The following is a 72089-nucleotide window of genomic DNA, read 5'->3' on the forward strand; positions in this document are numbered from 1 at the left end:
TAATTTCTTTGGTAAATGATTGTTAATTTTCCTTTTCTTTCTACTTCTTTTGTTTTTGCTTCGTTAAAGGAATTTCATGTTACTGAAGTCCAGAATTGAATTTTTTTTTCTGGTTTTTATTTGGGAATTCATTTGTTTAATTTGAATTTGGGCTTGCTAAATGCAAGAAGCCCAAAGAGCTGCTTGGAGCTCGGTAGGGCAGGGGGGGCCAAAGGCATTTGAGCAGCTCAATTCAGGGTTTTGTTGCTTGAAGTAATTAACAGGGGACTAAAAGGTTTTTGGGGAATTTTGATTGAGAGAATCTTGTAAAAACTGAAAGGGAAACTTCCAGTATAGAGGGGTTTGGGTTAGTTCAGTAATTGGTTTTAAAATTCAGGGTTAAAAGTATAAAAAAAATAAATTGGGGAAGGGTTGATGGATAAAATGGTAAATCATTTCTATTGCCCTAGGATTTGCTATATAAGGTTACTTCTTCTCATTTAGATTTCAGAGGATGACAAGATTAAAAAACTTAGAAAACGGCTGAGTTATCCTTTAGACTCTGAATACTGAAAATTGTTTGAAATATGTTTGGTTTTGTTATTTGAGTTCCCTGATTGTCAGAATTTCTAGAAAAAAAAAGCTCCAAAGAACTAGGTTCATCTGGGTTTAATTTGGCTTGAAAGAAGTTGGTTTTGCTGAGTTGTTGAGTTGATTCTGCTGTTGTTGCTAATTCTTCATTCTCCTTGTTTTTCTCTTGACTTCTAGGTATCTTTTGGACCATGGATAACATATTATATGTAAACATACAAATTGAAATGTGGATATATGATGAACATCAGTGTCTTTGTTGAATTTTACTTCTTTATTCTTCAATCTCATTCGTAGTCTGTAATATTTTAGTTTTGGGGTGCAATTTTGTTAGTTTGCTTCATGTTATGGATGTGGTGTCCTATTGTCAAGCTAAAATTTAAGTTCTCTGGGTCTCTTGTTAGTTGGTAGTTTGGTTTAAACTTGCTATGGGTGGAGAAAATGCTCCAGGTTATTTGCAATAATGGTTAAGCCCTATGTTGAATTACCCTTGGTCTGTGTGTTAAGTATATTTAAAGTTGATTTGATGTTTAGATTCAGGTTTGTCATATGACAATCTCATGGGGTTTTTGTTGCTATTGTGCATGTCAAAAAGGGTTTAATTGAGGTTTAAATTTCATACAATTGTCTATAGGATGGCTTGGAATTGAATTAATTATGGATGTTGTACAGTTTCGTTTCTCATGTCACTAGTGCAATTTGATTCACAATAATGTTGCTTCTAGGCATGTAGTATGGTTTGATAACATTTAAAGTTTGTTTTTCCTCTTATATCAAGGTGTTGTGTATTGTTGAAAGCCATTCAGGCTCATGTTGATATCCTTGAGTTTCAAATGCTGCTTATGTTCTATATGGACTCGATCTCGAGTCCCACATTTCCCAGCCCTTACTTTTCAGGAGATTTGTGTTTTCCTTTAGGCCTAGACCCTGAGGCCGCTTGAAAATGGAAATTACAAGCCTTATCGTGCTTTGGGCCTGCTTTTCTAGCCCAACTTCTTATTTAACTACTGTTGCCAGTTTCGCCTATAGCAGGCGTGACCCAAATGCCTGAAAGCCCAGCGTAATTTGTAGTAGTTGTGTAAATATGGCTTCAAATCTTAGGTTAAAGTAATTCTTATGGTTAATTTGAGGTGTGCCATTTTTACCATATCACCCTTGGCTCTCATATAAATTATTAAGTTAATATTAAATAAGCTAGGATAATCATAGATTGCTTTAAGCGCGTAATGATTAGTTCTAGATCACCTCTAAAAATACCCATCCCTTTTAAAAAAATAATTTGAGGTGTGCCAAATTTAAAACCAATAATATATGGCCCTCACAGATCCAATTCAAGACTTAATTTTCTTAAAATCGGGGTGTGCCATCAATTGAATGTCCATGGCCCTCGCAAACTTTGTTAATAATTTGAACCTTCGTAGTTGCTTTAGGCGCATTCTTTAAATTGATTTTCTTTAAATGACTAATTTCGGGTGCAAATTTCATGTGACCCAATTTCATTTCTTAATAACGTTAAATAGAACATGTCGCGAACCGCTGGTGCATTTCATGTGGCGTGGTTCAAGATATGTTTTAAATAATGTTGAATCTTCCTAAAAGCGTTTAAAATATTTAAAAAGCGGTTAATAAGTTAAAAAGGCACATAGGTTTAAAAGTATTTTAAAATCAGATAAATAGGCTAATAATAATAGTTGAGCGACCGTGCTAGAACCATGGAACCCGGGAATGCCTAACACCTTCTCCCGGGTTAACAGAATTCCTTACACGGATTTCTGTGTTGGCAGACTATAAAACAGAGTCAATCTTTTCTCGACTCGGGATTTAAAACCGGTGACTTGGGACACTATAAATTATCCCAAGTGGCGACTCTGAATCTAATAGAATAATCCCGTTTCGATTGTCACTTAAATTGGAAAAAACTACCTTATACTCCTTTCGGGTGTGAAAAAAGGAGGTATGACACAAAGCTGGTCCTTTCCTTGTGCACCCCTCCAGGCTTGCCCGAAGGTCACCCAACTCCTCTTCCTGTCGGGCGGAGGAAGCCTCTGACTTATTTAGCTTCGAGGTGAGTTTCTCGAGTTCCTTCTCACGACATGAGAGCTCTTCTTGGAGCTTAGAAAAGGTATGATCATACAACTTCTTGACCTACAACAGGGGCAGAAAAGATGAGAAGGCAAGGTAAAAACTTGAAGCACAAATGGTATGTCGAGAATATTACTTGCTGTTTAAGATTCTCAGCCTTCTCAAGAGCAATGGGGGCGTCGAGGTCTGTGTCCATGTCGATGCCGGCGAAGTAGTCCCCAAGCATATCTTCCTCTCCATGAGAGGCCCATACACTGGTGGAACCCATATCCTGGGCATCCCTAATCTCCCCCGGTGAAAACGAAGGGCCCAATTTAAAACCACCCAAGGCATCAATTTCTGTAAGGATATCTTCTCAACCCCGGGAAAATTCGGGTTCAGGCCCTCCGGAATCTCTAGCCAAGGTTTCATCGATACGGACTGTGCCATGTCCGACTTGAAGCTCGGAGACTACGCCCGAACCCTCCTTGAGGGTCTCCTCAGCACGGGTTAGGTCCATATAGACCATCACCGACTCGGCGGCCTTGTGCCTAGCAGCCTACGAAACATCCACACCCCGTCTTGCCCTTTGTGCCAAAGGGCGATCATCATCACCTTCATCTTTAGTATGGGGCCTTGCCACAGCAGCTGAAGTCGAGATCGTGGCGTCGATCTTAATTGAAGACTCGGTCAAAGTTTTCTTCTTCCTCTTCTTACCCTTGCCGGGTTTTGAGGTTCATTCTTCACCAGCAAGAGCCAGCCTCATCGACACACCTTCCCCGAGACCTACACGAGCATAACATATCAAACTCACTATAACAAAGAATACTCATAAGAAATTTGGCAACGATAATAAAAGTGTTTGCCATGGTTTTTAGCCTGCCACCGCGTCTTGGCCAAATCACGCCAAGCATGCCCACTGTAAGGAAAGGCAGAGTCTAGCTATCTGATCCACCCTGAAAGGTTCTAAACCATGGCAGGGTGCCAAATAGTGGTTGCATAATCAAAATAAGATCATTTCAGAAGGGGAAAGAAGGGGCAATAAAACGAACTCGAAGTAGGGACACTTACGCTGCATATTCTATTCCTTCGGGAATGGCATCCTATTAGCCAGGATAATTTCCAATGTACTCAATCTGATAAACCCGCTCATCCACCCTCGGTCCTTGTCCTCTTCGATGCTCGAAAAGAATGTCTTCATAGATCGAGGATGAAGCTTGATCAAACCTCGGTAGAGACGAGGGTTGTATAACCTGACCAAGTGGTCGAGGGTGAAGGTCATTCCCTCGACCTGATTGGAGAAATATCGGAGCATGTAAATGATCCTCCAAAAAGAAGGATAGATTTTACCGAGTGTCACTTAGTACTCATGGAAAAAATTAAGAATCACCGGATCTATTTTCGGGGAAGAAGGATCTACTGGACCTAGAGTGAATGGGTATGTATATACGCTGAGGAAGCCAGCTTTGTAATCTACTATGCTTTCCTCAGGCTTGGGGATCTCTACTTGAACTACTGCCCCTATCGGCAGTCTTTCTTCACTCTCTGCGTATCGGTCGCCACACTGATGTACCGAGATATAGTCTCGCATCGGCCTGGGGTAGAAGGGGGATTTTTGATGGCAAAGTCAGAAACTGTATCGAAGTGGTCGGGGCTACATTGCTCAAAAGTCGGAGGTATTTTTGGTTTGCCCTTGGACGGGCGTGATGAGGAAGCGGCGCCCTCTTTCTGAGGTACCGTTCTAGAGGTTCTAGCCATAATTATAAAAAAGGTTTCTAAGGAAGAGGATAAAGAAGTAAGCACATGAAGAAGATGGATGCAGGAAGTTGTGAGCTTAGCACTAAAAACTTGATGTTGCAAAAGTGTGAATGGCAAAACAAATTGAAGTATTTATAGAAGCCATTGATGTTTGAGGAGCGGAAAGGTCGAACCAATGATGGTTCGTGGGCTTCTCGATAGTCGTATTGATGGCGACCTCTACACATCCTTTGAGTCATGGCATTTAATGCTCTGACAAACTGATGTCATAATAGGAGTGTCGAAGAAGTAAGAATTCAAGGCTGTTTCTTATCATTTTACTCTAAAAACGCTGGGACTATCTGTATACGGCTAAAATCGGAGAGTCCGATTTTGGGGTCATCATGGCATTCCATAGCTAATTGCCAGAAGGCTCGAGGCACAACTAGAGGTTTGATGAATCAGAAGGCTCGAGGCACAGCTCGACCTCGGGACAGTACAAATCGGTGGCTGTAATGAACGAGTGGGAGATTCCCAAGGCGAGTAGTTAGAGCTGACCAAGTCCATAAGAATAGTACAGGCCTATACTGTAGCATTAAATGGTTGTACCAGCCACATATCTTTGTAATAAATACATATGTACTATGTCGGGATTCCCTCTTCTATGTAAAAGGGACCCTTGTTATTTTTTGCATACATGATATTCAATACAAGAATATTCTCTGCTCTCTAACTTAAACATTCTCTGTTGTCTTTCCTTAGATTTGTTACTTACATTTATTGCATTCCATTGATTATTCTTCATTCACTACTCATCATTGATCATAAAGAGCCCTCATTAAACCTCTCTGAACTGTTAGTTCTTCATCAACCAGCTCCAGTCAAGCTCATTAGCTTAATCCTCGACAATGCGGTTTGCATAGCGTTCTATTTTCAAGATCTTATCTTATTTTCTAGTCTCACACTTAGCATCTACTACCTAACAACTAGCGTAAAAACAAATCATGTATTTTTAGAACCGCAAAATCAAATCTAATTGTTATTACCATTTTCAAGGTAAACAAAAGAGAAGGAGGAGAAATAACTAGAGCATGCACAAAAGTACAGTCCAAATCCTAAAGGAACTGGGAGTTCTACTGTAGCGGCAAAACAACTTAACCCTACTCCTAATGTTACAAGGACTAGGGTGGATACACAAAAAGAAAGGACTATGGATTGGGTGCAAAGAAGATTTAGGTGTCCAAAGAGGCAATTAATGTGACAACCAACTACTCATGTCAAGAAACTCCTAAACAAACGATGGGAGGTGATTCAAGTGCAGTTGACACATCTGGAACTACAAATGATGGTAATACATTGTGGAGAGATGAAGTCGAGATAATGGAGGAGAATTTTAGAGATAACCAAGGGGATAATGACAAGAATCAAAGGGAGAATGAGCAGGATAAGCTGGAAGGAACAGTTTGTGTAGATGCTACAGTAAACCCTAGCCTAAAATATAAGGTGTTGACACCCAATTTTTCTCTATATATTTTGAATATGCAAAATACCTTTAAAAATCATATATATGCATATATAAGCATGCCCAAGTGTGACGACCCGGCTAGTCTTCTCATGAGTTGTCGCTCTATTTTCCCCCTTTCTACTTCTTTATGCTTTGTTTATCCGTGTTATGTGGTATCGGGTTGGTCGAATCGAATCTGGAATGATTTTGGTAAGATTTGAGACATTTAGTCTCTTCTAAGGAAGCTTATGTTGGAAAAGTAAACCGGATGTTGACTTATATGTTAGAGGGCTCGGATGTGAGTTCCAATGGTTTGGTAAGCTTCGGGAGGTGATTTGTGACTTAGGAGCGTGATCAGAATGAATTATGGAGGTTCGTAGTTGATTTAGGCTTGAATTGGCAAAGTTGATATTTTGGCGATTTCCGGTTGGTAGGCGAGATTTTGATATAGGGTTCGGAATAGAATTCCAAGAGTTGCAGTAGTTTCGTTGTGTCATTTGGGATGTGTGTGCAAAATTTCAGGTCATTCGGACGTGGTTTGGTTGGGTTTTTGATCAAAAGTGGAATTCGGAAGATTTTAGAAAAAATTGGCTTGAATCCGATGTGTTTTGGTTGATTTGATATTGTTTGAGGTGTTTTGAAGATTGGTACAAATTCGAATAAGGTATTAGGATATGTTTGTGCTTTTGATTGAGGTCCTAGGGGTCTCGGGGTGATTTCAAATGGTTAACTGAGAAGTTTGAACCTTGTTGTAGCTACTGAAGTTGTTGCTTCTGATATTTCCGCACTTGCGGATTGGGGACCGCAGGTGCGGCACCACAGAAGCGGAAAATGGATCGCAGAAGCGGAAATGCCTGGAAAGGCAATGACCGCAGATGCGGTTGATGGACAGCACCTACGGAGGCGCAGGTGCGGAAGATTGATCACAGAAGCGGTTTTGGTCCATTAAGTGATTTCCGCAGAAGCGGAATAAGAACCGCATATGCGGTACCGCAGAAGCGGTTACTGTGACGCAGATGCGAAAATGACTGGGCAGAAAGTATAAATTGTGGCCTTCACGAATTTTGAGTTATTTCACCATTTTTATCTCGGCTTTGGAGCTTTTTGAACGATTTGAAGAGGGATTTCAAGGGAACTTCATTAAGGTAAGGAATTTGGACCTAAAACTCGTTCCTATGCTATTATTTCACGGTTAGAGCTAGAAATTATGGAAATTAAGGGTAAAATTTGGGAAAACTAGGGCTTGGAAACTTAGGCCTTTGATTGAGGATTTTGTGGACCATTTGAGGTCGGATTTCAGAACTTTTGATATGCATGAACTCGTGGGGAGAAAAGGAACTTATTGATGTAAAAATTATTGAATTTCAAGATGCGGGTCCGGGGTCGGGTTTTGGTAATTTCGGGATTTGTGTTGTATTTTGATTATTTTCGCTTAGGCTTCGTTTATAGCATATTTTGACGTCCTTGTTCTGTTTTTGGATATATTCGATGGGAGTGGAGGCCGATTCGAGGGGAAAAGGCATCGCGAGCTAGGAATTTGACCGATTCGAGGAGAGTAATGATTGTAAATGATGTTCTGAGGGTATGAAACCCCGGACTTGCACAACGTTATGCTATATTGAGGTGAGGCATACGTTTGATAACGAGCGTGGGGTTGTGCACTATTGGGGATTGTGACTTAGTCCGTCCCGAATGGCTATTTTACCGTGTATTTGACTGAAATCTATTTGCTATCATCATGATTTGGGTTAAATGCCATATTTGGGCCATGTGCCACTACTTGAACCCTTCGGGGATTTTTACTGGTATTTCCTCACTGTTTTGACTTTATACTTGAACTTAGTCATGTTATATTTCACTGTTTTCGTACTCAGCCATGTTTACTCTGTTTTAACACATACATGATCTTTTAAATGATATTTTGGGCTAAGAAACATGTTTTACTGCTGCCCGAGTGGCTTGTGAGGATTTTTGACCGAGTAAGGCCGAGGGCCTATGATGTGAGGAAATATTTGATACTGATTATGAGGCCAAGGGCCTGAGATATGTACTCCATGAGGTGGCTTGATTGATACGAGGCCGATGGCTTAGTGATGATGCCACGAGGTGGATTGATATTACGCTTGGGCCGTAAGGGTCCCCTCCAGGAGTTTGTACACCCCCATTGAGCGTGGGTACCCATTGGGATGTGAGAATGAGCCCGAGGCCTGGTATTGTTCTATATGATTGCCCGAGGGGTTGATACTGTTCTAAAATGTTGCCCGAGGGGCGGATTTGTTGATACTGTGCCGAGGGGCGAGCCTTTATGTGTTTACTTTTCATAATTGACTGTGAATTACCTGCTTAATTATTGAAAAGGGATTTTCACGAAACTACATTTGAGTTAAAGGGTTTTACCTATCTTTCACTGTTTTACTAATTTTAAATGAGTTTACTGCTTCATTATAGAATGCTTTGTGCCTTACGTGATTTCTTGCTTTTAGTTTTTATTTACATTTGTTACTCACTGAGATTCAGGCGTTGCTGATCCTGCCAGTGCGAGTTGAAAGCTCCTGACGGACATTCGGAGTTCACGAGGTAGCTGCTTGACGTTTGCAGACCCGTGTTTCTCCCTCTTTATCATTTCTATTCTGATCAGACAATTGTAATAGTTTATAGACTTATCGGAATTGTAGTATGATTTATAGATGCTCATGAGTAGTGACTCCCCGGTTTAGGGCTGTGTTAGGTTGTCCTTCTTCATATTTATGATATTATCTGTTACTTAGTATTATTAAAATTATGTTTTAGACTGTTTTCTTGTTGTTTAACTGTTTAACATCAAATTAGGAATAGTTGGATGGCCTTGTCTTCACGAGAGGCGTCATCACTACTTGGTTCGGGTTTAGGGTCGTGACACTAAGGTTTTATTATTTTTTCCATAATTTTAAGGTTTTAAATTGATTTATTTTCTCCCTTTTTATCCATAAAATCCCTAATAATTATTTCCAAAATTATTGTTTTGATAATTCGTCTATTGGATTTCTATATTTATGCCAAAATATGGCTAAGGTAATTTTTATATATTTTTATAATTACATTTAGTATTTTTAAAGCTAAATTGTACATAATTGCAATATTAGTGTTTTAAAGATTTAATTATGTTTTATATGCATAAAATTGGATCCTGTATTTTTAAATTGCTAATTACGTATTATAAATCATTTTAGTACTTTAAATTATTTTTCAAAAATTATCTACTATTTTTTATAAATTAAATAAGAAAAAATTGGCTATTTAAATTATAGCCAAATTAGCTTTCAATTATAGCCAAATCGGACCCCAATTCCCAGTCGAATTTTACAATTAAAAAACCTGACCCACACCCAATTAACCCATACCTAAACCCGGAACCCACCTACCCCATTTAATCTCGATCGTTGATCTCCCAGTTTAACGGTCCACATTAGCCCTTTCCTTTTTTAATCAAACGACCCCCCAAACCCTACCCCTATTCTCTCCTTTGCACTGCCTCAGAATCCCTCCTTTCCCAAATTCTCTCTCAACTCACCCTAACCCTAATCACCATTACCGGCGAGAATCTCCTTCCTATGGTGTTCTCGTGCCTTCTCCGACCACCTATGGTCTCCTATACTCCATGGCTCTTCGACTTCATAAGTCCTTGAGAAGATCTCAAGGAAAGCCAACCTGTTCCGATTTGAAACTCGTTTATTGGCCTGTCTCCGGCCACTTTTGTTTGTAAGAAAGGATTTCCTCTTGTTTTTCGTTTGAATTCATGAGTTTTTAACCGATTTTCTTTGTCTCTACTATTTTTCGAAAACCCTAGATTTGCTACTGTTCGATTCTTCTCAGATCTATATAGATCTAAGGTGGTTCGAGTATTATTAAGCATTTTCCTTTAAAAATCTCTCGTTTTAACTAACTATTTTGATTTTATCGCTCTTTTTTACACTAGGGTTTTCAAAACGCTTTCTGGTTTTAAGTGTTTAGTCCCCTGTGTCTATGTGTTTTGATTGATTTTGTTGAGTTCTTCCTTAACCCTAACTAGCCTATGCTAAAACCCTCAATTTTTGTTACTTTGTTTGGATTCTGCACTTGTCCGTGTTATTTGATACATGCCAATGTTCTAGGCTTTGATTTACATGATTACTTTTTTGTTTAATTAGAATATCTTGTGATTTTACCCTAGTATGCCTCTATTAGGGTTTCATATTCGATTCTTTCCGTTTACACTTGGCTTAGTTGCTTATTCATGGAAAACCTATATAATTTTTCCTAAATTAGTATTATTTTGAATCCTTATTCACTGATTTTCTATGGTAATACCTATATACTAATTTCCAGTTATTTTCCTATTTCTACGACCTTTGATTATTTCTTGCCTTATTTACGATTAACTGTGGTACTTGCTGATTCTTATTGATTGTTCCCTTAATTGAACTTTTGTTCATTTACCTTAATTACCCACCACGGACTTAAGTATTTAATTTTATTTCCTTAATTATATGCCCTGCTCTTTATCGTTAACTATCACCCCTTTACTAGGAGAGAACCTTGCTGATTTTGTGCGTGATTGATTATGTAATTTTCCCTAATTACTGAATAATTGATTCTTTACCTTACTTTACTATGCTCTCAACTACTATATATACTCTCCTCTATTCTCACTTCCAACGACACGGACAATTTAGTTCAAAAAACATACACACACACACACATAAAATTCTTTCTTCTCTCTTTGCTACTTATGCTAACTGCTTGTCTAGCCGGCTGAAAGCCAAGGCTAGACTGTGGAACTCTACTTGCTTTAATTTCTGCATTTTGCTTCCTTAACAGGTATGTTCCTAGTTCAATTCTAAAATTCAACTCTATGTGCTCCATGTGTGTTAATACATGTCTCCTTCTGCACTAATTTAATGGCTTATGTATTTAATTGCTCTTCTTGTTTACTGCTTTATGCAGCATGCTTAAGTTTTGCCCTCTCTTGTTCAAGTGTGTACTCAGCATGCTTGGGTATCACTTGTCTTGTTTGATACTCGGCCAACATGTCTACTTGAGTTCTTGTTTATTTCCATCAACTAGTATGCCATGTTAGTATCATAGACTCCTAATGTACTTGATTAACACTAAGCGACATGACTAATTATGTGTAATAGACCCCTGTCCTCGGCACAACTACTCCCATACCCTGTCCCTATGTCTTATTACTATTCTAATTTCGAGCATGATTCCCTTGTTAACACTTTGAAGTAGTAGTTTTGTGTTCTGGAAGCCAATCCGTTGCTACTTGTTCTTCGTACCTGCTAGTCTATATGCTTCTCTTCTTATCCATGTTTACATGTTTCTGATTTCGGCTCTCTGTATCCCCAACCCCTTACTTCCCTGCTTGTGAATGTTGAAATGATACTATTCTTTGAACTTGTTCTTTGTGTGATGGCTTGTTCTAAGTTGTTGTTGCTCCTATTCCCTTCTCCTTTCAAAACTGTTTTTCCCTAAGCAACCCATCTGTTGTTTTGCAAACTTATTTAAAACATGTTGTTTCAAAACTGTTTTCCAATTCAACCTTTTCAAAACTATGCTAAGCACTCTCACCTTACTCTTAGACCGCTAAGTTTTGCCCCTTTTGTGTGAGCCTTGCCTTAGGACCCTTGAGCTCCATCTGAACTTGGATACACAAAAGCTGTCATTTCCACAATACACTTACTCTATCTTAGCTATGAAATCTGGGTGTGAGCACTGCCCGGGATCCTTTGAGGTCCTTAGGGAACTCTGACACACCCAGATATGAGAAAGGTTATGAAACAATCTTGGCACTTGAGGTGATTTATTACATAACTCAGGGAGGAAGTCCTAATCAGGCTTGCTATAGTGTAACTTCTTATTTTTCATTTTTACTTATGTAATTCATTTCAATGACGGTCTGTAATAATCTGTTGTAAACAAGTATTGGGGCTGGCTAGTGAAAAGGGGAGGGTAGTTATGTATGCTATCAACATCAATGGGTAGAAACCATATCTTAGGTTTACATTTCCTATATGTGCATTATCAATCCATTCAAAGCATGCCATGTATTAGATACCATGTTCTTAGGTTTACTGTTACAACATCTCATTTGGCATCACTTTATCACTTAGAAATCCTGCTTTAGGCTAAAAAACAGCATTAATATGAAACTATTACTCCTGCACTTAGAAACCATGCTCTAGGAATTCTGCATATTCTGCAATCATTCTGCATTTTTCATATGTGCACGTTAGATACCCTGTTTTTAGGATCTCGCTCAATTACACCTAGTTAAACTTATAATGCATAAAAAGATATAAAATATTCTCATGTTTGATTATCTTGTTTGAGTGAAATTGGTCACAATCCCTGTATGTTTTTGCAACATTTAGAATAACATGTTTTAGGTAAAAATAACTTCCAAACTGTTTCAATAATTCTGGTAACTGCTACATATTATTTTACGCCTATGCAAGTCTTAGGTAATAAACTTAAATAAAAACCAGAACTGTCTTTGTTTAACTGTCAGCATGCTAAAATCAGTAGGCAAGCCTGATTCAGACTTCTTTTCTGAGTCATGCAATAAATCTGGTTCTGTTGTTGTCACTTAGATACCATGTTCAGGATCTGAATTTAGACCTAAATTGTGTATGAGTCATGTTGTTTATGTGTACTATGTGTGGAGGTATATCTGAGCCTTTCATTTGTCTTCCATGCTCCCCTTAACTGAAGTCCTACTTGTTTATTATATGTCGCCTTAGTATTTTGCCTTTAAACTTAAGGGTCTGCCTAGAACCCCCTTTCTTACAGGATAGGAGTCCTAAATTCCTCTGGGACTGATAGGAAGGGATGGGTAATAGCATACAATAGGGGTCGAGACCAACCTCGCTTTAATTACCTTCGCGAGGAGGGAAATTGTAGATATGGATATGATGACCGGTGCGTTAATCCACGTGCAGCCCCTCTTTGAGGAGTGTCATACCGGGTATTGTATTGATGTGATCCATGTTATAAACAAATCTAGGACACCCCCCCCCCCTTACATTCACAAATGTGCTTAGATTGTAATTCTTTTAAACTCTTGATTTCCATTAATTGCTTTTCAAACATCTGTGTTCTTAAACTTAAATCCCCAACAATTTGAGCCATACTTGTTTATTTGCTAAGTGTATAAATTCACAAAAACTATTTGGCGGGGAACCACACTAGTGGATCCTGAGGGGTGCCAAACACCTTCCCCTTGGGATAATTTCAAGCCCTTACCCTGTCTTTGGTTACCAAATGTAGTTATAAATGAACCATATAGGTTCCCTAATGTACCTTAAATCGTTAGGTGACGACTCTTCAAAAATGCAAACCCCCTTCCCAAAAGAAAAGAGTTGTCCTAACCAAAATGTCATAAGCCAGATTCCGTGAAGGAAAAAGGGGGCGCGACATACGGTTGGAGGTGATCATGATTCTAATGAACAATTACCAGCTGAAATCGATAAAGGAACATAAAAAAAGCTACAAAAACTGGGGGATCAGGTGCAGCAGCTTTAGCTAAGAAGCATGGCAATAGAATAGTTTACCCTAGTGCAACTAAGAAGGTTTTTTCCAATGTTGAAGGTATTTCGGTGGATGTTTTAGGTGGGGAGCAGGTTGGAAATGTAATTGTTGAGGTATTATATGATACAGTGATGTCTGATCATCAAACAGTTGGTGGCAAGGCCCTTGATGTCAATGGAACAGTAACTTCTATAGAACCAGTTACAGTAAACACTAGCATGGAATCTATCTATACTTTGCAATTCAAGATATTGCAGGAATCTTTGGGAGCTGGAGAGCAGACTGCTATGGTGATGAAGGAGACTAATGTGGATCAGCTTCAGCATGCTATTGTACCACAAACAGTCGGTGCTATTGAGCCAAGTCATGTGACTTGTGCTTCTGGAACTGGCCAGCCATTGCAAATCTAGTTGAATATTCCTTTGAAGTCACCATTTCAAGTACTACTAGACATTGTCTCACATAATATTACACCTGTGGAGATTCAGCAGGCCATGGTTGAATACAAGCAGTTTGAGGAAGAAGGTGATGATGAGTCAACAGTAGGAAACTTCAAAGCAGTAGCAAGAAAAGTTAACTTGTCACCAAGGGTTGGTGGTAAGAGTGGTACAAAGGGAAAGAAACAAGGCCAAAACAAAGAAAATGCTCAACCTACAAGAATATTTCGCAAGAGGGCAGCCTCAATGTCTAAATGATTATCAAGACCTTAATATGGAACATAAGGTCTGTTAATACTCAACAGGCCTTTCCAAAGGTGATCAACATGCAAAGGGAACGTGGTTTCTTCATTATAGCTCTAATGAAACTGTTTCAAAACTCTAGGCATATTCAGAGGTACATGAGAAGGCTAGGAATGGAAGCTGCAATCTCAAACATCAATGGTAAGATATGGTTGTTCTTTGATGCTGTAGTAGAACGGGAATTGTTGGTCGATACTGAGCAACAGACAATCAAGAAGTATCATCAAGACATTGGTAAGAACATTATGATGACCTTTGTGTATGCCAAATGCTCAGCATTTTAAAGGCTAGAATTGTGGGACAACTTGTACTACTTAGCTAGTGATATGGAACTGCCTTGGCTAGTTGGTGGAGATTTTAATGTTGTACTTCATGAAAATGAGAAGGTAGGTGGTTTACCTGTATATCCACCTGAGTATGAAGACTTTGCATTTTGTGTGAACTCTAGTGGATTGTTTAATCTTGGTTACAAAGGAAGTATTTACTTGGTGGAATGGTATACCAAATGTTGAGTGCATATACAAGAGGCTAGACAGGATTTTTGTCAATTTGCCTTTTCAGAATATCTTTCCTACCATGGAGGTTGGGCATCTTGTGAGGATTAGATCTGATCATGCTTCAATGCTATTGAGTTGAGAAGAGTTAGCAACACCATTTGTGAAGCCATTCAAGTTCCTCAACTTCTGGACCAAACATGAAACATTCAAGGAGGTGGTAAGGCAGAATTGGGTAGCTGATTTCATTGGTGATCCTTTCCTTATATTCAAACAGAAATTGAAAAGAATTAAGATCACATTGTTCTCAATGGATTAAGGTGGCCTATGGGGATATCTTCAAGCAGTTAACTATTAAGGAAGATGTTGTGAGAGTGAAAGAAATATTGTTTGAGGAGAAACCAACTATTGAGAATAGAATAGTACTTCAAAAGGCTCAAGCTGAGCTTAAGAAGTATTTGAGTATTAAAGAGCAGTATTAGAAGCAAAAAGCAGGCATGACATGGGGTGCTGAAGGTGATAGAAATACTAGATTTTTTTACAACCATGTCAATGGTAAAAGGCAGAAGCTGTAGTTGAAGAGGATTTAGAATGGAGATGGGGCATGTATTGATTCTCAAGATCTTATGGCTATGGCTGCAGTAGAGTTTTTCCAGAAACAGTTCACACAAGAAGCTAATCCTACAAACCTTGAACTTCTTAATAATGTTCGTGCTATCATATCTACTGAGCAGAACCTAGAGCTTTGTATATTTCCTACTAGAGAAGAGGTCAAATGGGCAGTCTTTGCATTGAGTGGTGAGACTGCTAGTGCCCCTGATGGTTTCTCTGGTATCTTCTTCCAATAATGTTGGGACATAGTATGTGATGATATATACAATATGTTGCAGGTGTTCAATGGAGGAGGTTCTTTGCCAAAATCTATAACACACACAAACCTTGTTCTTCTTCTGAAAAACTATGGTCCAAACTTTCTCTGATCTAAGACCTATAATCTTGAGTAATTTTATAAACAAGGTAATCTCTAGAGTGGTTCATGATAGATTGGAGGAGATTCTGCCATCTTTGATCTCCTCCAATCATTTAGGTTTTATTAAGGGGAGAAGTATCTTTGAGAATATCTTGCTAACACAGGAGATAGTCGCTGATATAAGATTGAGAGGTAAGACTGCCAATATGGTGATCAAGCTTGATATGGCAAAGGCATATGATATGGTGTCTTGGAAGTATTTGATGCATGTGTTGAGGAGAATGGGGTTTGCTGAAAGCTTCATCAACATGGTCTGGAACCTCATTGCTAATAACTGGTATTCTGTGTTGATAAATGGCCAAGCTTCAGGCTTCTTTCACTCAACTAGAGGAGTCAAGCAAGGGGATCCTCTATCACCTACCTTATTCATATTGCCAGCTGAGGTACTGCCTAGATCTTTGAATAAACTATTTGAAGACAAGAGGTTTAAGGGGTTTGGCATACCTAAGTGAACTGATCCTTTGAATCACTTAATATATGCTGATGATACTATAATATTTGCTTTTGCCGATCTATACTCTTTAGAGAAGATTATTGAGGTGTTGACCAAGTATGAGCACACATATGGCCAATTGATTAATAAGGCAAAGAGCTCTTTCTATATGCATTCTAATGTGGCTGGAGCCTTGTGCAATTCTTTGGGGGCAATCACTGGATTCTCAAAGGGTGAATTTTCTTTCACTTACCTTGGTTGTCCAATCTTTTATACAATGATCTCATAAATAAAGTGAAAGCTAAGCTTTATTCATGGAAGGGTAAGCTACTGTCTTATGGAGGTAAGGATACATTGATTTTAAGTGTGCTAAAAAGTATGCATACTCACAACCTCTTTGTACTAGATCCACCTAACAACATCCTTGAAAATCTACACAAGAGTTTTGCTAGGTTTTTCTGGAGTAACAAGGAATAAAGAAGAAGTAGACACTGGACTAAATGGCAAAACCTATGCCTACCTAAAGAGGAAGGTGGAGTACGGTTTAGATCATTGTTTATGTCTATAAAGCTTGTTTTCTAAGCTGTGGTGGAAGTTTAGAACTTCAAACTCGTTATGGTCCAACTTTATGTGGAACAAATACTGCAAGGAAGAGCTACCTACAGTGGTTCAATTCACGGAAGGATCACATGTATGGAGGAAGATATTTGAGGCAAGAGAAGTGGAACATGAGATTCTATGGGAAATGAATAGGTGTTCAACTAATGTTTAGAACTGGACTGCATTAGGAGCACTATATCATGTGGTACTTCTAGATTTCACAATAAATGAAGAACTTCAAAAAGTAGCTGATTTGAGAGAAGAAGATGACTGGAATGACCAACTTCTGGAGCAATATTTTCCACTTGATATTGTTGATCATATTAGACAAGAGGTGCAGTTTGACAATAGTGATGACTACTAGGATACTCCAAGATAGATGCCTACTTCTTCAGGTAAGTTTTTAATCAGCAGTGCATGGAAAATACTGAGGCATAAAGCACCAACAAATCCTGAGTACAAGAAGTTGTGGACTAAATATTTGCCTTTCAAGATCTCTTTCTTCTTATGGAGATTGTGGAAAGGAAATATACCTAGTGATGATTTGTGGAGGAGGAATGGATACATGGTAGTTTCTAAGTGTTGATGTTGCTACAACCACAAGAGGACTCATTTCAACACTTGTTCCTAACAAGTGCTACTACAACTACGGTGTGGAAGACTTTCCTTCAGCAGCAGGATTATTAGTGAACTTGGTACAACTTCATCAAGTAGTAAGAGTATGGTGGAATACCCAATATTGTCCCAAGCTTAAGCCATTATTTCAAGCAGCTCCAGCAGTCATTACATGGGAACCTTGGAAGAGAAGGAACACAGTGAAGAATGGAGGGGCAGTGTCTTGCAATAGGGTAATACATGAGGTTAACAAGACATTACATTACCTAGAAAGAGTAAGGTACCCATGGTTGAAAAACATATCTCTATTATGGCTAGATATGTTCAGATTCTTTGAAGGATATAAGCCTTTTGTGGTGACTAAAAGAGTAACTTGGCAGCTTTCTTATGAAGGTTGGTTCAAGTATAACATAGATGGTGCATCAAGAGGTAACCCTGGACCTAGCTCCTATGGATTTTATATGCGAGATTTTGCTGGTTAATTAGTGTATACTAAGGCAGTGGAGATAGGGGAGGCTACGAACATATTGGCCGAAACAAAAGTTGTTGTAGAGGGCTTGGCATTTTGTGTGGAAAAGCAGCTACATCCTCTTATTCTTGAGACTGATTCATTTGAGACTGATTCTTTGGTAATGAAGAAGATCATTGAGGGTGAATGGAAGTCTCCTTGGTGTATAGGGGCAGAAGTGAAGAAGATTAAGGATATAAAGAGCACCTACAATGTGCTCTTTCAGCATGTGCTAAGCGAGGGCAATATTGTTGCTAATTTTTTAGCTAACCTTGTTTTTTTTGCAGGTACTGATAGCATCCTAGGAAGCCCAAATCTATTTAAGGAAAAGGATGAAGCTTTGAAATCTCAAACATGGCCTTTAACAAGATGTCAAACTAAAGAGTTGCAAAATACGGTCATTAGACTTCAAGTGCAAATAAAAAAGTTGTTAATTGGGAGAAAGAGCTCAAGGATAAAGGATATGAATTGGATAGGTGTTACAACTATTTTATAGTACAAATTTATGTCCAAGAAGAGGAGTATTAGATCCCAAGAGACATCCTTTGAAGAAGGTTCTAATCAGTCTACTTTTGGACCATTGTTCAACTTGGAACCAACTTACACTGAACTTCTAGCACGACTATTATACCCTTATTTGACATCAAGTAAGTCCTTTTTATGTTATAAAAATGCGACTTCATGTAGGACTTATTGGGCCGCAAGTTTGGACACATTTTAGGTGTCAAAATGATCCAAAAGTGGACTGATTAGGACCTTTATCAAAGAATGTCTCTTGAGATCCAATACTCCTCTTCTTAGACATAAATTTTGGCCATAAAACAATTGTTACACCTAGCTAATTCACATCCTTTATCCTTGAGCTCTTCCTCCAAATTAACAACTTCTTTATTTGCACTTGAAGTCTAATGACCTTGTTTTGCAACTCTTTAGCTTGACATCTTGTTAAAAGCCCTCTTTGAGATTCTAAAGCTTCATCCTTGTCCTTGAATAGAGTTGAGCTTCCTAGGATGCGATCATTCCTCTCTTCTTGAAGAAAATTCATCCTCAAATTTCGACCTTGCAAGAAAAAGAAAACACGCACTAGTAAATGGCATCCACTAATCTAAAAAAAATATTAGGAATAAAACAAGATAGTGACCATATGTCCATTTAACCCAATTAATCCTAATAGATGTAAATACTCCCTTATAAAGCATATGGACATCCTCTCTTGGGATCCAATACTCCTCTTCTTGGACATAAATTTGGGCAATTAAACAATTGTAACACCTAGCCAATTAATATCCTTTATTATTGAGATCTTTCTCCCAATTAACAACTTCTTTATTTGTGCTTGAAGACTAATGACCTTGTTTTACAACTCTTTACCTTGACATCTTGTTAAAGGATTTCTTTGAGATTCCAAAGCTTCATCCTTATCCTTAAATAGAGTTGAGCTTCCTAGGATATTATTATTCTTGATGACAACATGATAGAGGATTAAAGAATTACTAAAGAAAAACAAAAAAATTAAGAAACATGCGAAAGCTAAAAGAAATTAAAGAAACTGTCACGCCCCAACCCCGGGAGGCGCAATCGGCACTCAATCAAATGAACCCAACTGAGAAAGCCTTATCGAACACTTTCTACCCAACTCAATAAGATTAAGGGAAGCCTACTTCCATTTATTTAGACAATAGGAAAAATTGTTCGTTCAACATTGTTAGTTCATTTTATATCACAACCTTAAACCATAGTTAAGTTTCCAAGATTACATATGGTTACAATCTAGAGAAAACAAGAGTTCGGATTTACAACATAGTTCATAGACCCATCCAACACCCGTACATAACCCACACAATCTCTACGAAGCCTCTAAGGATACAAAAGACAATAATAACAACGCCGGAAACAAGGCCCCGGCTATACCTCAAAAGTGCATAACTATAACAAAATATGTACGACATAACCCCTTGAAGGAGAAAGGGGATCACCAAGACTTTGAGAGGAGGATGCTCCGCTACACGCGATCGGCACTATCCGCTATGGAGCCACCTACATTCATTAAAAAATGTAGCGCCCCCGGCAAAAGGGACGTTAGTACCATGGAATAGTACTAGTATGTATAACTAAACACTATCCAGTTAGAAAGAACTACCGTATAAGAGTAAAAAGAAATCATAAGGACAACAAAGTTTCAAATAAGCACCATGTCAATTATATAAGAGGTTCACATAGCTTTAACATAATTTCTAAAATTTTAGATTGGGGCATTCCATATCATTGCATCATCATCCACATTACCACCACTTCCTTGAGCGGAGTCTGATCATAGCCCGATCGGCTAAGCCGTCTTACCAAGATGTTACCCTTATCTCATTCTCACTTTCCAGTTTCAATTATCAATACATTACCACCATGTGTGTATAGCATGGCGTTCGATCACGGCTCGATCGGCTAAGCCGTCTTACCAAGACGTTACCCTTATCTAATTCTCACTTTCCAGTTTCAATTATCAATACATTACCACCATGTGTGTATAGCATGGCGTCCGATCATGGCCCGATCGGCTAAGTCGTCTTACCAAGACGTTACCCTTATTTCATTCTCACTTTCCAGTTTCAATTATCTATACATTACCACCATGTGTGTATAACATGGCGTCCGATCACGGTCTTATCGACTAAGCCATCTTACCAAGACGTTACCCTTATTTCATTCTCACTTTCCAGTTTCAATTATCAATACATTACCACCATGTGTGTATAACATAGCGTCCGATCACGGCCCGATCGGCTAAACCGTCTTACCAAGACGTTACTCTTTTCTCATTAACCATCTCATTTCAATCTTTATTTCACATATAACAATTTATAGGCACATATAAAAGCAATTTAAGTTATAAGCATAGATAGGAATTCATCTAGTTTGGCATATTAATCACAATGTAACCTTAACTTGACATTTAGGCATTTAGCACATAACTCACATTTTCCACACATCCTCAATTTACAAAGAATAACACATTAAACACATGGAGAAACACCTTCCACATACATTTTCACGACATCGAATCATTTGGCATAGCAAGTACCACATCAATCACATTTCGGACTTACATTTGCACGTGCACCATGGAGGCCCAATTCCTAAGAGAAGGGGGTTATAGCCATACTTACCTTAATATAGCTTTCCTTAAATCCTTATAATAAATTCCGGAATTTCCTAGCAACCTCAATCTATTTTATGAAAATTACAAGTTGAACCAAGAATTAGAGGCATGAATAAGATTCTAGCTCATTTAAGTAAATTATCAAGCATTAAGTGTGCATAGTGATTTTAGGACCCTTTTGGGAGAGATTTTCATCATCCTATACCACAATTGTTATCTTTTTGGTTCACAACCTCCTCATACCCCATTATCTTTTATGCATTCAAGGTTATCAGCCCTTATACCCATGAATCCATTTGCTAATCACGTATTTTAATGGAAATTTCGAAATTAGATATGAGGGTATAAGTTCTTACCTCTTAGGGTGAAGACCTAGCAATTTCACTTGACAATCTTCAAAGATTTGGGGCAAGAATTAAGTGGGGACTTGATGAAGATCACTCCCTCTCTCTCTCTCTAGAACTTCCTCTCTCTCTAAATGCAATGAAATGATAGAAAATGGTCTAATGAAGTGTTTTTAATGGGATGGGGTCGGGTTTAACCATCACACTGACTGACTCTGCAGCGACTATGCGGTCCGCATACCTATTATGCGACCGCATACCTATTATGCGACCGCATAATGGACCGCAGAAATGCACTCTTCTGAAAAACATAATTTCTTAACTTTTCAGTGCACAAATCAATCCAAAGGGTCCGAACCACAGCGAGCTTGCGAGCCACGAAGAATTTTATGAATTTCTAACACATAATCCTAACTTGGCACCACGAGATTCGGGTTTTCGAGTAGAAATTTTCACGGGGCCTTACAGAAATGAAAAAGACAGAAATTAAAAATAGATTAAATTCAAGAAAGAGTTTCTTGAATTCAAGAAGTCTATTCTTGAAGATGAATCCTAGCAACAACAATTATCTAACGAAGAACTAATCGCATTTAGTAGAGAATAAAAAATAAGAGATAGATTGTGAAAACCCAACCCTTTAGAATAACAAGAACAACAATAAGCCTAAACTTATTACCTTTGTGGAATATCTAGAAGTGGTCTAAGATTTCAAAAAAGGTTTAATCTTACCACCTTAAGTTGATTCTTGAAGGTTGAAGAATAAATCCAAGAGTAGCCACACACAAGAGTGCAAGAAAAATCTCACACTTTTTATTGATATTATCTATCATAATATGCCCTAAAAATAAAGAAGACACCGCTTTATATAGAGAGGGAGTCACGAAATTCTACAAAAAAACAATGTAAGAAACTCCTAACTACTTTGGAAAAAAAGTCCGACTACCTTAGGATAGGATCTTGAAAGTCCAAAACCAATCTTGGAAATCATGAAGGAAATTTGCAAGAAACTTGGAACCAACTTGCACTCAACTTCTAGCATGAATATTTTAACTTTCTTTGACATCAAGTAAGTCCTTTTTATGTCATAAAAACGTGACTTCATGTAAGACTTATTGGGCTGCAAGTTTGGACACATTTTAGGTGCTAAAATGGTCCAAAAGTGGATTGATTAGAACCTTCTTCGAAGGATGTCTCTTGGGATCCAATATGCTTCTTCTTGGACATAAATTTGGGCCATAAATAATTGTAACACCTTGCCAATTCATATCCTTTATCCTTGAGCTCTTTCTCACAATTAACAACTTCTTTATTTACACTTGAAGTCTAATGACCTTGTTTTGCAACTCTTTAGCTTCCCTCTTTGAGATTCCAAAGCTTCATCCTTGTCCTTAAATAGAGTTGAGCTTCCTAAGATGCTATCATTCCCATCTTCTTAAAGAAAATTCGTCTTCGACCTTACAAGAAAAGGAAGACAGGCACTAATAAATGACATCCACTAATCTGAAAAAATAGTAGGAATAAAACAAGATAATGACCAAGTGTCCATTTAACCCAATTAATCCTAATAGGTATAAATACTCTCTTTTAAAGCATATGGACATCATCATCCCAATAAAATTTATGCCTACCTAGATTAATACAATAAAAACCTTTATTAGAGGCACTATGCAATGGAAATTGCATTTCTATCTTGTTGTACGGTAGTCCATAGGTATACAGGACAAAGAAATTATAAAAGATTGTCCACGCATCCATTTAATATAAGTATCTCTACCACATGTATCAAAGAAGTTATTTTTATGATATAGCCAACTATCTACAATTACAAATATCATGGATTCCTCTACATGAAAGTGTAATTGATCACAAGAATTAAAAGAAATTCTTTCCTTAAATATTGTGCAAAAAATATTCTTTTTCATTTAACTGACAAAGCTTCGGGAATTCATTTTACATCAGCTTTTGATTCCGGGCATTAACACTTCCGGACTCTACCATTTGACTATGAGAGATTCATAAGAGAGGGCGTCTCATGTTCATTCCGGCACAAACATTTGAAGATTTAATTGCATTTCAAACGATAAAATAAAACAACTTACCACTCAGGCAAGAAATAAGATAAAAATAAAAAGGACTTTGATTTATTTCCTCTATCCTTAAAAGAACATTTACATAAACAGTCTTTTGCTTAAGTAAATAAAGATGCAATATGGCTAACTTCTACAACTTATTTCTACGGAGATGATAATGCAGTCCCTGATCCTGAATAGACATTGGTCTCGATTCTAAGAGTCCCCAATCTTCGTAACAAATTTAGTGCCTTATTACATAATAGTTCCCCCGGTGTTCTGATGCTAAGTATGAGAATTCAAATACTGGAAGTCTTGTTTTTGTCGATGATCTTCGTAGTAAGCTTTACTGCTGCCTCATTAAAAACCTTGCCAAAAAACCCAATTGGGACAAAACCTTGACGACGAGAAAAAGAGTGCAGCGCATACTTTCAGTACCAGCAAGGATCTTTAGTAATAACACCTTTTGAGATGAGTCACGTTCCAATTTCTTGGCAATTTAACTCCACCTTGATTTTCCAACTGATATGAATCTTTATCGACTATAGCTGAAACTAGGTAAGGTCCTTCCTTGGTCACAACTTCCCAGCGTTAATTTTCTGAGTACTTTGAGTTACCTTTCCCAAAACCAAATCCCTACTTTGAAATATCAAATATTTGCTCTATGGTTGTAATATCTTTTCATTTTTTGCTTTTGCGCCACCATCCTCATATATGTCAGATTTTGGTGCTCTTCAATCAAATCTAATTTAACCAACAATGTTTCATTATTTGTCTCCTCGTTTGCTCGAGAAGACTGCAAGGTCAACTCCCCCATTTCCACTAGAATCAAAGCCTTTAAACCGTATACAGGCGATAAGGGTGTTTCACCCGTGCTCGGATTCGACGTGGTATAATATGCCCATAACTCACCCGGTAGCTCATCTGGCCACTTGCCTTCAGCATCTTCTAACTTCTTTTTTAGGTTTTGGACTATTACCTTGTTTGTTGACTCAACCTGTCCATCAACACTCGAGTGGTATGGTGAAGATGTAATTCTTGATCTTCAATCCTTCAAAAAACTTTGTGACTTTGGAACCTAGAAACTGTGGCCCATTGTCACAAGCAATTTATTTTAGTATTCCAAACCGATAGACGATGTGATCCCATATAAAGTAGATAACTTCTCGTTCTTTGATATTTTGGTAAGCACAAGCTTCAACCAATTTAGTAAAATAATCACTTAAAACCAAAGAAATTTTACCTTACCGGGTCCTTGTGGTAAGGGACCGACTATGCTCATCCCCCATTTCATGAACGACCATGGTAACACCACTCAATGCAAAAGTTCCGCTAGTTGATGCATTAAATGTGCATGGCATTGACATTTATAACACTTTTATAAAATGACTTTGCATCTTTCTCCATTCGAGGCCAATAATAGCCAGCCCTTATTAATTTGAGATCTAACGAGTCTGCACTGGAATGGTTCATGCATACTCCTTGGTGAAAATCCCTCATCGTGTAGTCAACCTCCTATGTCCCTAAACACCGAGCCAATGATCCTTGGGATGACCTCCTATATAGTTTACCATCAACAAGACAATAACAAGATGCCTTGGTCCGTAGTGGCCGAGATGCTTTTGGGTCTTCAGGTAATTTTCCATGTCGTAGATATTCTATAAACTCATTTCTCCAATCCCAAATTAAGTTGATTGATTTAACTTCACAGTAGCCATCCACATTCAACACCGAATAAAATAATTAAACTACCGCACCGGAATGAGACCCTTTCATTTCTATGGACGAACCCAAATTAGCCAATGCGTCTGCTTCCACATTCTCAGCCTTTGAAATGTAGATGACTGACCACTCCCTGAACTGGGAAAGTAATACTTGAACCTTGTTCAAGTATAGTTGCATGCGCTTCTCTGTGGTATCGAAAATTCCGTATACTTGGTTTACCACAAACTAGGAGTTGCACTTTATTTCGAAGACCTTGGAACCCAGTCCTCAAGCTAGTTCAAGCTCTGCAATCAAAGCCTCATATTTAGCTTCAATGTTAGTTAGTGGCACAGTTCTAATGGCCAGCCTCACGATCTCCCCGAAGGAGTGATTAGTACTACACCGAGACCAGCCCCTTTTACATTGGAAGCTTCATCCATAATCAAGATCCAAACATGTGATACCGTTCTTGATACCAACACTGCTTATTTAGAAGCTAAAGGCATTAATCTTGGACTAAAGTCAGCCACGATGTCGGCCAAAACTTGTGACTTGTTTGTAGTCCTAGGCTTGTATACAATGTCGAATTCACTAACCTCGACTGTCGTTTAGCCAAACGACCCAATAACTTAGGATTATGAAGGACAATACTCAAGGGAAATATTGTCACAACGATTATAGGATGACACTGAAAATAGGGCCTAAGCTTTTGAAAGGCGACTACAAGAGCTAGTGCCAATTTTTCAAGGTGCGGATAACATGTCTCCACTCCTTATTGAATTTTACTAACATAATAAATAGGAAATTACGTACCTTATTCCTCCCGAACCAGAATAGCGCTTACCGCTACTTCCGAGACCGCTAAATAGATTAACAATTGCTCACCTTCTATCGATTTTGACAACAATAGAGGGTTAGACAAAAACCTTTTTAGATCTTTCAATGCCTCATGGAATTCCAGAGTCTATACAAAATTGTTCTCCTTTTTCAAAAGTGAAAAGAAGTGATGGCATTTCTCTGAAGACCTTGATTTAAACCTACTTAGAGCCGCCAATCTACCGGTCAACCTCTGTACTTCCTTCACACTTGTTAACTGGTCTGAGATATCCTCTATGGCATTGATTTTATTAGGGTTTACTTTGATTCCTCTATGGGAGACCTGAAACCCCCAAGAACTTACTGGAACCAACTCCGAAGGCGCACTTATTCGGGTTGAGTTTCATGTTGTATTTTCTCAGAATGTCAAATGTTTCTTGGAAATGTTTCAAATGATCTCCTACAATAAGAGACTTAACATGTCATCAATATAAACCTTCATTGTCTTACCTATCTATTTTCAAACATTTTATTGACGAGCCTTTGATAAGTGGATCTAGAATTCTTAAGCCCAAAATGCATCACATTATAGCAGTATGTGCCAAAATTTGTGATAAATGATATATTTTCCCGATCTTCTAGGTGCATCTTAATTTGCTTATACTCGGAATGAGCATCAAGAAAACTTATTATGTTACATCACGTGCATCCTAAGGTGACATATAGTAAATATGAGACTTGTTATTCATGTTTTAAATTCATCTAAAGTCATAGTATGACTATATATGATGTTTGGATATAAAATATAAAGTTTAGAGAAATTCGGATTTAAGTTGCAGAAAAATCGACTAAGGATTTGCCTTGTAACGAAGTTTTTTGAGTAATACATTTCATGTGTTATATGAGGTATTCTTGGGATATATTATATGCCAAATTGAAGATCTTGGAATGTAATTTCCAAAACTCTTAACCGCTCATTCATACAACATCCGGATAAAAAGATATAATCATCGGAAGAAGGGCCAATGCCAGGGTGCCAAGCTAGCACCTCTTTGACTTTTCAAAAGTGGATATATATATATGCCTTATGTCATCTCTTTCTTCATTTTTCTAGAGACCACGACCAAATAAGACCTATACCAAATAAGACCTATACCATCTCAAGTACGAAATCAAGAAGCGATAACATTAGAACGATCCCTACGACGTAAGTATCTTTATACCGTCTCTCTTTTTCTTTGTTGTTTGAGTTTTGGAATGTACTTCATAGTTAAGAAAATGCATACTTCCTATATGTAAGCTTTTAAATCTCAAGGAAGGTTGATAAATTCGTTTCCTAATAGTTAGGACTCACGGGACGGTGATCGAAAGTCGTGAGTTCGATTTATTCCACTTGTAGTAGACTGTTTTGTAGTCCACTAGTGTTGGCCTCTTGTGCTGCTGATTTATGGAGTTTGGAAGGATAAAGGGCGTGGAGAAATTCCACATGTGGTAGGATAGTGGGATGGTCGCTCGTCGTTGCAATTTCAGGCTAATTGATAACTTATTAATTGGGTGTATTATGGTATATTTGGGTTTTTTGTTGTATTAAATGTCCCGAATTGTAGTTAGGTTGTTTTTGAGTTGTTGATTGTATTGTGTTTTTGTCTCTCCTAAAGTAGGCTTGAGGAAGCACTAAAATTAGGGGAAATACTTCCCGTTTTGTTACAGATTACGCTACTTTCTTTATATGAATGAGAGAGTCATTCGTAACTTGACAATAGCTTCGTTGTTGTTGTTGTAGATTAAGGTGCAGTGAGCTGAGTTTAGCATTATTATTGGAAAGATTTATATAAGGTATGTTAAGGTCATCCCTTCTTTCCTTTTAGCATGATCCATATGATACAATGAAACGATCAAACACATAACTTTCCCAAACGACTATATTCTTAGAAGTACTAGGGTTGCCTAGGTTCATGATTCCCCATATGTCCTATTATTATATCATCTATTCATTGGCCGCAGAAAATACATAAGTTAATAAAGTTAATTTCATTATATTAACCGAAGGCGTATTGATCTTATGACATCCCGAGAGATCTTATTGACTTACTTCTTATGCATTGCATTCATTTATACATGTACATTGACCCATGACCAGATGGCATTATATACGCATATATTATATGTATATGGGATATGGGAAAAGGTTATGGCGTTATATACGCACCACCACCTGATCAGTTGGTATACATTGATAATTTACCCACAGTGGCCGAGATGATATTATGGGATGCCCTCAGAGGCTTGATGATATTATGTACGCTTATACCTATGCATGATATGATATTTATATGCATATGCATGACATTATAAATGTTTCATGATTCATAGAGCTATTCAGACTTATAGGTTGAGTCCTTTACTCCATATTTGTTTCATGTCTTTTATATACTGATTTTTATGCTTTACATACTCAGTACATTATTCGTACTAACGATCCTATTGCTTGGGGGCCTGAGTTTCATGTCCGCATATGCTGGTAGATAGGCTAACGGTCCCCTTTCTTAGGATCCTTACTTAGCGAGAGTTGGTGTGCTCCATTTGATCCGGAGCTGCTATTGAATTTTGGTACGATATTTTTGTGTACAATTATATGGGTATGACGAGGCCCAGTCCTGTCCTTTATACAGTTGTACACTCTATTAGAGGTCTATAGACAGTCATGTATAGTTGGATAGTGTGTGGCCTTGTCGTCTTCTATTTTGATATATAGTTGTCCATAGCAGCCTTGTCGGCTCACCCTACCGTATTATATATATATTGGGCATATTTTTGGGCATGTTTCCTCATGTATGTTATTTACATGATTCGGCAGTTTATTGACAGATGTTACGCATGACCTACCCCTATTTCATGTTGTTATGCATGATCTACCCCTATTTCATGTTAATATCTTAGATATATTCTTAGGGGTGTTTGACAGGTAGGACTCGGGCACTCGTCATGGCCCATTGGTTTGGGTCGTGTCAAAAGTGGTATTTGAGCAGTACCGTCCGAGGGTTGTCTACAGACCATGCCTAGTATAGTCTTGTTTATGAGTATGTTGTGCACCACACTTATAAACAGGAGGTTGCAGGACATATATCATGTTATCTTCTCTTTTTATCTTAGATTGTGCGATATAAAGATCATTTTCCTAACGATATGTTATGTTTTTAGTGATACATAAGAAGGCTACAGTCGCCCAAAAAGGCAAGTCTGTTGATGATGAGACTACAAGTCGGGCGCCACTAGTTACCAAGGCTCGGGGAGAGTCTCAGAGTGAGACTCCATCTCAGACTTCACATACCCCGCCTTCTCTAGAGGAGATCCGAGGGGCACCAGCTCCAGCGCCCACCCCAGTACCCCCAGCTCCTCAACTAGATGCACCAGATTAGGAGATGGGAAATGGTATTCAGCTATTGACTCGATTAGTGGTTGTATAGGCTCGGTGCCAAAAAGTCGGTATTGGTCATGGAGATAGGGTCATCAGTGTGAGGGTTTGTGATTTCATTAATTTGGACCCTCTGGTATTTACTAGAGCAGATCCAAATGAGGACCCTCAGGTGTTTATCAATATGATGCAGAAGACTTTGAGAGTAATGAAGTCCACTGCGACTGAGTTAGTTGAGCTAGCTTCCTATAGACTTTAGGACATTGCAGTTAATTAGTATGAGTCTTGGGAGTTGTCCAGAGGTAAGGATGCCCTTCCAACAGTATGGCAGGAGTTTACAAAGGCTTTTCTTCGTCATTATTTTCCACAAGAGATTAGATGGGCTAAAGTTGATAGGTTTTTGACCCTTCTACAGGGTAATATGAATATTTGGGAGTACAACCTTCAGTTTGATTCTTTGGCTAGGTATGATCCCACTATTGTAGCTAAGATGGAGGATCGGGTTCATCGGTTCGTGAGGGGTTGGAGTTGCACCTGCTTAATGACTGTATGTCGGTCCCACTTTAGCCAGACATGGATATTTCTCGTAGTCAGGCATACGCTCAAGGTGTAGAGGAGTGTAGGAAGAAGCAGAGGGCTGATCGTGAGCATGATAGGGGACAGAAGAAGAGAGTAAGATCTTTAGGTCCTTCTGGTAAGTTTCGAGGTGGTTAGAGATAGTAGTACCCGAGGTATCTAGCCCAGCCATTGGCTAGTGCACCCCCCTTAGTTTTCCAGTAAAGGATTTGATTGTTCCACATATCCAGGGCCCAGTCAGAGTTCAAGGGCTTCTAGTTCTCACTATAAGGGTGAATCAAGCCAGATGGGGCCGCCCTTACCATGATTTGTTCAGTGTGGTAAGCAGCATGCCAGGCAGTGCCTTATGGGGTTGGGTGTTTGTTATACTTGTGGTTATCCAGGCCATGTTATAAGAGATTGTCTAACGAGAGGTCATGCGGGTATAGTTTAGCCAGTGTGATCTATAGCTGGTTCATCATCATCGGTACGCCCCTTGGGCAAGGTTCATAGGTAGCCATCGGTCGTGGTAGAGGCAGAAGTGGAGCATCTAGCTCAAGCGGTCCTCAGAACTGCATTTATGTATTAGCTGGTCGACAGGATCAGGAGTCGTCACTTGATATTGTTACAGATATATTATCAGTCTCATCATATGATGTATATGCATTGATTGATCCAGGTTTCACCTTATCGTACGTCACTCCGTTGGTTGCTAGTAAGTTTGGGATAGAACCTAAGTTGATTAAACCTTTTGAGATGTCTACACTTGTTGGGGATCTAGTGATAGCTAGACGGGTATATAGAGATTGTATAGTAGTATTTCATAGTCATTCGACAGTAGCAGACCTAATTGAGTTAGATATGGTGGAATCTGATATTATAATTAGTATGGATTGGTTGGCTTCTTTTTATGCTAACATTGATTGTAGATCAAAGATGGTTTGGTTCTAGTTTCTAGGGGAGCCAGTACTAGATTGGAAAGGTAATACTGCATCACCGAGAGGTAGGTTTATTTCCTATATCAAGGCATGGAACATGATCAGAAAGGGTTATATTTATCACTTAGTTTGGGTACAAAATGTGAAAGAAGAGTCAGTGACCCTTCAGTCTATCCCTGTGGTTAATGAGTTTCCCGATAAGGTTCTAGGCCTTCCGCCAGAGCGGGAGATTGAGTTTGCTATTGACATATTACTAGATACTCAGCCGATATCTATTACTTCTTATGGAATGACACCTACATAGCTTAGAGAGTTGAAAGAACAACTGAGGGATTTGTTTGAAAAAGGCTTTATCAGACCCAGTACATCACCATGGAGAGCACCTGTGTTATTTGTGAGAAAGAAAGATAGTTCCTTGTAGATGTGTATTGATTACAGGAAGTTGAATTAGGCGATGATCAAGAATAAGTACCCCGCTCTCGAGGATTGATGATTTATTTGATTAGTTGTAGGGTGCCAAGTGTTTCTCGAAGATAGACTTAAGGTCTGGGTACCATCAGGTAAGGGTTAAAGAGAAAGATATTCCAAAGATAGCATTCAGGACCAGATACGGGCACGTTGAGTTTCGTGTTATGTCGTTCGGATTGACCAATACCTCAGCAGTATTCATGGACTTGATAAACCGTGTGTTCATATCCTTTCTAGATCTGTTTGTGATTGTATTTATAGATAATATTTTGGTTTATTCCCGTTTAGAGGTTGAGAATGTATATCATTTACGTACTGTGATAAGAGTTCCACAAAAAGGAAGTTGCACGCAAAATTCTCTAAATGTGAATTTTGTAGCTTTCCTTGGAAATATTATTTCAGGTGAGGGTATCCGGGTCGATACATAGAAAATTGAGGCAGTGAAGACTTGACCTAGACCCACGACACCGACGAAGGTTCGTAGCTTCCTGGGATTGGAAGGTTATTACAAGAGACTTGTATAGGGATTTTCTTCTCTTTCAACACCATTGACAAAGTTGACTCAAAAGGCAACTAAGTTTCAGTGGACTGATTCTTGTGAGCGCAGTTTCCGGGCATTGAAGGACAAATTGACTTCAGCACCGATTCTGACACTTCTAGAGGGAACCGATGGTTATGCTATCTATTGTGACGCTTTGGGTGTTGGATTGGTCTATGTATTGATGCATCATCGTAGCGTTGTCATTTATGCTTCTAGACAACTAAGGAAGCATGAGATGAATTACCCGACCCACGATTTAGAGTTAGCCGCGGTGATTAATGCACTAAAGATGTGGAGGCACTATTTGTATGGCATACATGTTGATATCTATACGGATCATAAGAGCCTTCAGTATATCTTTAAGCAAAAGGAATTATTAGGTGATGGTTGGAGCTACTGAAAGACTATGATGTTGATATTTTATAACATCTAGGGAAGGCGAATGTAGTAGCTGACGCCCTCAGCCGTAGATCTATGGGTAGCCTATCATATTTACATCCATAGAAGAGTGAGATAGCCCATGAGATTCATCAGCTAACTAGTCTTGGAGTTCCATTACTGGATTCAGGTGATACCGGAGTTACTATTCAGGATATGCCGACATCCTCTTTAGTAACTGAAGTGAAGGAACGACAGTATGAGGATCCTGTTCTAGCTCATTATAGGGACACATCCACTCAAAATAAGACGACACCATTTGAGATTACATGAGATGGAGTCCTCAGATATCGAGGTCGATTATGTGTTCCTAATGTAGCAGGGCTGCACCGACAGGTTAAGGGAGAAACTCATTATTCTCATTATCATGTTCATCTAGGAACGACAAAGATGTATCATGATATCAGGGAAATATACTGATGGGACGAAATGAAGAAGGATATAGCAGAGTTTGTTGCTCAGTGCCTAATTATCAGCAGGCTAAGATTGAGCATCAGAAACCCAGTGGATTATTGTAGTCTATAGAGATTCCAACTTGCAAATGGGAAGTAATTAATATGGATTTCATCATAGGCTTACCTCGTACCCAGCGTAAGTTCAATTCTATATGGTGATTGTTGATTGACTTACAAAATCAACCCATTTTTTGCCTGTCGGGACTACGCATTCAGTAGAGGATTACGCAGGGCTTTACATTAAGGAGATAGTATGACTTCATGATGTCCCTATATCTACTATCTCAAATAGAGGTGGTCAGTTTACAGCTAATTTCTGGAGGTCCTTCCAAAAAGGATTGGGGACTCAGGTAAGTCTTAGTACAATATTTCATCCCCAAACAGATGGTCATGCTGAGCGTACTATTCAGACACTTGAGGATATGCTAGGGGCTTGTGTGATAGACTTCATGGGTAACTGGGGTGATCATCTTCCTCTTATTGAGTTTGCATATAATAATAGTTATCATTCCAGCATTCAAATGGCTTCATACGAAGCTCTTTATGGACGAAAAATGTAGGTCGCCTATCAGATGGTTCAATGTTGGGGAAACTAAGTTAGTAGGACCAGAGTTGGTATAACAGGCAGTTGAGAAGATCAAACTTATAAGAGAAAGACTATTGGCAGCTCAGAGTTGTCAGAAGTCCTATGCAGATAATCAACGACGAGACTTGGAGTTTCAGGTGGACGATTGGGTATTCCTAAAGGTATCACCGATGAAAGGCATTATGAGATTCGGTAAGAAAGGAAAGCTTAGCCCTCGGTACATTAGACCTTATAAGATCATACACAGAATAGGCCAAGTAGCATATGAGTTAGACTTGCCTTCCAACTTGGAGTCCTTGCATCCAGTCTTTTATGTGTATGCTCTGTAAGTGTATCGGAGATCCATTTAGGGTCATTTCAGTTGACGATGTTCAGGTCACATAGCAATTATCATATGGGGAGGCTCCCATTGCGATACTAGATAGTCAAGTTTGAAGATTGAGAACTGAGGGCATTGCTTCGGTTAAGGTACTTTGGAGAAACAAGAATGTGGAGGAGATGACTTGGGAAGCTGAATAAAGTCTAGGTATTCTCACTTGTTTCCACTTTTGGAAGAGGAGTCGATTGAGACATCACAGCCTTTAGGTGTGTATACGATACTAGATTCTTATGTTAGTTACTATCATTGATCGTATGAGGCCATTGGTGTTATTGATGATTGTGGACCCGTTTGGATTTGTATTGTTGGGTTTTCTGCATGACAGGTTGGTTTTAGTACTGTTACAGAGGAGACTCTGCCAAAATTTATATAGATCTCTGGGAGTTTAACATTCGAGGATGAATACTTCTAATAGAGGACGATTGTTACATCATGTGCGTCCTAAGGTGACATATAATGAATATGAGACTTTCTAATCATCATTTAAATGATTCTAAAGCCATAATATGACTATATATGATGTTTGGATATAAAATATAAAGTTTGGGAAAAATCAGATTTAAGTTGCGTAAAAAACGACTAAGGATTTACCTTGTAACGAAGCTTTTTGAGCAATACATTTTATGTGTTATATGAGGTATTCTTGGGATATATTATATGCCAAATTGAAGGTCTTGGAATGTTTTCCAAAACTCTTAATCGTTCATTCATACAAATTCGGATAAAAAGATATAATCATCGGAAGAAGGGTCAATGCCAGGGTGCCAAGCTAGCACCTCTTTGACTTTTCAAAAGTGGATATATACATATGCCTTATGTCATCTTTTTCTTCATTATTTCAGAGACCACGACCAAATAGGACCTATAAATGTACCCTTAAGCTTTATACAAGGGTTTCAAAAAGGATTAACATCTCGGGGACGAAATCAAGAAGCGATAACATTAGAACGATCCCTACGATGTAAATATCATTATACCGCCTCTCATTTTCATTGTAGTTTGAGTTTTGGAAGGTACTTCATAGTTAAGAAAATGCCTAATTTTTGTATTTAAGCTTTTAAATCTCAAGGAAGGTTGATAAATTCGTTTCCTAATAGTTAGGACTCACGGGACGGTGATCGAAAGTCGTGAGTTCGATTTATTCCACTTGTAGTAGACTGTTTTGTAGTCCACTAGTGTTGGCCTCTTGTGCTGCTGATTTATGGAGTTTGGAAGAATAAAGGTCGTGGAGAAATGCCACATGTGGTAAGATAGTGGAATGGTCGCTCGCCGTTGCAATTTCAGGCTAATTGATAACTTATTGATTGGGTGTATTATGGTATATTTGAGTTTTTTGTATTAAATGTCCCGAATTGTAGTTAGGTTGTTTTTGAGTTGTTGATTGTATTGTGTTGTTGTCTCTCCTAAAATAGGCTTGAGGAAGCAGTAAAATCAGAGAAAATACTGCTTGTTTTGTTACAGATTAAGCTACTTTTGTTATATGAATGAGAGAGTCATTCATGGCTTGACAATAGCTTCACTATCGTTGTTGTAGATTAAAGTGCAATGAGCTGAGTTTAGCATTGTTATTGGAAAGATTTCTATAAGGATGTTAAGGCTATCTCTTCTTTCCTTTTAGCATGATCCATATGATACAGCGAAACAAGCAAACACACAACTTTCTCAAACGACTATATTCTTAGAAGTACTAGGGTTGCCTATGTTCATGATTCCCCACATGTCCTATTATTATATCGTCTATTCATTGGTCTTAGAAAATACGTAAATTAATAAAGTTAATTTCATTATATTAACCGAAGGCGTATTGATCTTATGACATCCCGAGAGATCTTATTGACTTACTTCTTATGCATTGCATTCATTTATACATGTACATTGACCCATGACCAGATGGCGTTATATACGCGTATATATATATGTATATGGGGTACGGAAAAAGGTTATGGCATTATATATGCACCTCTACCTGATCAGTTGGTATATGTTGATGATTCGTCCATTGAGGCAGAGATGATATGATGGGATGCCCTCAGAGGCTTAATGATATTATGTATATCATACCTATGCATGATATGACATTTATACGCATATGCATAGCATTATAAATGTTTCATAATTCATAGATCTATTCAGACTTACAGGTTGAGTCCTTTACTCCATATTTGTTTCATGTCTTTTATATACTAATTTTTATGCTTTACATACTCAGTACATTATTCGTACTGACGCTCCTATTGCATGGGGTCTGCATTTCATGCCTGCAGGTACAGGTAGACAGGCTGACGGTCCCCCTTCTTAGGATCCTTGCTCAGCGAGAGTTGGTGCTCCATTTGATCTAGAGCTACTATTGGGTTTTGGTATGATATTTTTGTATATATATGGGTATGACGGGGCCCAGTCCTGTCTTTTATACAGTTGTATCTCTACTAAAGGTCTGTAGACAATCATGTATAGCTGGATAGTAGTCGTGTAGGCTCGCCCTACCATATTCTGCATATATATATATATATATATATATATATATATATATATATATATATATATATATATATATATATGTCGTGTTGGGCTCTTCTGCCTGCATATGATTTAGCAGTTTATTGGCAGATGTCATGCATAACCTTTCCTCATTTCATGTTTATATCTTAGACGTATGGTTAGTGGTGTTCGACAGGTAGGACTCGGGCACTCGTCATAGACCATCGGTTTCGATCGTGGCACATTAACTCATGCCCGACTTTATCATCAATCATTTGATCAATGTTTGGCAATGGGAAAAAGTCTTTAGGGCATGCCTTATTCAAATCTTTATAATCTACACACATTCTAAATGTATTATTACCTATATTTAATAATCGTGTTACCTCTTCCTTGACAAACCTATTTCTGACCTCTGCTATCTATCGTTTCTTCTGCCTTACTGGAGAGAAGATAGGATCCAAACTCAGCTTTGGGACAATCTGTCATATCTGAATGCGACCATGCAAAACAATCAACGTTAAATTTTAGAAAATCCATAATTTTTAACCTGAGTTCGGGATTCAAACCCGTTCCTAAATGAAATTTTCTTTCTAAGAACTCCTCGAACAAGGCTACTTGTTCGAGCTCTACTGCGGTTGATTTGGTCGCGTCCATTTCCTCCGGTAGGCCCCTATAATTCTGATGACTCCTCATTTTTATCATCTTCAATTGGGATGGGAGAAGGCACTAGTTCCTGTAATTGTTGTTTGCTAGTTTCTTTTTCTTTGCTGCTGGAAACAATCACTGTGTTTATCTCCCTTGTAGCCGGTTGATCTCCTCTGATCTGCTTGATCCCTTCTGGCGTGGGAAATTTCAACAGCTGATGGTATATTGAAGGTACAACCCTAATTTCATGTATCCATGGCCTTCCAAAGATCACATTATAGCCCATGTCGCCATCTACCACTTCAAACGGGGTGGTCTTCGTTACTTTCTCGGCCTGTGTTGGCAATAAGATTTCTCCTCGGGTCGTTAAACTTGTTAAATTGAACCCAACCAGAAGTTTTGTTACCGTAACTATGTTTGTAGTTAACTTCACTTGCTCCAAAACTCTCCATTTTATGATGTTGGCTAAACTTTCTGGATCTACCAAAACACACTTAATTTTGAAATCAAAACTCGTCGTCTAAGGTCTTAGCTTGGTCACTCTATTAAGCTTTCCCAGCAAGGATCTAATCCTTCACGAAAAGTAAGAAATTTTGCATATTTTGACCAATTGAAGGTGAAAAATAAGGTTTCTCCCCAATCGCTTAGAGTGTAAAAGTGGGTCGACTGATAATTCCGGATGAAAAAATGGCCAAAAATGAAAGCATTTCTATATTATTTTTGCCAAGGTGGCATACAAGTGCAAGTGCTTTGCAGCTTCTTTTTATAGGATTCTCACTGAGGGATAAAAAATGTGTTAGCAAAACTTTTAAGATCATTCACATTAAGTAAAACATTAATCTAACAAATGGTGTAATTTAGGCATCTTATCTCTCCAAACATTGCGTTTTGTCATGTCAGCTAAGTTACAATTCAATTTCATCATTATTTAATGTTACCATTAGCATATAACTAAGCATTACATGATTGCACTGAAGGTCAGCCTTTTATAGATACTGATAATGCAATAACCACACGAATCTTCCAGGGTACAAAAAAAAGTAAGAAAAACCAGAGAATATTAGTAAAAGAAATCTTTATTTATCAACAAGCTTCCCACATAAAAGATCATAAACCTTGTTTGGTTCGAAAATAACAAGGCGTCACGCGAAAGCTAATAAAGAAATCCTTGAAGACGTTAAACCAGACATGATAGAGAAGTATATTAAAAAAGACACAATACTTTAATATGATTTGGTCAATTGAACAATATATGAAAAAACTAAAAGAAAAAAGTTATGGAGAGAAAAATCTACCCGTAAACAAAGTTCTTTTAAAGACTACATTGTGGATATTATTATGTTATTGTGTGAAGGAAGAATTCTCAATTTATAGAGGCCACAACTTTTTCCTCCAATAAAAGAATCTGTCAATTATTGAAGAGACCTATATGTTCCTTTACGGAAAAGTAAAATAATTATGGTTAATATTCTACTCTTCCTTCAACTAAAAAATAAATCCAAATAAGGTAAGAAAATCAAGACAAATTCCTAACAATTATCCCCTTTGGCCTGAATTTTTTTGACAACGCTTGGTTCGCCTTCTTCACATATTCTTCACTGATGCTGCTTGGCATAGTTAAAAATAGGGATGGGTTAAAAATTGGAGCCTCGTGTGTTAAAGATGAGCACGAGTTAAAATATTAGAACCCAACATTGAAAGTGAACAAAGTTAAAAGTAGAACCCATACATTATAGTTAAAAGTAGAACCCAACATGAGTTAAAAGTGAAATCCATACATTAAAAATAAACATGAGTTAAAAGGTAGAGCTCATGTATGGGTTAGAAAATGGTTTTTGTTTTTAAATATGCACCAGCATGAGTTTTGAAAGTATGGTTGAAATTTGCCTTCACATGTAGTACTCTTGACTTTTTTTTAAATAAAAATCTTTCAAATTAGCTATAGCTTGATTTGAACCCACATTGAACCTGTTTTCAACCTTGCTCTGAACCATTGGCAAATACCACTTGTTGGGTTTGAAAATAACAAGGCATCACGCGAAAGTAAATAAATCAAAACTTGAAAACAATAAACAAGCGGCATAGAAAAGTATATTAAAAGAGACATAATACGTTAATATGATTTTGGTCAATTAACCAACATATAATAAACTAATATTAAACAAAAAAGTTATGGAGAGAAAAAACTCCCTAAACAAATCTCTTTTAAAGACTGCATTGTGAATATTATTATGTTGTGTGAAAGAGGATTCTCAATTTATAAAGGCCACAATATTTTCTTCCAAGAAAGGAATCTATCAAATATGGAAGAAATATATATATTTTCCTTTAAGGAAAAGTAAAACAATAGTAATAGTTAATATTATACTCTTCCTCCGAGTAAAAGAATAAATCTAAATAAGGAAAAAATTAAAAACAAATTCCTAACAAAACTATTAGCCATCAACCACGATTTATGAAATCTTCCTCCGACTAAAAGAATAAATCTAAATAAGGAAAAAAATAAAAACAAATTCCTAACAAAACTATTAGCCATCAACCACGATTTATGAAATCAATTCACCACTGTCACGCACAAACTTCATGAGATTCCAGCACACCTTGATTTAGCATCAAGTAACGTAGCTAAACACACAATATTTTTGATAAAAGAATAAATCCTACTGACAAACAAATATTATTAACTGGTATAGTCTTGTCTGATGGCAGATCCTGGTATTCTCCAGCTGCAACTTCACTTTTAGGAACGACAGGGTGCAGGGCAGCTTCTGTTTTAACCTTCCCCGCCCCTCCCTGCATAGCATTTAAACCCGTATCCACCCGTCCCCCACTCCATCCGTCCCGCCCCGCAGTTTTTAAAAAAAAAAAAAATTGTCTTTTTTTTTTGCCAGTAATTGCATTATATAAACATGCCACAAGCATCTACGCAACATCTTAATTGCATATAGAACCTCGAAACCAGTAGGAGTTCTTTGTGACTCTTTTGCTTCTCCGACATTGAATGACTACTTCTAAAATCGCTATTTTTGCTGGAATTGAGTGAAGCCATGATTTTTCAAGAGAGTTTTGGTGAATGTCTTAAAAAGCGGCCATTTTGGTTTGCTCCTGGCCGACTGGTGGTAGCAGCTCTGGAGCATTGCGTCCACTCCCCCCTCCCTCCCCCCCCCCCAACACTCCCCCCAAAGTTAGAATTTGAAATTATAAAAATAAAAATACCTAAAGTATATCGCACAATATTTTCCGTTTTTCTTTTCTTAATTTAAAAAAAAAAAACTAGTACCGCCTCCTGTATACCTATTCTTTTCTTTTTTATTTAATTATTTTCCCATATCTCTCTATCTTTTATTGAAATCCTCAATTTTTTCTGAACAAATATAAAGAAAAATAAGACCAAAGGAGATTTAATTTTTTTAACCTATCAGATGATCAAAAGCTCAGCAAGACAAAGATTAAAATTAAATCCCCAACCAGCAACCCGCCCGCGTGACTTTTTTGGGGAAAAAAATTGAACCCACCCTGCAACCGCAAACTCTCAAACCCCCACCGCTCTGCAAACGCTCAAACACGTGCTGCCCCGCACCACTCGCACCCGCACCGCCCCATTACCATCCCTGTAATCACTTCTTTTTCAGGATATTAGCTATGGACACCATCTCCATGACCAGGACAGATTGACAAAAGAACAACTCTTGTTGCGAACAACTCATCCCATATAAAACAGAGCCAACCTTGCATCCATTATTTATGTGCAGAACAAGATGGAACCTAGTCTAGTGTTCTCAAACTACACGCAGTGGCGGATTGTAAGGGCTTCGGGAAGGACCTATTCAGCACAAAAGTTGGATTTTAGACTTTATGAAGTTAACAAATTCACCCATTCATGGGCATTTAAATTGTGCATAGAAGAAAAAGAAACAATCTAGAATAGACTTAGCTTAATATTGTCGATATAGGAATAGACTTAGCTTAATAGTATTACTCTCTGCTGCTGTGTAACACAGTATGATTTTGAGCGTTTATACACCCAAATACATATATTTTTTTGATAGGTAAGATAGAAAAGTATTATTGATGTAAACCAGCATCAAGAGAATGCTAGTCAAAAGTTTATAAATCGCTTAAAAATGACAAAGGAATAACAAATGAAACTTCTACCGGGCTACAATTAAAAGAAATCTGTAGTTACTGGCGCTAAGCCACCCACACTAAAATGTGGTTGCAATTTCCATAAAGAAATCAAGTTAAGAACAACTAACCATGAGGAGTAAGATTGGAGTGATATAGGGGAGTTCAAAGAAAACCGGAAAAACCACACCAAATCAAAAACCGAATCAAACTAATTAGACAGACTGATGTTTTCTTTGGTTTGATTTGATACGGACTACCTTACAGAATATTTGTTGCATGCCAGAACTTCTGATCAATAAATCCTTGCAGTATACATGGATTAGACTTTATAAAGAAAAATTATTCCACCTATTGCTTTTTGTTTAGATCAACTATTCCACCAGTTATGTGCTACCTTCCAGCGGCACAAGTATCGGTTAACTCTGCCAAACAAGGATTAGGCAAATGGGAAGAAATTACCTAGCGTTTTTTGTCTTTGACGGGATTTAACCCCTGGTTTCGGAGGTTTTCACCCACCCACCTCATTGACTGCTAAGCTACTCTTGGGTGCAAAAACAAGTATGGTTGGCATGGATTAGACCTATTTGGCTTAAGCCTTCTAGGTATTTGCGATAGGAAGGGAAAACTCATTTACGGGTTACATCTATACTCGGAAAGAAATGGAGTGCACAAAGGAACATACTCCATTTCTCTAAGTCTCTTACTGATACCTGATGTTTGCTCTATCCTAGAAAGTGGAGAATCAGCACACAGAAATTTGTCCAGGACACTTTGACAGTTTGACTAACCTGATGGGAAAACAATAAACATGTGAAAGAAATCATAACGTACGGAGGGAATGAGCTAGGTTACAAAAAACTCATGCAAAACTGTTTTACATTGACTGATTAAATGAAAAAAAAAGATCTATATATAACAATTGCCTCCACACAAAAAAAACCATACTTCAACCTTTAGATCGAGGAATTGTCAAAAAGGCAACAGGATACTGGCAAAGATTAAATACCTGCCAAACCCAGTGCTGGAGAATAATCGGCACCATTGTACTTGTTGAAGTTGTCAAACTCCCACATCGGTTGGGGAGAAAAATTGTTGGGATTTTTCCCTTATAAAAGGAGACCTAATGTTTAGAATTTAAACACACCTCTCATTTGCCTTCTTATCTTCTTAAGGCATTTGTATCTTCTCTCTTTAGTATTATTTCACTTGTTTTTTTTGGAGTGGAATAAAATATTGGTTGTGTCCGAGGAAGTAGGCAAAATTGGCCGAACCTCGTAAATTCTGGTGTTCCTTTTATTGTTGCTTTACTGTCTTATTTATTATTTGGTGGCTGCCATAATTTTTGGTATAGTAGTTGTGACTCATTCACATTATATACATTTGGCTTCCGCAACAATTGGTATCAGAGCCAAGGTACTTCTAAGTATGCTCTGTGGTTACAGCATAGTCTGATCTTCCACATCAGAAAAGATTTATCCTGGTAACTGAGTCAAGGTTCTGTCTGAGTATGTTCTGTGGTTGCAGCTTAGTCTGATCTTCCACACCAGAAAGGAAATAGTCTTGATTTTTGTCGTCAGCTATTAAATAATATTTGTGTCAAAGATGGGAGACAATAAACAAGAAGAATCTACATCAAGTGTCAACAATACGTCATCATTGGCATCTTCGCTTATGACAAGAATTGTGTCAAATGCGAAATTTGCGGTAGAAATTTTTGACGGATCAGGACATTTTGGGATGTGGCAAGGCGAGGTTCTAGATGTCCTTTTTCAACAAGGACTAGATCTTGCCATTGAAGAAAAAAGACCAGATGTTATTGGAGAAGAAGATTGGAGAATTATCAACCGTGTTGCTTGCGGTACCATTCGATCCTACCTTGCTAGAGAGCAGAAATATCCATACAGAAAGGAAACTTCTGCAAGTAAATTATGGAAAGCACTAGAGGATAAATTTTTGAAGAAAAACAGTCAAAATAAATTGTAAATGAAGAAGAGATTGTTTCGCTTCACCTATGTTCCTGGTACCACAATGAACGAACATATCACCAGTTTCAATAAGTTGGTCACAGATTTGCAAAATATGGATGCAACTTTTGATGATGGTGACTTGGCCTTGATGTTATTGCGGTCACTTCCTGATGAGTACGAGCACCTTGAAACTACTCTACTCCATGAGAATGACGAAATTTCTCTCAGAGAAGTTTGTTCGGCTTTGTATAGCTATGAACAAAGAAAGGGAGAAAAACAAAAGGGCGGAGAAGGAGAAACACTAGTTGTGAGGGGTCGTCCTCAAAATCAAATGAGGACAAAGAAGGGAAGATCCAAGTCAAGATCTAAACCCAGCAAAGATGAATGTGCCTTTTGTCGAGAAAAGGGGCACGGGAAGAAAGACTGTCCGAAGTTGAAGAATAAAGCCAAACATAACAATGGAAAGGCCATTATGGATTCAAATGTAGCTGATTGTGATGATTCAGACTTCTCATTAGTTACAACAGAGTCATCAACATCATCAGACATATGGTTGATGGACTCGGCTTGTAGCTATCATATGTGTCCCAACAGGGACTGGTTCATGGAATTTCAAGAAGGAGAATATGGAGTCATCCACACAGCGGATAACAGCCCTCTTACCTCATATGTCATTGGTTCAATACGATTAAGGAACCATGATAGAATGATCAGAACATTAACAGATGTTCGATATGTACCGGATTTGAAGAAGAATCTCATCTCTGTGGGAGCCCTAGAATCAAAAGGGTTCAAAATCATTGCAGAAAATGGAGTGATGAGAGTATGCTCCGGTGCATTAGTGGTAATGAAGGCCAATCGGAAGAACAATAACATGTACCGTTATCGCGGTAGTACAGTTATTGGGACAGCGATAGTAATATCCAGTGACGAAAAAGAGGCAGAAGCAACCAGGCTATGGCACATGCGCTTGGGACATGCTGGAGGAAAATCCTTGAAGACTCTATCAGATCAAGGATTGTTAAAAGGGGTAAAAACTTGCAACTTGGAGTTTTGCGAGCATTGTGTCAAAGGGAAACGGACAAGGGTTAAATTTGGTACAGCAATCCATAATACTAAAGGTATTTTGGATTATGTACACTGATGTTTGGGGTCCTTCCAAAACACCTTCATTGGGTGAGAAGAACTATTTTGTAACCTTTGTTGATGATTTTTCCCGAAGAGTGTGGGTGTATACAATGAAAAGCAAAGATGAAGTGCTGGGAATTTTTCTCAAATGGAAGACGATGGTGGAGAATCAAACAGGCAGGAGGATCAAGTGTATTCGCACAGACAATGGAGGTGAATACAAAAATGATCATTTCAATAAGGTCTGTGAAAATGATGGCATCGTCCGACACTTCACTGTTAGACATACACCACAACAGAATGGAGTGGCAGAACGTATGAACCGGACCTTGCTGGAGAAGGTACGGTGTATGTTGTCCAATGCTGGCTTGGGCAAAGAATTTTGGGCTGAGGCAATTACATATGCATGTCACCTCATTAATCGTCTACCATCTGTTGCTATTGATGGCAAGACACCATTTGAAAAATGGTATGGAAAGTATGTTGTAGATTATGACTCTTTGCACGTGTTTGGCTCAACTGCATATTATCATGTGACAGAGTCAAAATTGGATCCAAGGGCAAAGAAGACTATTTTTATGGGAATTACTTCTGGAGTTAAAGGATATCGCTTATGGTGTCATATGACAAAGAAAGTAATATTCAGCAGGGATGTTACCTTTGATGAATCTGCTATGGTAAATAAGGTAACAAAAGATACCAAACAAAATGAAGGTGCTTCTAAGCAGGTGGAGTTTGAGGGAAAATTTATTTTTCCTACACAAGAAGCAGAGAAGAAAACAACTGAAGATTATCCTCTGAAAGGAGAGCCAGTAGAGGAGATTCCAACTCAGGAACCTCAACAACAACTTGAATCAATAGCAACCAGAAGGCCAAAAAGGACAATAACGAAACATGTTCGTCTCATAGAGATGGTTGCTTGTGCAACCTCAATTGTAGCTGATGATGTTCCTACCACTTATAAAGACGCAGTCCAAAGTTCAGAAGAAGATAAGTGGAGGATTGCCATGAATGATGAAATACAGTCCCTTCATCAGAATCATACATGGAGATTGGTCAATCTCCCGAAGGGAAAGAAAGCAATTGGGTGCAAATGGGTATTTGCAAAGAAGGAAGGATTTCCTAACCAAGTAGATGTTCGCTACAAAGCAAGATTGGTGGCCAAAGGATATGCTCAAAAGGAGGGAATTGATTACAATGAAGTGTTTTCTCCAGTTGTAAAACATTCCTCCATTAGAATTATGTTGGCTTTAGTAGCACAATTGGATTTGGAACTAGTTCAGATGGATGTAAAAACTGCGTTTTTACATGGAAACTTGGAGGAGGAAATCTACATGACTCGGCCAGAAGGATTCAAAGTTGCTGGAAAAGAAAATATGGTGTGCAAACTTGAAAAATCGTTGTACGGATTGAAACAATCTTCTAGACAATGGTACAAGCGATTTGACAAGTTTATGTTGCAGCAAGGGTACAAGAGAAGCAAATACGATCATTGTGTGTATTTGCGCAAGCTTAAAGATGGTTCATTTATATATCTTCTCCTATATGTTGATGATATGTTGATAGCTTCCAAGAATTCGGAAGAAATTGATAAGTTGAAGATTCAACTGAAGAAGGAGTTCGAGATGAAGGATCTGGGTGAGGCAAAGAAAATTCTTGGCATGAAGATAATAAGAGATAGACGTTCAAAGAAACTCTGTTTATCTCAGAAAGAATATTTGAAAAGAGTACTACAACATTTTGGCATAGATGAGAAGACTAAGCCAGTTAGTACTCCATTTGCTCCCCATTTTAAGCTAAGTACTACTATGTCGCCAAAAGATAAAGCTGAACGAGAATATATGTCAAAGGTACCATACGCAAATGTTGTTGGTAGCTTGATGTATGCAATGGTCTGTACGAGACCTGACATTTCACAAGTTGTTGGAGTTATTAGCAAATATATGCATAATCCCGGAAAGGAGCATTGGCAAGCTGTGAAGTGGATTCTACGGTATATTCATAATACTGTAGATGTTGGGTTAGTTTTTAAGCAGGAAGACAATCAGTCTGTAGTTGGATATTGTGACTCAGATTTTGCGGGTGATCTGGACGAACGAAGATCAACTACTGGTTATGTGTTTACTTTTGCAAAGGCACCAGTTAGTTGGAAGTCTACTTTGCAGTCAACAGTTGCTTTGTTTACAACAGAGGTAGAGTATATGGCTATTACAGAGGCTGTGAAGGAAGCAATTTGGCTTCAAGGATTGCTAAAGGAGCTTGGTGTTGAACAAAAAGGTATCACATTTTTTTGTGATAGTCAAAGTGCTATTCAATTAGCGAAGAACCAAGTTTATCATGCAAGGACGAAGCACATTGATGTTCGGTATCATTTCGTACGAGAAATCATAGAAGAAGGTGGAGTCACGGTGAAGAAAATTCATACTACAGAGAATCTTGTTGATATGCTGACAAAAGTGGTGACTGCGGTCAAGTTTCAACATTGTTGAACACTGAAGATTGAAGATGAAGACACAACCAAAATTTGTTATTAAGAGAAAATTGAAGATGTGGAATTTTGCCAAGGTGGAGATTTGTTGAAGTTGTCAAACTCCCACATCGGTTGGGACAAAAATTGTTGGGATTTTTCCCTTATAAAAGGAGGCCTAATGTTTAGGATTTAAACACACCTCACCTCTCATTTGCCTTCTTATCTTCTTAAGGCATTTGTATCTTCTCTCTTTAGTATTATTTCACTTGTATTTTTGGAGTGGAATAAAATATTAGTTGTGTCCGAGGAAGTAGGCAAAATTGGCCGAACCTCGTAAATTCTGGTGTTCCTTTTATTGTTGTTGCTTTATTGTCTTATTTATTATTTGGTGGCTGCCATAATTTTTGGTATAGTAGTTGTGACTCATTCAAACTATATACATTTGGCTTCCGAAACACTTGCGTTTCGACAGGGCAAATAAACCTACCACAGAAATAAAATATAGTCAGCTGATAGTTTACAAAAAGGTAAAGGATGGTGGAGTAGATAAACCTAGAATCAGGACTCCCCATTAAACTGATTACAAGTGTTAATAAGCAAATGATAGGCTTTTGTTCTACAATCATGAAACTACTATAAACAAAGCTCTTTCCGAAAAATAAATGAACATACAATAGTATTAAAGGATAAAAATAAGTTTAAATTGCATCTCAATTAATGAGCATGAATATGTGGATGGATTTTAAATGAATGAATTTCCAATACACAAGTTTAAACACTTCAAAAAATGTGCATCAAAGTGGTAGAGCATCGTGCACTGGATTGTTTAGAAGAAACTAAAGCCAGCAATACTTCATAAGCAGTTGGGACTTGGGCATAGTATCCTTTTTTCTTTTTTAAATAAATAGGACTTGGGAATAGAGTATATATCTGAATCTACTCTGCACAGTATCAACTGCAGTGATGGTGATGTTTGTGCCGAATTCTTATACTTGAAATATGTTCACTGACTTGCTGCAGTTTGTGTTGGATAATTGTGACAGTTCGCACCAATTAAAAAATAAGTAAAAATTCAACAAAGTTCTGTCTTCTTTTTTCTATCCACAATAATGCGAGTGTCGCTTTTGACATGAATGCGGCTTGGTTACTATTGAAAATTGAATTAACCAGGTAAAGAAACCAACACAAAAAGTGGTAGGGGCTCAGTGGCAGCCCAACCATAAAAATCCATTTCCCCCGTCACCAAGTTGTCCTAATAGGAATTGGGTGGAGAGATTTTCAGTTAGAGGCCTAATAAAAGACCTTTAACTCAGGATAATTGCAATGCTACTCTATAGACCAAAGATTGATAGTTATACTTGGATAATAGATACCTCAAGCATGAATCTTGGACTTCTCAACTCGTGTTCGAGGAATTGCCAGGATTGCTATAAGTCCACCGGCAAATGCTGAAACTGCTGCCACAACCAAGGCTGGTGAGTTGCCTCCACCAAAAAGCCCATCCCACGGTCCGCTTCCAAGTGAAACCAACATCTATGAACAATAACAAAATGAATCTCATTTACCGGCCTAGACGTCTTCTGGAAAGTGACAAGATGCATGCTAATTAAAGTGCAGTAAAATTTTCCTCCTGGAAACACTCGGAGAATTACAATATCATTGCAAGTTTTTGCTAAGCCTAGTAAATTTTTCACTGAAAAGAAGGGAATGCCTCCATATTATAAAAATATTTATTTGCCAGCGATTGACAGTACTAACTTGTCATCATAACTGCTGCTTTTTTTCCCTCTCAATTGTGGCAGAGAACATACCAGAATTATATATAATGCAAAGAGCAAAATTTGAGCTAGTGGGATAAAAGAGGTGAACATTTCAAGAAGACTCATAATTTCATTTCCTCTTCCACCGTCTAACTTTTATAATACAAGAACACATCCATGAAAAGCCTAAAGTACTTCATAATTTTCCAGACCTTACTATTTCTCCCACAAAGCATATACACTACTAACCTCCTACTTTGGGAAACCTGCAAATCACTGCCCCCTTTGAATGAGGCGAACACTGTTAGGTTCCATGTTTAAATGTCAAGAAAGGTTCATTTACCGGGGTAGCTTTATAACAGGGAAGTTTATAATGCTGCTGAACAAATATACACAAAATATGCATTTTGTTCATTTAAGAAATATATTTTTTTTCCAATAACAGGGAAATTTCTTCCCCACTAGCTTGGGACAGAGGCATAGTTATTATTGTTGCAATAGTAACTGAGAAATCCCCTATGGGGTAGCTGGCCAATCCCAAAGTTGGAGCATAAAGTCGACACTCAAGGAGTATGGACCCACCCCATAACCCTCCTACCACTTAAATACCAAACTCATGACGTGTGTCTACCACACAATCTTTAAACCAAAGTCCTAGGGCCATCTAACAAATTTAATCTTAAATTGCTAAATCAAAGAATCGAAAGCAAAAGAAAGAAACGCTGATTTTGACTATAGCAAAAAGCAAGACACTAAGAAGTTTGCTCTGTAGAAAAAATCCAGCTGATTTCTGTTGACTTTCAGCAGACCAAGTGACTTCTTTTGAATCTAAATAGAGACTCTCTTATTCTGACAAGTCCCCTCAAACTCAAAGTGGGAAAACAAACCTGAGTTTGCTTATTTTGAAAACATAGAAAGTCAATGCTGAAACTTCCCTAGAATAGTACGCAATCACTAAAAAGAAAAACGGTATTGGAATTCTTTGCTTCATAAAGTGGTTGGTAACTGTACACCGAAAAAAAAGTGCTACTTGCACTACTCATTGAGAGAGATCTGTTCTGACAGAACATAGCATAATTCGAACTGGCAAAATAGCGACAAGAAATTCAAGGTTTAGAGGAAGGCAATCGCCATGTAGAAAGTCGTAATGGCTATCTCGGTAGAGATGAACAGTGCTTGAACGATCTTAGAGAGCAAAGCGGTGTCTGCACAATTGCCAGAGAGGAGCGGTGCATAAATGGTTGCCGGAGAGATCAGTAGTGGCACCCATTGCTGGAGAGAGGAGAAGTGCCAGAAACCAAAATGAAGAAATGAAAAAAAAAATGGCTAGATGAGCAACACAAATTGTACCCGCAGGTAGTGGAAGCTGTTTGAGTCTTTACCAAGAACATTAGAAGCTGTGACACCATGTGATTTTAGAAGAAACTTCTCATTGACTTGATTAAGCAACAATGTCCAAGATATGCTCTTACATAGGAGCATAGGCTATGAACAATATGGTAGGTATTCATTTTCAATTTTAGTAAGGTTAAGTAAATGTTCTATCGAGTACTAAATACAGAGTACTCTAAGGTGTCTTATAGAGAATTTCATAAGATATTTTTAATTCAAATATAAAGATTCTAGACACATTTTCTCTATATTCTACCACTAAATATTACATTACAAAAAAAAAATCACAAAAAGAGATCCCTTTCCACCTACTTTTGGCTAGAAACATCATTAACTTTATTCCCCTCCCCTTCTCTCCTTTTCCTTTCTTTTCTTCTCTAAGATAATGCTGCACTGTGGGCCGGTCCTGAACTGGACCGGGCCCGCGGTTCTAACGGGCTTAACGGGCTTGGTGGGTCGGGCTTGGTGGGCCGGTCCTAACGGTCCCTTAAAGCCCGAGGCGGGCTGGTCTTCAACGTTAAGCCCACGAGCCCGAGACCGGTTAGCCCGGGACCGGCTGGCGGGCCTAACGGCTATAATATAAAAAAAAAACAGCCCAACGGCCATATTTAAAAAGTAGCCGTTTGGGGCTTTTTTTTGACCGTTTGGTAGTTTATAAAATAGTCATTTGGCCCCCAAACTTTATATAATTACACTTTTCCCCATTTCTCAACTATAAATACCCCCTAATTCTTTCATTTTTACTCACCAATTCATCAATCTCTCTCAATCTCTCTACTAGAATTGCTTATTTTATTGTTGAAACTTCGTGAAAAATTGTGAAGTTAGTGAATTGAAGTCTTCAAGTCTTCAACGATTTTCAATTTTCAAGAAGTTGTTCGGCAATCCGGTAAACTCGTTTCAACTCTTAAGTTTTAAGAATATATTTTTGTGTGTTTTAGTTTGCATAATTGTAATTAATATGACATTTTCTTTGAAAAAAATGTTTGGTAAGGGAAAAGATAAAACCGGTGAAAGTAGTGGCCAACCAACTACCCTTCCCCCGGCTCCCCGACCTAGAAAAGATAAGAAAGTTGAAAGTAGTCGTCAACCTAGACGTCCTCCTCCTCCCGTAATTCTTGATAGTGATCACCCTTGTTTTCAATTTACCGATAGTGAATTTTGCCATAATGTTGCACCAGGTGAAAGATTAGATGATGAAATTATGAATGCTCTTTATCCTAATGAAACTATCTCAGAAAATAATGAGGAAAATGAGGATGATGATGAAACCCAAGCACCGGATTTAGATGATACACCTACTAGTCCTGTTAATAACCCAACTGATGCACCGGCCGACCCACCTGTAGAAACTCCTACTTTTAATAGAGAACCTGCTAAACGCCTAGAAACATCATTAGTTTGGAATTTTTTTACTCAAGTAAGAGAACAAAATAAGGCTAAGTGTAAAACTTGTGGGAAATTAATGGCGCATAAATATACTGGAGACCGTAGCGGCACGGGTAGTTTGACTAGGCACATAAAAACACACCCTAGAGATAAAGCTAGATTTTTACAAATGAAAGCGCAGCTAGAGGGGACAAGTGTAGATTCTACGGTTAACCCTAGTACAGGTTCAAATCTAGTTCAACCCGGAATTAACACTGTGACCGGAGGTATTTTATATTACGATCCTAATAGAGATCGTGAAGAATTAGCAAAGATGATTACTGTTATGTGCTTACCCTATTCTTTCCCCTCTAATCCTAATTGGGTGCATTATATTAGAAGAGTTTTTAATCCTACTTATAAAGGTTGGCCTCGCGCAACAGTTAAGAGCGATATTTATAAATATAAACATGAATATGAACAATATTTGTGGTATTTATTTACTCATATAAGTAATCGGATTTCTATTACTACTGATATTGGTAGAAGTGGTAATGATTGTGATTATCTAACTGTTACAAGTCATTGGATAGATGAGGAGTGGACAATGCAAAAACGCATTATTGCGTATAGAATAATTAATTCATGTCACACAGGTAAGTTTATAGCTAACATTGTTGCAGATATTTGTAGATATTTTTGCTTTAGAGATAAAATAATATCAATTTCTATGGATAATGCTTCTAGTAACACTAGTGCTATAGGCATACTTACAACAACACTAAATCCCGCATTTAGAAATATATTTCATGTTAGATGTATTTGTCATATTTATCATTTAATTGTCGGTGATGGTATGCGAATTTTAAATTTAGAAATTAAAAAGGTTAGAATGGATCTTAATTGGCTTTTTTATTCAGACCGTAGAAGTAGACTAAGAGAATATTTTAAAAAATGTGATGAATATGGCCTTAGAGAAAGAAAGGTTCCTAAACCTTGCCCGACTAGATGGAATTATATGTAGGAAAGTTTAGTAGTTGCATATGAATATAGAAACCCAATTAATGCAACGTTTAATGCTCGGGTAGGTGGTGAGGATGATGATGAAATGCTTACTACTCAAGATTGGACGAATGTTAAAATTCTTATAGATTTTTTAGAACATTTTCAAATTGCTACAAATGCATTTTCTAGGCAATATTATCCTACTATTTCAAACTGTTTAATTTATATTGCAGCACTATGTGATTTGTTTGTTGAATTTTCGGAGGGTGGGAAAATTTATCAACTTGCTATAAATGCAATGAAAGAAAAGTTTAAAAAATATTTTTTCCCCTATCCCTCCTATTTATGGTGTTGCTGCAATGTTAAATCCTACAATGAAATTAGGAGGTCCTCATTTTTGGTACTCAAATATTTATAAGGCTTTAGATCTTTCAAATGAGGAATTTGCTACACTTGCAGATGCAAAAATCTCAATTAAAATTAATGCTCAAACAATTTATAATGATTATCAACTTGCCTTAGAACATGCTAGGCCAAATGTTCCAACCCCTACTTCGTCTAGTTCACAATCGTCTAAAAGAGCTGCGGGCTTAAAAGCACTTAAATCTTGGACGGAGTTCAGAGGTTCTCAAGGTGATAATTATGATGAAACTTCACATCTAAATGAGCTTCAAGTTTATTTGTCACAGGGACTTGAAAAGGAAAATCCAGACGGCACTTTTGATCTTTTGGAATGGTGGAAGGCAAGGGAAAAACATTTCCCGGTTCTTGCAAGGATGGCTCGGGATATTTTATCTATTCAAGCTTCAACTGTTGCATCAGAGAGCGCTTTCAGTCAAGCAAGACTTCAAATAGGTGATCATAGAGCGTCAATGAGGGAGAGCTTGGAAAAATCTGTACTGTTTAGAGATTGGATCCGCTCGGAAAGAAGGAACTTTGGAATTGCGGAATCACAACCGGCGATAGATGAAGCTTATGAAGAAATGATGGCAGAAATTGCGGAGGATGCTGCTTCGCCCGGAAGTGGTGATGAACAAGCTTCTTTTCCACCACCACCAACGCAACTTCCTCCGAACCTTGAAGGATTTATGAAATTTGATAGAGATACAATGTAGATTATGGTGTACCTTGTACTTTGGCATATCTTCTTTTAGTTTTTTTCCCTTTTAATGGTGGTATTAGTACCTTCTTGTGCTCATTCCATTGGGGGTAGGAAGACTAAGAAAGATATGCCATTTTTGGTAATAAAAATTATAAGACATGCCCTTGAATATCTTTTTGCAATATTTTTTTGGTCTTTAACTTGCAATTATTTATAAGCTATAATATATATACATAACATACAATATATACTACAAGAAAATATATAAAGGAATATATACACATAACATACTCTTTAACTTGCAATTATTTATAAGCTATAATATATACACATAACATACAATATATACTACAAGAAAATATATAAGGTAATATATACACATAACATACAATATATACTACAAGAAAATATATAAGGTAATATATACACATAACATACAATATATACTACAAGAAAATATATAAGGTAATATATATACATAACATATACTAGTATAATATATATACTACAAAACAAGATTTTTCAAAATTCAAAATGAGGGCCCCACCTCCAATGACCACCAACGGCCATATTGCACAAATAGCCATTTTTTTTCAATTTCCAAAAATGATTTGATTTCTATGTATTGAAGCACTTTAATAATTTGATTTCTACATATATATTACATATATATTATTTATATAGCCATGATATGGTTTACAAGAAATTGCCTTTAAAAAAAACCCGGAAATCAAAAAGCCCGTTAGGCCCGCTAAGCCCACGAGCCCGGCCCGTTTAGCCCAGGACCATATGGCCTTAGGCCCGTCACGGGCTGGTTCCACCCGTTGAGCCCACGAAGCCCGGGACCTCACCCGGGACCGCCAAGCCCAGGCCCGTTAAGCCCGGCCCGTTTGGCCCGGGCCCGGCCCAAGGTACAACATTACTCTAAGATACCCAAAAAAAATCATTTCTCCTATGCCTCTGTTTCTCTCCAGTGCTTTCACTCAAAACATCTGGAAGGGCTGAAATTTTGTGACAAGCCCTTTTTGGATCCATAGAATTAGTGGCTTGGAAGCAACATGAAATAAAAAGAAACAAAAGAATAGATGAGCAAAACGATACCTGTGGAATCACAATTGCTAGATTCAGAACACCCATTGACAGTCCTGCAAGGTTGAAAGCAATAATTGAACCATTACTTTCTATTTGATACATGGATAAGCTAAAGAGACATAGTTCGACCTACCTTGTCCTAGCCCTAGAGCTTCAATCCTAGAGGATACCAAAGCATACGGAACACTGTATGTTATCTGCAAAGAATTAGTTTGGAGAAAAAAACAATCAGAGCCTGGACGAAGTTCTCTCCAAGCCAACATAAATATAGTGCTTATGCTAAAGCCTTCTGTAATAGTTACCTCCCTCTAATACCCTTCCATATCATGTTACAGTTGATAGGCTTCAAGATTCAGTCAGTTACACAATAATATCATTTCAGCTTATAGAAGTTTGAAAAGCAACAGATTTCAACTGTCATCAGCTCGCAGTATTGTCTACTCGAAAGAAAAGAAAGAGCGAAATCGAGCAAGCTGTCAACTGACTGACAAAATCTGACGTTGTTTCAGAAGACAAAAGGGAAAGGAAGAGATAGTTTCCAAATTTTCAGAAGAAATAAAATATCTTCTCTTGAGCCCATAAACTGCTTATTAAACGGCCTACTTATTTCCCTGGCCCTTAACTCTTTATAACAAAACAACGTAAAAGTTTTAAATTTCCTTTCAGTTCTCCATCATTTTCCATCTTATTTTCTTTCTTCCCCTAGTTTCAAACAAAGGCATAGAGTAGAAATGAAAAGACAGATAGCAATTGGTTGTCCATAATTAATCAGGAGAAAGGAGACAACTTGCAGTTTAGAGGTGTCTAATCTTTCCATTCTCCAACATATGCATGTGATTAGAACATAAGAATTTAAGGATACAACTTGAAGTAACTTACTGCCAGTGGGATCCCAAGAATAGAAAATACTACTAGTGCAGCGATAACAATGCCATCTGGGGGTAGATCCAGACCAATGTCCATGTTATTCCGAACAACACTAATTATAAGCATTGCTATAAAGCAGAGACACATGACTATGTTTGAAACTCCCGATGTGAAACCAGCCCCCCATTTCCGACAGAGCTTCTCCATGAAAACTGATGTTATTCCAAGGAGCACTGAGTTCAACATTAGACCCAATGCACCCATTCTAACTCCAGTACTATAGTTCTTTCCATCATTTGGCTCACCACCATAAATCTCTCTGCCAAACCAGTCAGTATCAAACAACAGAAATGGAAACCATCCTATCCAAGTCAGAGCAGTGACAAGCAGGACCACCCAAACTGAAACTGGGAAGAACTTGAAAGTTCCAAATAATTCCCAGAGAAAAGCTTCTTCTTGACTATGGCTTGATTCTCCAATCTCTTCGGTAGTATGAGGGGCAACCTGACTGGGACTTAGAGGCTGCTCATTGGCTGCAGATATGCTGATATATGTAGTGCTTGCAATAAAAATAATGTCAATAACAAAAGCAGCCTTGAGATTGGCACAGTTGACGGTACATGCAGAACTGAGGGTGAAAGGAAAGATCTTGAACCAGCCACTGTAAGATCCAGTGGCATAGCCAAGGATGTTACCAATAGCCATAAACAAGGAGAAGTACGCATTTGCTACTCGAGTTCTTCTGTGATCCTTTCCTACCATGCATAGAGATCACAAGAAAGATGTCACAACTTTTAAGGCAACTTCCCGAAGTAATAAATAGTTACAGATTGAGAATACCCTGTTGTTAATGTAAGTTGGTGTCTTTTTTTATAAGAGACAATACATGTTGGTTTCTTATCAAAAATTAAGTTGGTGTCTCACAAAAGATTCTACCAAGCATTTTATATTCTTTGTCGTATTAATGATGCTCTAACTCTATATATTTCTACTTAATCCAAGAAGCCCTCTGCCTCAAATCTGATAACTATAACTGAACCAATGCCATCATATTCATCAATTTCTCTATTTTTTATGCATATATTGCTCTCCCCCAAATGGAGTGCGGCCAAAAAATGAAATGACGATATAGAAAGGACATATTACTAGCTCCTTAGGTGGACCAAGAAAACATTATACAAACAACAAAGTATGCCGCAAGCCCAAACAAGTTGGGTAGGCAATATGAATCTGAACATGTTGCTCCATTTAAGCTCATCTATCATGAAAACATAATTAATGAACTAAATAAGCAAATGTTTATTCTTAAAGAAATTAGAAAACTGAAGTAGGATTCTGAAAAGCCAAAGCTTGTAGACTATGATATATATTTCCTACATAAGAGATTTAATTTGGATTTTTGCTTTTTATTATAGGATAGATAACAGATTAAATATGGATCTTATAATCGTCATCTCATTTTCAATTAAAAGCAGAAACATAATTATAATGTCTACTAAAAAAGAAAATATACTAAAAGTAAAGGGAACAAATTTCAAGACAGTTGTGACAACATTAATACTCTCGCTGATCTAGTTTGTATGAACCTTTTAACTAATATTTGAAGCTAAATTATATTGGATTAACTCAATATTTAAATATTAAACTTTAGATATTCAAAAACTATCCGAAAATAGTATAAGTTACAATTCTTCTCATGTCAATCGGACGAAAAATAAAATTTCAAAATGTTGGTCAAAGTTTACATAGTTGAATCTCGAAAAGTGAAAAGGTTCACCTAAAATGAAATGGATGATATATTAAAAAATAAAAACAATGCAAACTATACTCCCAAAGAGATAAAATTACCAAGTAATTTTTCCTATCTGCCTAACCTTTAGTGGACCGAGTTACCCGGTACTTGTGTTGGTGGACCGTGAGAAGTAGCAGGTACCTGGAATAGTAGAGGTGCGCTCAATGGACGCCACTGTCATTAAAAAAAAACTATACGTATATCTTATCGATGAATAATTTGCTCATCAGCCCATTGATCAGCCCATCGTATAGGTAGTATATTGTGGGTCTGCCCCGCTACATAGGGGAAGGAGCAGCATTGTCCATTGCACTAACTACGAGTTCTAGCACAATAACTTTACAAGCACACGTCGGAAAAATGTCCATCGCGTTGCCACGAATGATTGCCGATTTCTCCGAGAAGAAAAGATTATTCCATTGAAAGAAACAGAGAATTTACCCGCAAAAAAAAAAAGGAAAAAGAAAAAAGGAAGACTACCAAATATATGAATCAAAATGGCAAAATTACAAATTCAAAGCTTAAATGCAGATAAAGAAGCATAGTAGAAAATGCAATAGGAGAAAAATCCACAAGCACGTGCTTAAAAAAGATACTAGTAATAGTCAAAATTGAAAGGAGAGCTTACTAGTAAGATCAGCAAGAAGAGCACGGCAAGGTCCTTGAGTCAAATTATTAGCAACATCAAGCAGCCAAAACCCTACTATAAAAGCTGCTATAGCCCGCACTTTTTTCTCACCCCTATCGCCGAACAACCAACCAATATCAGCTGAGAAACCGATGATCAACACAGCAATCATGATCGACACAGCTCCGTCAACAATAAACGGCCGCCGGCGACTGAACCGACTGGTACACCGGTCACTCATGTGTCCAACCAAAGGCTGAACCAGCAAGCCCGAAAGCGGCCCGCAGAGCCATATTATGCTAGCCCATGCGTGAGGAATTCCGAGCTCTTGCACGTATGGTGTGAGTAGTGACAGCTGTAAAGCCCACCCGAATTGTATCCCGCCGGCTACTGATGCCACTCGGAGGAGTAGCCTCAACGGTACTCTGGCCCGGCCCGGTTCTCGGCTCGCCCCGCGGTTATGTCGCGTTCTGTGTCCTCTATGACCTTCCGGCATCGTGGAAGTATCTGTATTTCTACGTATACATGTACGTTATATATACGTGCTTTCTAGTGTGTGCGTGTGAGAGAGGGAGAAATGGTGGAAAGAAAGGTGGTGGAATTGGTGTTAGAAATGGAGTTGGAGGATCATAAGAAAATGCGCTTGTAGAATAAGAAAATTGTACATGATATGTTGGAAAAGAGGTTGAGATAAATATGGACAAGGAGCGAGGAAAATATGGGAGAGTGTTTATAAAATAAAGACGGTAAAGTAAAGACACGTATAGAAAAAAACTGATATATTATTCGAATTCAAATTGATGTACATAATGAACCGAAATCTCTTCTATTTATAGAAGAAAGGAAGCTGTTGTGTAAGCTGCTACTATAAGTTGTTGTGTAAGCTGCTATTACAAGCTGTTGTGTAAGCTGCTACGCAAGCTGCTGTGTAAACAGCTACTGCAAGTTGCTGTGTAAGCTGCTACTGCAAGCTGCTGTGTAAGCTGCTATTATACCAGATATGGATGATCTTCTACTGAGAGCAATGTTTATCCATAACGGAGTACTGAATGGATAAGCTTATTATACCCGGTATGGATAATCTTCTATCTAGGGTAATGTTTATCCATAACCGGGTGTCACACCTCCTTTTTGCGCGGGCCGCCCCGAAGGGTTAAAATGCGCGAGGGAGTTTTTTTCAATTTAAGTGACAATATTCGAAATGAGATTATTTATTTAATTCAGAGTCGCCACTTGGGAAAGGTTTGGCTTTTGGTGTCCCAAGTCACCGGTTTATCTTGAATCCCAAATCGAGGAAATTTTTCGACTTTTCCAAATGAAGTCTGCGAACCAGAAATTCTAAGTAAGGAATTCTGTTGACCCGAGGGAAGGTGTTAGGCACCCTCGAATCCCGTGGTTCTAGCACGGTCGCTTAAATTGTTATAAAGGCTAAATATCTGATTTCAATATATGTTATGACTTACGTGCTTTTATTAAGTTTAAACCGCTTTTACAATTATCATTTTTTTTTATAGAATTGCAACGTCGTGAAAATGCATCTCGAACCACGTCACAATCAATGCACTCGTGGTTATCAATACATTTCGACTCCGTTGAGATTTGGATTTGAGTCACATCAATGTGCACCCGAGTTTAAGAATGTAATTTAATTAAGCCGCGCCTAAAGCAACTAGCGTATTGTTAATTTTGGGGAAGGCCGTAAAATTCGTTAAATGGCCTGCCCCGAATTCTAAGTATTCTAACATATACCTTTGGAGGGCCCCGCAACTTGTGCATTTTTATTTGTCGGGGCTCATCTCAATTTTAGAAAGGATATCCTAAAGCGACTACATTTCTAATGCGTTTGTCTCTAAAAATAGAAGAAAAAAAAAGATACATGCTAATTTAATTATATGCTTTGGCCTAATCCGGATTCTTATCAATTTCTGATTAATTATTTACAAAGTGGAGAAAGCGTTATACTTCACGAAAAATGCTTTAATTTGACAAAGAAATTACATACGAGATTGCCGAAATACGACGCTCAATCCAAACAAACATCCTTAAGTTAAAATTAAATTAAACTCGCTTAAACAGGATTAATAGAATTCCTTATTAAAGGATGTTACTGATGATGTTCAAAACTCGTCCTATAAACTACCTAAGGAAGTTGAAACTCGGGGATTTAAAACTGTATTATATTTGGCTAGATTTAACAGCCGTTCGCCCTTACCTATTCAAAGCATGCTAAAAAGAGTGAGTTTAAATTCAACAATCGTATTAAATAGTTGCACATTTCATGAATTATATTTACATCCTGTATACTACTAAACGAATCAAATGTCGCGGTTTCAAATCAGCATAAGCTTCAATTAAGTACAAACTTACTAATGTATTCTTTATCAGACTAAAATTGCGCAGCTTAACAACATTTATAAAATTTGTAAGTAAAGCAACAGATGATTATAATTCCTTCAGATCTTTCGATTCAAACTTTTCATTGCTACATCAGTTACACCAGATAGATTCGAAATGTGTACCTGGGAGATGCTTACAATGAAGAAAGTAGGAGAGTCAGTTGAGCAGCAGTGCAAACGAAACAGCAGCGGTAACAGATAAATAGCAGCAGGACAAATTCCAGTGCAAGATGCAATTATAGACGAGGGAAAAGTGAAATAAAATGACAGCAGTAGGCAGTGTAGTAGAAACAAAACTCCAGGCGGATCAACTCCAAGAATAAGCTAAGTACAACACACCACCAGTAATCTCAGTTGAGACTTGGAAGAATCAATACTGCTTAAAAAAGTTGACAACAAATGAAATCCAAACAGAAATAGTTTTTCCTGATTTTTCTGTATGTTTTCTGTTTCTTGCTCACTCTCTATCTGTATATATCCTCTCTCAATGTGTCTGTATGTGCCTCTCTATGTCTCTCAAAGATGTTTTCCTCTCCTTTTAAAATCCAGTGTCAATTTTCAGTCTCGAAAAACCTACTGATGCCTTTTCCGTTTTTTTCTTCTCCCCCCTTAGTTCTCAGTGTTCAGCCCCCTTTATAAGCCTAAAACTCAGCCCTTTAACAGCCTGTTAGGCCAATCAGAGGCCCTCCCATGTGGTCTGTTTTCTTTCCACTCAATGTTTAAAATATGAAAACCCCCCCATGAGATTCCTGACAGTACCCTTTAATATTTATTAAACTAAAAAGCAGACAGGGCAGCAAGAATATAATCTGACAACACATGCTGTCAAACTATTTTAATCAAAAGGGCTTTTATGCACATGTTGTGCACCAATGCACATGCCCTCCAATTCAGATTGTAGCTAACAATCCAACCTTTTTATTTTCAGATTCAAATACAACAACTATAAGTAGCCATACTTGATTCTTACTTTGATTCAAACAAAGTTCCAGCAGGCAACAGATTCAATTGTTAACATTCGAACTACTGAAATTAATTGACGACATATGTCGACTCGACTATACTAATCATAACATGTACAATTATAGCCAAAGATCAGAAATCCAAACAGTATCAACAAGGGGTTCAGATTGCAATGTCAATACAGAAATGACCTTGGGAACTGATTAAATGACCAATTACAAATTCAAACCGAATATGCAGTTTACAAAACACACACATCATCAGTGAATAAAAAAAGAACTTGGCTATGTACAGAGGCCCGGGCAAGGTGGGCAGGACACAGTCAACAAAACTTAAAGCAAATCATGCGAACAAACTTTTAACACACATGAATTGAATAATAAAAAAAACAAACTTACCTTAAAAACCTTAAAAATCATGAAGCCTTAGCTCGGATTTGAACAGACCCTTCTTGGGGTTGAACGGACTTTAATCGAAGTGTTTCTCAAATGAGAAACACTTCGATTAAGGTCCATTAGACCCTAATCACTTGGCTCAAACAGACACGGACCAGGCCCTGGGGTTTTCTATGGTTCCTAGATGACAGATTTGGGTTTTGAGTCTCCACGGTTAGATTCGGACCAAACCAAGCATGGTTTGGTCACGAGGGAGGTTCGGGAACTGTCTGGTGCGAAGCTGGGGTAGATCGGTGTGGATCGAGTTTTGCTCGAATCTTCAAATGAAGATTCGAGAACCTAGGGGATGATTCGAACTAAACGGTCAACAGATCCATGTTCATGGTGGTGAGGCGGTCCTATGGTGTTAAGGTGGAGGTCACCGGCGTTCATGCCGCCGGGTTTTTGGTGAAGGGAGATGGGGGCGGCTCTAGGGTTTGGGGGATTGAGGTCTGTGGAGGGGACGACTAAGGCATGGGGGTTTGGATAGGGGGGCAGGGTAATGGTTATAGGCTTATATAGTTAGTGGATAGATAGATCCTGGCCGTCGGATGAGACGAGATGAAGAGCCAGGATCTTTCAACTGGTGGGAAACAGTGTCATTTCGAATGCAAGGGGTTGGGTTGGTCCGGGTTTGAACGGGTCGGGTTCGTTAGTGGGTATGGGGAATGTGATCTTGGCCGTTGATCATTCTGAGATCAACGGCCCAGATCAAACCAAATCGAAACTACGTCGTTTGGACGTTCCTGAGGTCGGATGGTCTGGACCGGGGCAAGCTCACGTTCTGGGCTTGATTTGGGCCTCAGATTTTGAAATGGGAGCAGGCCCAACTCGATTTCAAATCAATTTTTGCACTCTTTTCTTCTATATATTTTTTATTTTAAAACAAAAACCTAATTAAACCAAATTAAAATTCATTAATTAAACACTCAATACCATAATTTTACACACATATATTAAAATATTTAAAGTAGGTAAAATCAAACAAAGCAACAATCAGGACAAAAATGCATATTTTATGATTTTCCATTTAATAACCGGATTACGGTTCGAACTATGCATGACACACATTTTTTGTATTTTGTTTTAATAAAAATAAAATGGGCCAGAATCATAAATAATTAACAAAGTGCTACGTAAAAATCCAGAAATTGTACAGCAAGACCAATTGCTATTATTTTCGTTTCTTTTTGGAGTGATTGTCGCGAAAACAAAAATCACGTGCTCACAGCTGCCCCTCTTTGTTCGAAAACACGAAGAGTTTTCGTGCAAAGATAAAGTGAGCGGATATGAGCGATTTTTGCCTATTGGACTACTCCGTGTGAAGCATGTTTTGAAAGATCTGACCGAATCTTGCTTCAGAGATTTCCTACATACCCTAGGCTAAACAGGAATCAGGTCAATGTAGTTCGGGAAGTTTTGGCAGCTGGGACTACCATGGGATTGCAATGCTTGTTGTTAATGCTGTTGCTGTTGTCACCATTGCTTATCTGACCGCCTTATTACAACCAAAGAAAAATTGAAAATGAACTAAACACTTATATGCACGTCAACTGCTAGTTACAAGATTCCTATCTATGGTTCTTTTGCGGCTTGATCTTGGGTCTTAGCTGATTTTGCTTGGAGACTTCGATCCGAATCTTGATGCTTGCGAGCTGTAGGTGTTTGTTTAATCTCTGGGATACTGAGTGAGATGTGATTGGCAGAGTTCGGGACCTGGATCAAGTCTTGGAGCGATCCGCCTTCCATTTTCTCCGGCATCTCGGGACATCTTCTTTTTGTCTTTTTCTTCTTTGATTCTGAGTTGAGACTCATCCTGTGGGTCGTTTCGATCTGTGTGGGTTGAGGTTAGACCTGCGGGGAAAAACAAACGAACGAAATTTTCTGCCCCAGTTTCACTAGGAAAAATTCCGTGAGTTATTTGCCAGAAAGTTCATAGAATCGATGAAGGAATTTGGAAAATTTCAGTTTCCAAAATGCCAATTCCGGGATTGGATCCACGGTACGGCCACAAGATATGAGTGCTCAGTTTAGGGTTGGAGCCCTAAGGCTGGCGGGATGGAAATAGTTCAATTTAGGGTTGGAGCCTTAATGCCGACTAGCTGGGGAGAAGTTCAGTTTAGAGTTGAAACTCTAATGCTGACTAAATGGAAAAAGTTCAGTTTAGGGTTTAAAACCCTAATGCTGACTGAATGGAAAAATTCAGTTTAGGGTTTAAAACCCTAATACTGACTGGCTGGAAAAGTTCAGTTTAGGGTTTAAAACCCTAATGCTGACTAAATGGAAAAAGTTCAGTTTAGGGTTTAAAACCCTAATACTGACTGGCTGGAAAAGTTCAGTTTAGGGTTTAAAACCCTAATGCTGACTGAATGGAAAAGTTCAGTTTAGGGTTTAAAACCCTAATGCTGACTGAATGGAAAAATTCAGTTTAAGGTTTAAAACCCTAATGCTGACTGAATGGAAAAATTCAGTTTAGGGTTTAAAACCCTAATGCTGACTGAATGGAAAAAGTTCAGTTTAGGGTTTAAAACCCTAATGCTGACTGAATGGAAAAAGTTCAGTTTAGGGTTTAAAACCCTAATGCTGACTGAATGGAAAAAGTTCAGTTTAGGGTTTAAAACCCTAATGCTGACTGAAAGAAAGAGTTCAGTTTAGGGTTTAAAACTCTAATGCTGACTGAAAGGAAAAGTTCAGTTTAGGGTTTAAAACCCTAATGCTGACTAAAGGAAAAAGTTCAGTTTAGGGTTTAAAACCCTAATGCTGCCTGAATGGAAAAGTTCAGTTTAGGGTTTAAAACCCTAATGCTGACTAAAGGAAAAAGTTCAGTTTAGGGTTTAAAACCCTAATGCTGACTAAAAGGAAAAAGTTCAGTTTAGGGTTTAAAACCCTAATGCTGACTGAAAGGAAAAGTTCAGTTTAGGGTTTTAAAACCCTAATGCTGACTGAAAGGAAAGAGTTCAGTTTAGGGTTTAAAACCCTAATGCTGATTTAAAGGAAAAAGTGCAGTTTAGGGTTTAAAACCCTAATGCTGACTAAAAGGAAAAAGTTCAGTTTAGGGTTTAAAACCCTAATGCTGACTAAAGGAAAGAGTTCAAATGAGCCAAATTAAAGGACGAGGGAGCCAAATCCGAACATTAATTATTTACAAATACTGAAAAATTAAAAAAAAAAAACTTGATTACTAAACCATATTTCTAGAACCACCACGTTTTTGCCGCATGAATCCACGGTTGAATAATAATTATTCTAAGCATAAATAACCAATTTATAGCCGGTCTTCCATATGCCACGTCACCTCTGAACCATTCGTGATACTCTGGAACAATTTCCCCTCTGACCCTATCAGACACACAAGTGTTTGCCATCAGATATTGACACTCACTCCAAATTTGAGGCATCGTTTGCATTTTTAGCATTTAATGTCCAAATATACAATTTTATGCTTAATTATTACTTAATTGTGCGTTAATTGTTATTGAGAGTTAATTTGCGCTTTTATAACTTAATTTAATTCTTAATAATAGTTTAAGTATTTTTATAAATTAGTTTTAGAGAAATAAAAGAAGAAAAGAGAGCGAAAATATAAAGAAAGTCGGAATTGTTTTTTTATGAAAGAGGAATTCCCCAGCAGAGTCGTCAGAGCTGTCACACCTCCTTTTTCCGCCCCCGCGAGGGTGCAAGGAGTTTTTTCCAATTAAAGGACAATCGAAACGGGATTTGTTTATTTATTTCAGAGTCGCCACTTGGGAGATTTAGGGTGTCCCAAGTCACCAATTTTATCCCGGATCGAGGAAAAGAATGACTCTGTATTACAGTCCGCGAACCAGAAATCCAGATAAGGAATTCTGTTAACCCGGGAGAAGGTGTTAGGCATTCCCGAGTTCCATGGTTCTAGCACGGTCGCTCAACTGTTATATTCGGCTTGATTATCTGATTTTATACAAATATGAACTTATGTGCAAATTTTAACTTTTTACCGCTTTCATAATTATTATTATTATTATTTTTTACAAGGAATTGCAACGTTGTGAAAATGTATCTCGAACCGCGTTACAATCAATGTACCCGTGGTCGTCGACACACTTTGACTCCGTTGAGATTTGGATTTGGGTCACATCAATGTGCACCCGAGTTTAAGAAAATTAAATTATTAAAGGCGCACCTAAAGCGACTAGCGTATCATCTACTTTGGGTAGGGCCGTGGAATTTTGCTAAACGGTCCATCCCGAAGTCTAAGCAATTTAAAGCAAATATTTACTGAGGGCCCCGCAATTTTGTATTTTTATTTGGCGAAGCTCATCTCATTCTTATTTTTAAAGATAAACCTATAGTGACTACATTTCTTCTATTAAGTTTGTCTCTAAAAATAAAAGAAAATTTCTCAATTAATTACATGCTAAAAAAAATAACTTATTAGTTATTAGTTTACGGCTAATGTGAATGGAAAATTGCGATCGAGTTTGTACAAAGAAAAATTGCTTTCATTCTATATTCTATTATTCAATAATACTGGAACATGAGATTGACACACCATAATATCAAAAACAAATTAACTAGTATTTGATTAATTTAAACTAAAATTATTAGATGAAGAAGTTATACATATGCAAGCTCATTACTCATTAATTAATCGACTACATTTTTATACAAAGAAAGAAAAATTATATTCAAACACAAATCTAAACAAGAGGGATTCAACAGGAACAAAGCCTGATTAATATTTCATTTCGCTTCAAGCCGAGAGTGTACAAATGTGTACCTGGAACTGATAGTACAAGAAAAAGAAGATCAGCAAAGTAGTATGTAACACAGCAACATACAGCAGCAGAAAGCCCAACACAGTAGCTTCAACACCTCAGTCCAGAAATCCCAGCAACACGGAGAAAACTAGTAAAAATGGAGAAGACAAATAGTGCAGAAATCTCTCTTTATTTTTTCTTTCTAGATTTGAACTCTCTATGGTGTTATTCCGCTCTCAATATTTCAGAAAATTTATTTCTATCTTTTTTACTCTCTCCAAAATGAATTCTGTCCCTGTATATTCTACGTATCCAGAGTGTATATCGAGTGTATACTTCTCTCTCCACCTCCTCTTTTCTTCTTCTCTCTATCTAGTTTTTCCTCTTTTTTCAACTCCCTTCTTCATAAATTTTCTCTTCTATTTATAACAAAATTTTCAAAATTTTCAGATTTATTTTTTTATTTATTTTATTTTTTTAATTAAAAGAAATCCCACTTACAAATTGCTTTTATTTTTTAGAAAAAGAAATCCCACCTTTATTTACTTTTATTTTTAAAATTCCAACTTTAATTACTTTATCTTATTTAAAATCCCACTTTTTATTTTTTTAAAAGAGAATCTCACTTTATTTAACTTTTCTTTAAAAAAACAAACCACTATCTTTTCTTTTTCTTTCAAAAATGCTACTTTCAATTACTTTAAATTTTTTAAATTTTCAGATACCTTTATATTTATTTTTTAATTCCAACCTTCTTTTACTTTTTAATTTTTTAAAAATTTCCACAAAACTTTTTATTTTTTTAAATTTTCTACATTCTTTTACTTTTTTAAAAGAGAATTCCACCTATTTTTATTTTTATATTTTTTTATTCAAAACTTTCCTTTTTCTAATTTTTTTAAATCATTCCCGAAATTATTATATATAAAAATAAAAAATAAAATAAAATAAAAATAAAATAAAATATATAAAAAAACAAAAAATAAAACTATTAATAGTGATAATTCACCTTTTAATTTTTTTTTATTTTTTTTTGGTTTTGTTTTGTGTTGGACAAAAATGAAGAAGGGGTGTTGGGTTAATGGAGCGGACCGGGTCGACCCGGTTTGAAGTGGACCGGGTCATGGGGAAAGTTGGGCAATTATTTGGGCCTGTGGTTTGAAATTGAAGAAGTGGCCCAATCCGATTTTTCTTTGTATTTTTGTTCTCTTTTCTTCTTTTATTTTTCTAAAACTAAATTATAAAAGTACTTAAATTATTATTAAGAACTAAATTAAGTTATAAAAGCGCAAATTAACTCCCAATAACAATTAACGCACAATAAAGTAATAATTAAGCATAAAATTGTATATTTGGACATTAAATGCTAAAAATGCAAAAGATGCCTATTTTTGTAATTTTTAATTTTTGTAAAACTAATTTAGTTACTAACAATTGTAGAATTAAATCCTACATGCAAAATGCGACATATTTTTGTATTTTTTATTAATTTAACAAATAAACAAGCACAGTCAAATACAAATAATTATCCAAAAATATCACAAAATCTCACAAAATTGCACACCAAGGAAAATCATTTGATTTTGAATTTTTTGAGAGTGATTCTCATATAGGGCAAAAATCACGTGCTTACAGCTGCCCCTCTTTGTCCGAAGACACGAAGGGTTTTCGCGCAAAGATAAAGCGAGCGATTTTTGCCTATCCGAGTACTCCGTGTGAAGCATTTTTTTTGAAAAAGATTTAACCGAACCTTTGCTTCAAAGGTTTCCTACATATCCCTGGCTAAAGGGGAATCAGGTTAATGTAGTTCGGGAAATTTTTGTAGCTGGGACTACCGTGGGACTGCAATGTTACTGCTGTTGCATGTTGTTATCACTGCTTACCGATCTCCTTGTTACACCGTGCTTAAAAGAAAAAAAGAAGCTAGGCTAGACTAAAATTTGTTCGTGTTGCCTTGCTTTCTTGTCGGCTTGTGTTTCCTCCGGTGCTTTTCTTCCGATGCTTTTCTTCCTTTTGACCCATGCACTTGAGTTTGTGTTGGGACCTCTTGTTGCAACCTTTTGCTTCCCGGTGCTGGGGATTTTTATTGTTTCCTGTTGGGGATTCCTGTTGTAACCCTCTGTTTTATTGTCCTCTGACTTGATCTTGAAACGTATGCCTCTGTTCTATGGGCGGGCTCCCAGCTTCAACACTTGAAATGAAAAGACTGAATGTATGCCTCTGTTCCATGGGCAGGCTCCCAACTTCAACGCTTGAAATGAAAAGACTGAAATGTATTCTTCTGTTATATGGGCAGGCTCCCAACTTCAACACTTGAAAGGAAAAGACTGAATGTATGCCTCTGTTCTATGGGCGAGCTCCCAACTTCAACGCTTGAAATGAAAAGACTGAAATGTATGCCTCTGTTCTATGGGCGGGCTCCCAACTTCAACACTTAAAATGAAAAGACTGAATGTATGCCTCTGTTATCTGGGCGGGCTCCCAATTTCAACGCTTGAAATGTAAAGACTGAAATGTATGCCTCTGTTATCTGGGCGGGCTCCCAATTTCAACGCTTGAAATGTAAAGACTGAAATGTATGCCTCTGTTCTATGGGCGGGCTCCCAACTTCAACACTTGAAATGAAAAGACTGAATGTATGCCTCTGTTATCTGGGCGGGCTCCCAATTTCAACGCTTGAAATGTAAAGACTGAAATGTATGCCTCTGTTATCTGGGCGGGCTACCAATTTCAACGCTTGAAATGTAAAGACTGAAATGTATGCCTCTGTTATCTGGGCGGGCTCCCAACTTCAACGCTTGAAATGAAAAGACTGAAATGTATGCCTCTGTTCTATGGGCGGGCTCCCAACTTCAACACTTGAAATGAAAAGACTGAATGTATGCCTCTGTTATCTGGGCGGGCTCCCAATTTCAACGCTTGAAATGAAAAGACTGAAATGTATGCCTCTGTTCTATGGGCGGGCTCCCAACTTCAACGCTTGAAATGAAAAGACCGAAATGTATGCCTCTGTTCTATGGGCGGGCTCCCAACTTCAACACTTGAAACGAAAAGACTGAAATGTATGCCTCTGTTATCTGGGCAGGCTCCCAACTTCAACTCTTGAAATGTAAAGACTGAAATGTATGCCTCTGTTATCTGGGCAGGCTCCCAACTTCAACTCTTGAAATGAAAAGACTGAAATGTATGCCTCTGTTATCTGGGCGGGCTCCCAACTTCAACTCTTGAAATGAAAAGACTGAAATGTATGCCTCTGTTATCTGGGCGGGCTCCCAATTTCAACGCTTGAAATGTAAAGACTAAAATGTATGCCTCTGTTATCTGGGCGGGCTCCCAACTTCAACGCTTGAAATGAAAAGACTGAAATGTATGCCTCTGTTCTATGGGCGGGCTCCCAACTTCAACACTTGAAATGAAAAGACTGAATGTATGCCTCTGTTATCTGGGCGGGCTCCCAATTTCAACGCTTGAAATGAAAAGACTGAAATGTATGCCTCTGTTCTATGGGCGGGCTCCCAACTTCAACGCTTGAAATGAAAAGACTGAAATGTATGCCTCTGTTCTATGGGCGGGCTCCCAACTTCAACACTTGAAATGTAAAGACTGAAATGTATGCCTCTGTTCTATGGGCGGGCTCCCAACTTCAACACTTGAAACGAAAAGACTGAAATGTATGCCTCTGTTATCTGGGCAAGCTCCCAACTTCAACTCTTGAAATGTAAAGACTGAAATGTATGCCTCTGTTATCTGGGCAGGCTCCCAACTTCAACTCTTGAAATCTAAAGACTGAAATGTATGCCTCTGTTATCTGGGCGGGCTCCCAACTTCAATGCTTGAAATGTAAAGACTGAAATGTATGCCTCTGTTATTTGGGCGGGCTCCCAACTTCAATGCTTGAAATGTAAAGACTGAAATGTATGCCTCTGTTCTATGGGCGGGCTCCCAACTTCAATAACAACTTTAAAAATAAATGTCATTCCTCTCTTCAGGCGGGCTCCTGACTTCAACAACAACTTTGAAAATAAACTGCTTTTCCTCTCTTCAGGCGAGCTCCTGACGTCAAACTTGAAAAGTATGTCTCTGTTCTCCAGGCGGACTCCTGATTTCAACAATAACTTAGGAGGAAATGCCTCTCCTATGGGTAAAATAAACTTAGGAGGAAATGCCTCTCCTATGGGTAAGACTAAACTTAGGAGGAAATGCATCTCCTATGGGGTGAAACTAAAAGAAACTTAGGAGGAAATGCATCTCCTATGGGTAAAATAAACTTAGGAGGAAATGCCTCTCCTATGGGTAAAACAAACTTAGGAGGAAATGCATCTCCTATGGGTGAAACTAAACTTAGGAGGAAATGCCTCTCCTATGGGTAAAAATTAAACTTAGGAGGAAATGCCTCTCCTATGGGTGAAACTAAACTTAGGAGGAAATGCCTCTCCTATTGGTTCAACAACAACTTAGGAGGAAATGTCTCTCCTATGGGTAAAAACAAACTTAGGAGGAAATGCATCTCCTATGGGTGAAACTAAAACAAACTTAGGAGGAAATGCATCTCCTATGGGTAAAAACAAACTTAGGAGGAAATGCATCTCCTATGGGTGAAACTAAAACAAACTTAGGAGGAAATGCATCTCCTATGGGTAAAAACTAAACTTAGGAGGAAATGCATCTCCTGTGAGTAAAAACTAAACTTAGGAGGAAATGCGTCTCCTATGGGTGAACCATTTCCTTCTTTCTGAATTATTTATTTACCTGTGTTATCTTCCCTCGAAACTGCTGGGGATTATTTTGATGGGGATGACTTTTCCTTTTCTTCCTTACCCACTCTGGGTTGCCCGAAACTCTGTCGAGGATACTTCTACATCTCGATGATCCACTGGGGATAACACTGTTGTGGATAACTCTGCTGAGTAAATATGTTATCTTACTCCTTCCAAAATTACTTCCTTTTGAGTAGGATGTTTCATTCCTCTGCAAACTACTTCCCCTTTTTTCTTTTCTTTTTTCTTTTTTTTTTCTTTTTTTTTCTTTTTTTTTTGAAATGAAAAGATTGAATGTATTCCTCTGTTATATGGGCGGGCTCCCAACTTCAACCAATCAAATCACCATTCTGTTCTTCAGGGGGGCTCCTGACTTCAATCAATAATGTCAAAAATAAAACGCCATTCTGTTTTTCAGGGGGGCTCCTGATTACTTAAAATTTGAATTGTATTCCCTTATTCTCCAGGTGGGCTCCTGATTGCTGATACTTCCATTGTATTCCCTTATTCTCCAGGTGGGCTCCTGATTGCTGATACTTCAACTGCTCTTCCTTGTTCTCCAGGTGGACGCCTGATTGCTAATACTCCAACTGCTCTTCCTTGTTCTCCAGGTGGACGCCTGATTGCTGGGGATAATACTACTGGGGAAGTCTCCTTTCTTCCCCTCCTTCAAATTCAATTTTTTTTTCTTTTTTTTTGTTTTTTTTTTCATTTTTTTCAACACTGCTGGGGATAAAAGTGTTATTTTCTCGGGATAACGTTATTGAGGATAACGCTGCTGGGGAATTTTATCCCTTCAAGTCGATGCTTCATTCTTCTAGAAGCTGCTGGGGATGATAATGGCTTTTTGCTTTTTCTGAGCACAAGTGTCATCCCTTTATTCTGTCTGCTGGGGAATACTTCCTCCATTTAAACTTATTATGTTGGGGCAACACTGGTTCAAACACCACTTCCCTTGAGACTGGTGCTATCTTTATTCTTCCTCGAATGGGTACCTGACTTCCAGAAAATTTTCCAAATGAAAGGAAAATTTTCTGCCCCAGTTTGACAGTCTCCCTTATGGCATGCATTTCTGTTATCAATGCCATTTCCTTTACCTGTTTCAAATCAAACAAAATTTGTTAGTTTAAAACGTGGTGGTTGGTTGTGATACTCCTACTGGGATGGCTTTTCCTTTTCTCCTTCCTTGCTCTGCGCTCCACAACTTGTTGGGGATGATATTATTTGCTGGGGATAATCCCTTTCTGCTGGGGATATCCCTCTTCTTTTG

General features: G+C 37.9%; 1 protein-coding gene across 5 annotated transcripts; it reads right to left on the reverse strand.

Annotated features, from left to right (window-relative positions):
• Window positions 1–19715: 19715 nt before the first annotated feature.
• LOC107764038 (sucrose transport protein SUC4-like) lies at window positions 19716–58272 on the reverse strand. 5 transcript variants are annotated; one of them, XM_075236877.1, is made up of 6 exons: window positions 57531–58272; window positions 55123–55865; window positions 54377–54440; window positions 54253–54296; window positions 47898–48057; window positions 19716–19880 (listed from the first exon to the last, which is right to left on the reverse strand). In XM_075236877.1, the coding sequence occupies exons 1-5, from the start codon at window positions 58024–58026 to the stop codon at window positions 47899–47901; spliced, it is 1506 nt and encodes a 501-aa protein (XP_075092978.1). In that variant the 5' UTR covers window positions 58027–58272; the 3' UTR covers window positions 19716–19880; window position 47898. The 5 variants fall into 5 exon arrangements, with proteins under 5 accessions (XP_075092978.1, XP_075092976.1, XP_075092975.1 ...); XM_075236875.1 differs by lacking the exon at window positions 19716–19880 and adding an exon at window positions 38114–38435; XM_075236874.1 differs by lacking the exon at window positions 19716–19880 and adding an exon at window positions 39313–40654.
• Window positions 58273–72089: the final 13817 nt, after the last annotated feature.

The sequence above is a fragment of the Nicotiana tabacum genome, chromosome 18 (genome assembly GCF_000715075.1).
Source record: "Nicotiana tabacum cultivar K326 chromosome 18, ASM71507v2, whole genome shotgun sequence".
In the NCBI taxonomy this organism is placed as follows: Eukaryota; Viridiplantae; Streptophyta; class Magnoliopsida; order Solanales; family Solanaceae; genus Nicotiana; species Nicotiana tabacum.

Bases quoted from the DNA above. Each gene is read 5' to 3' on its own strand.
- LOC107764038 (XM_075236877.1), bottom strand. From the start codon at position 58,026: ATGCCGGAAGGTCATAGAGGACACAGAACGCGACATAACCGCGGGGCG. The intron at 55,866-57,530 runs GTAAGCTCTCCT...TATGCATGGTAG, and splicing joins TCTTCTTGCTGATCTTACTA to GAAAGGATCACAGAAGAACT. The intron at 54,441-55,122 runs GTAAGTTACTTC...AATTCTTTGCAG, and splicing joins TTCTTGGGATCCCACTGGCA to ATAACATACAGTGTTCCGTA.